At 36.1% G+C, this 71,795-nt stretch overlaps 3 protein-coding genes across 8 annotated transcripts in view; 1 reads left to right on the top strand and 2 right to left on the bottom strand.

Annotated features, from left to right (window-relative positions):
- The window catches only part of YIPF7 (Yip1 domain family member 7), a 13,871-nt gene extending 8,523 nt beyond the window's left edge, over positions 1–5,348 (bottom strand). Inside the window, exons 1-5 of one of the 2 annotated variants that reach the window (XM_042871563.1) lie at positions 5,260–5,348; positions 4,166–4,260; positions 3,677–3,790; positions 2,689–2,861; positions 916–992 (exon numbers count right to left, since the gene is read on the bottom strand). In XM_042871563.1, coding sequence (XP_042727497.1) covers positions 916–992; positions 2,689–2,861; positions 3,677–3,789 — 363 coding nt within the window. In that variant the 5' untranslated portion in view covers position 3,790; positions 4,166–4,260; positions 5,260–5,348. Of the gene's footprint in view, positions 1–915; positions 1,062–2,688; positions 2,862–3,676; positions 3,791–4,165; positions 4,261–5,259 lie in introns of both variants that reach the window. The other variant, XM_042871562.1, reaches the window with a different exon arrangement.
- Positions 5,349–24,655: 19,307 nt separating this feature from the next.
- On the top strand, positions 24,656–46,730 carry GUF1 (GTP binding elongation factor GUF1). 3 transcript variants are annotated; one of them, XM_042870568.1, is made up of 18 exons: positions 24,656–24,964; positions 25,948–26,059; positions 27,495–27,643; positions 27,911–27,991; positions 28,812–28,889; positions 29,835–29,918; positions 30,371–30,435; positions 30,867–31,070; positions 32,576–32,715; positions 33,800–33,923; positions 34,189–34,321; positions 35,680–35,823; positions 36,212–36,345; positions 36,834–36,935; positions 38,485–38,604; positions 39,586–39,622; positions 40,528–40,706; positions 43,975–46,730. In XM_042870568.1, the coding sequence occupies exons 1-17, from the start codon at positions 24,827–24,829 to the stop codon at positions 40,663–40,665; spliced, it is 1,983 nt and encodes a 660-aa protein (XP_042726502.1). In that variant the 5' UTR covers positions 24,656–24,826; the 3' UTR covers positions 40,666–40,706; positions 43,975–46,730. The 3 variants fall into 3 exon arrangements, with proteins under 3 accessions (XP_042726502.1, XP_042726503.1, XP_042726504.1); XM_042870569.1 differs by having other exon boundaries at positions 24,872–25,589; XM_042870570.1 differs by lacking the exons at positions 24,656–24,964; positions 25,948–26,059; positions 27,495–27,643 and adding an exon at positions 28,192–28,244.
- GNPDA2 (glucosamine-6-phosphate deaminase 2) lies at positions 40,943–50,301 on the bottom strand. Of its 3 annotated transcripts, none has more exons than XM_042870572.1 (7): positions 50,242–50,301; positions 48,037–48,194; positions 47,625–47,726; positions 46,992–47,174; positions 46,450–46,634; positions 46,180–46,354; positions 40,943–42,945 (listed from the first exon to the last, which is right to left on the bottom strand). In XM_042870572.1, the coding sequence occupies exons 2-7, from the start codon at positions 48,158–48,160 to the stop codon at positions 42,887–42,889; spliced, it is 828 nt and encodes a 275-aa protein (XP_042726506.1). In that variant the 5' UTR covers positions 48,161–48,194; positions 50,242–50,301; the 3' UTR covers positions 40,943–42,886. The 3 variants fall into 3 exon arrangements, with proteins under 3 accessions (XP_042726506.1, XP_042726505.1, XP_042726507.1); XM_042870571.1 differs by lacking the exon at positions 50,242–50,301 and adding an exon at positions 49,246–49,327; XM_042870573.1 differs by lacking the exons at positions 40,943–42,945; positions 50,242–50,301 and adding an exon at positions 49,246–49,327 and having other exon boundaries at positions 46,169–46,354.
- Between the last annotated feature and the right edge of the window lie 21,494 nt (positions 50,302–71,795).

The following is a 71,795-nucleotide window of genomic DNA, read 5'->3' as shown; positions in this document are numbered from 1 at the left end:
TCAAGTCTTCTGATTCAGCACTATTTATCACAGAGGAAAAGGAGAATTAGAGCCCCTTTTCTCTTCCCTCAGGTGTCAGTGCAGCAAACCCTCCCCAGAACAGTCCCACTTTGTCCCTGTCTGATAAATGGTTGCTGACAATCAGAGCCGTCCTTCAGCAGCACCAGAGAGCCTCTGTTGTCAGTGACAAATAGATGAATTTTGGACTATTGTACAATCTTTCTTTCAGCTTTCCTTCTGTAGGAAAATCTATTCATGAAGAGGAAAAAATTTAAGCAAAGGCTTAAATATTTTGTTTAGCAGATGATATAGAAAGAGAGTGTAGATTAAGAAGATGCTAGCAAAATTTATAGAAAGGTATTGTAAATTTTGACAGGGAGGTAGAAGTTGAAATTCTTGTTGAAATGTTTTTAGTTGCATAAAGATAGATATATTTTTCTTTTATATCTCTGCACTCCCCAGAATAACAAATGAGAGAGGATAATTAAAAAAAAAAAGCAGCAAGAGTGCTTTAAAAACTGGGCTGGTCTGCTATGCCTTCTTTTTCCCTCCTTTGGAAATTCCCTTTTATGTCCTTATCTACTTCATGTTGTACCTCAAGTGTTAAGAGCCTCCTCAGCCTATGTACTGTGCAGATCTTTGTTCATATTAATCCCTATCTCCAATAACGGTGAGATCTTTTATTTCCACTGGAAGTAACACACTACTTTACTTGTATTACATCTACATTACAATTAAACATTATGTGCTTTCAAGCAAGAAGTCTTTTTTACATGTAATATTGGGAAAATAGCAGAGAATGACTCATTTTATATATACATATATTTGTCAGATCTACATCTGCTACTTCATGTACATTAATCACAGAGGCATTAACTTGTCAGAAAATTGATCACTTAAATTAGCACAACCTACCAGCAGCAACGTTGCTCCAAGGGCCAAACAGAAAACCACAGGTCCAGTGAGGTCCGTCTCGATCATAATGCTGCCATCTGCAGGTTTCATTGGATTTAGAACTGTTAAAGTTTTTTGCCATATGTGCTCAAAATTTATCCCAAGTTCTGCAATGAGAAATTCCAGAACTGCTTACAAGAGAACAACACTTTTACAGTAACCCAGTAGATATCACAGATCCCTAAACAAATTAATCACTTGAATGAAGATAATGTTGTAGGATGATATATTCTGTAGTAGATCATGCTGTACATTTTCATCCAGTATAGCTGAGAGTCAGCTCTGATTCTAAACTGGAAATATTTTTTTATTAAATCTAATGAGTCAAGAAATGCCTTCAGCATTTTCAAGTTAATATTTGTTTTTCCTATATTAATATATATATATATATATATATATAAACTGCACTAACTTAGATGCTGAAAAATATGCTAATTAACATTAACTGCAGAATTCAAGATATTCTGGAAAACTGAAGACACAGATATATGATTTAATTCTGGTAAGTCTGACAAGAGATGTGTCTTAAGCCTTAGCAGCCAGAGGCACTTAAAAATGACATTCTTTCCTTCAAGGCAAGTTAATAATACTTTGTAGAGTGCTTTATAAGCTTTTTGCATTTAAAACGTAATTACAGGAAACCCTGGAAACAGAACAAATTTCTTTCCCATTAAAGTCAATAGGAATTCTGATACTGCAAAGATTTCTTTTCTGACTTCTTCAGAAACACTTCATCTTGAAAGATCAATCATTTTTCCTGAGATGCTCCAGCAAGGAAAAGCTAGATTCAGAACTGGTTGCCAAAATGACTGAGACTGACAATATGTTAGAGCTGTTTGAAAAGCTAGCTCTTCACCAATCCATCATCTCGAACTAAGACAAAACGTTACATAAATAAGGTTGTTCAGTATTAAAAGGTTTGACCTTGGTCAATTTATTTGACACAGTCATGAATGTCTCTGCAGCTCTGCAGATCACAAGTAGTTGTATTTCAACATCCTTTTCACGGGGTGAGCTGCCCGTGTGATTACATGCCTGAAGGACTGAGAGTTGGAGGTCTAGAAGTTATCCATGTCATTCAGAATGATCTTGCTGGTTTAAAGTAGTGCAAAAAAGAGCTGCATACTTTCCTTTTATATAACTGTGGAGTAGTCACAATTTTTTTATTATTATTTTATTTTTTAATGTAGGTAGTACTGGTGTTTTGCTAACTGAATGTTCATCTACAGGTCAGTCACTAGCATTAAGATAATTCAATCATCATGAAGAATGATGTTGTCCATGCAGTTAAATGATCAACAAATTGAAGCTGAATGCAGCTTTAAACATTTCCTTTACACTGAAACAATCTAGTTAGCATCTTCAAACTGTAAAATTTATTACTAGATAAGCAAATAAGATTATTATCAATATTTATTAATTAAAGATATTCCAGTATGCATGCAGTATAAACATGGAGCAGAAAAATATTTGGAAATATGAATGTAAAACTTATTGTTATGCTGTCATCTAGTGGTAGTAAAGCATATGCCATATAAATGACATAATGAATTAACCCTTACGGACCTCGGATAAGAAAATTCAGGCTTAAGGACAGAAGCAGTTGGACAAAGTTGAATTCACAAGGGCAAGTTCAACAGCCAGGCTGAGCACCTGTTGTAGATACTCTGGTGGCTGACACTAGTTAGGAAACAGAAGCATACAAACATGCATTGTCCTTGGTTTTATTTTTACCTTCTAGCAAAGGAGGTTCCTCATCAAAACCATCAGTGTAGCTAAGGTGAGAGAGAGTGTTGGAACTGTATAGAACTGTTGGCTGTAAAATCTGACCTGTGTAACTCTGAGATGGCAACAGCATTTCTGAAGGGACAAAAGCACCAGCCAGAGGTCTGTGTCCTGTCTGGCTCCTGGGACAAGAAGCAAATTGCAGTGAAACAAATGATGGCAGTGAGCAACTCAATGGTTCCCTAGAACTGTTTCTTTCACCCATGTGCCATGGCTTACATTTTCAACTATTTTCAACATTAGTGCAGATCCCAATCCTTTATAATAGGCTATGATAGGCTTAATTATAAGTAAAGCAGCCTTGGGGGAGGTATAGATCTCAAAGCTCTTTGCTGCTCTATTTTCCATGATTTCCCGATTATTGTTATATATAATTTTATTTCTGTATGACCAGAAGGCATAGAGAGAGCTGGGCCTAATCTCTCATCCTTTGACACCCATCTTTCTGTTTCAATCAAAATTATTTTTTATTCCCTGATATTTTCCAGAAGGGAGGTGCAGACTCTGTGGAGCACTGCCATTGTGGGTAGGGCTAAATGAACATCTTTGTAGGGCAGAGAGTTTTATGGCAGGTCAGGCCTTTTCATCTCCCTGTGCAAGTCCTAGGACCAGCCAAATTCATCAGCTGCTGAACAGGGAGGCTGCAACAACATCCAGCCTCTTGCAACATGGTTGCTTAGAAATCTCCTTAACTTAGAACTTCTTTTCCTCAGTGTCTTTCTTCCAGGGGCACAAGTCACCATTTGATTTCAAAAAAATGCATTAGAAAAGGATACATGTATTTTCTTCATCTTTCTACTGCTACAACTTCTACTTCACCCTTAAACTCCAGCTGCATTGTTCACAGAATCCTTTTGTTTCAACTGAATGCTTTTCTTTGTCATTAATTTCACCTGAGTTTTGAAACGTCTTCTTTTTGTTTTGGTAGCATACTTACTTTCTATTTCCACTCAAGTTTTCACTAGAGTCACAAGTGCTGTAATCTTCCTGGTCATCTATGTTGTAATTGGACTGGTAAAAGTCACAGTGAAACTGTTCAAAATGTGCCATTCTGATGAGAAAAAATATATATATATAAATTAATAGTGTATATTGATAAAATCATCTTCTGTACAAGCAAATATCTAACCTGCCCTAAGCCACGCATTCAAAAGAATGTTTGGAACTGAAACAAAGAAGGAACTGACAAAAAAAAATATCTTCAGTTTCCATATTACTGTATATTAATTTATACACAGCATTAGAATGGAGGAAGAAACTTTCTCCAATTACTAATAAGTAACTTCCTGTCAGAACAAGGGGCAGAAGACACAAACTGAAACACAGAAAGTTCCATCTGCACATGAGAAAGAATTTCTTTACTGTGAGGGCGCACTCAAACAGGCTGCCCTGAGAGTCTCCTCCTGTGGACATATATATAACTTACCTGGACGCTTTTCTGTGCAACCTGCCGTAGGAATCTTGCCTTAGCACTAAGTTGGACTGGATGATCTCCAGAGGCCCCTTCCAATCCCTTCGATTCTGTGAGAAAGAAGATAAATAAACTATTATTCTCAGGAGTTCATTTCCTTATTTTAAAAGAAATATAAAAATAAAAGTGCATACAGAAGGTTAAGAATGGACTCATTCACATCAGCATTAGAATTCTGGTGATCTTTACTTTTATTTTACGTTTTACTTTTAGATTTTTAACTTAATGTTCATCTTTAGTCCCTCTCATTGGACATTTATATTCACAATTAGGATTCCCCTGAGCTCTCCTCCAGCCTGAAGCTCTGGGCGGGACCTTTGCCTGGATGTAAACACCAGACCAAATGTAAAACACGCAGACGTACGTAAATGTTTTACCAATTGATTAGCATTCCCGTGGTTAAACTCTGCTCAACAACCTGACTTTTAACTATAACAATTTCTGATTTACTTACATTTTCATATAAGACACTAGACTAACCTAACATTTTCCCTTTTCTTTACTTTTGCCCTTTTTTCCAACATCTCAAATATCATTGGCCAAACACTCTTCACTTTTACTACATCTCTTTTTTTATCAGACACATGCTGCTTACAGTAAAGATCTTTGCAGCAATTTTTATAAGGTAAAAGTTACAAAGATTAGTATTTCAACAGGGACCTTGAATGCATATTAAAATTTCTAAATTGCATTGCAATTACGCTGAATCTGTGAGGACGAAATTTCTTCATTTATCCAATATATTCAATTATTAATGTTGTTTTCTTTACTGCTGAAAAAGTCATGCAGGATTTCCAGATTTAGGAAATAAAATAACATGTTGTAAATATGTTTAATACAGATTTTACATGGATTATATTTTAAAAGACTACAGAATCCAACCGAATAGTTCAATTCCTGTGAGTCTTTAATAGAACATTAAAGACTATTACTACAAGGAAATAAATAATTAATTAAACAGGTGCATACTTTGTCTGTGTAGTAGAATTCAGAAAAGATAAGCTTTTTTTTTTATTATTAAAGAAAAATTAGGAGCTAAGGTTACTTACTTTTTAATATATTCGATGAAAACACCAGTCTGTTGAATTTACATGTTGGAAAACACCTAAAATATCCCCTTGCGTTAACAGGGATGAGCTTAGTGCTATTTATAAGATTCTAAATTTGATCATTGAACAGATGCATGCGAAGGAAAAAAGCCACACAGCATGTCAATAGCATGGGCATATGCAAAAGAACTAACAACAATAAGCACAGAATATAAAAATCTTCAAGGAAAGCAGAAAAAAATAAGCAGAATTTTATAAATTTCAGTCAACATTGTAGACTGTATCTGACACCTTCTTTCTTATGTAGGTATAGGAAAAGATCCTTGTGAAGCCCTCAAGAGCTGAGCTTTCATATATTAAACATTTATAACAATATGTAATATTGTTATGAATAATGAATATAAAACATAAACGGGGGTATGCTCCTAGCAGACATTCCTAGGGTGTACTATGGATCATGTACAGCCTTAAAGGTGCTCCTTGTGGCTGACAGGGGAACCTTTTTGTTGCAACCAATTTGGAGAGAATATGGTGCTTCCTAGGACCACAGCAACAGGCGGGAAGAATGAAAGCATTTAAGATACAGCTCCATTACATGGCCAAAGGCACATCCAGGCTCATATGCTGCCCCACTGCTACTCTAGGTGCTCCTATCCATCTTCAAGGCTGCCAGAAGCTCTCTCTAGGTGCAGCATCCACCACATCAAGGTCACAGCAAGCAATGAAAATAAAAGGCAATGAACCTTTAATTGTCACCCTTTGAGAACCTTCACTGCTTTTGTAGACATCAGATTCTGGTTAACTTTTTTCTATTCATCACTCAGCATAATATCCATTTCAGTGCCTGACCCACTATGGAACTTTAGGAGCTCTTCTTTTACAGTCCTAACTGTTAGAAAACTTGCAGCACAGATTGAATTTTGAAATAGTACATAAACCTCAAAGAATACTTTCTATTTACCCAAATTTTAGTAACACGCACTCAGTAAGTCATAACAGGTACTGCTTTTTTTCATTTATTTATTGGATAGTTTCCCAAAGATCACTTGGTTTATTTAAGAAATGAGACATTAAATGAGATATATTAGCAGGTCATTAATCTGTGCCTCAGGTGCATATTAAATTCTGTGTAGTTGAAGGCCAAATGACTTCCATTTCATTAGAATAATCACGCCCTGTTGGTGTATGACCTATAGATCTCTTAAACAATTATAATATTGATACACTTTCAATTAAGAAAACATTACACCAAATATATTATCTTAAAAATATGTATGTCCCCAGAAGAGCCCAGAAGTGAAGAATGATGAGAAGTAGAAAATACAGCATGTATTTCTACTATGTGGGGGTACAGTACTTGTTAAAGCCATTGTAAAGACTCTCTCACGCTGTTTTGTTGTTGTTTTTTTGTTTTATTTTTGCCTCCAATTTCCATACTGCTACACCCAACAAGGTGAATTCTCAGTTTCATTTCTTAGCAAACTGCTAATCTCTGTATTGTTTAATCATCTCTGTTTAGAGATAAGTACTTAATCTTGTTCATACCAACTCAGGGTGGGGATTGAAATGGGATTAACACCTATCCTTGAGGAAGGTAATTAAAATCAATATATTTATTTTAAATAGGAGGATTCTAGTTTGCTAGATAAAGCCTGATTATTTTAATTACAAAAAATGATATGGCTATTTTGCTACTTTCAATGAGAAAAAATTATACAAATAAAAATATGCATACACACATATGTGCATAATGGTTGTCAGATAATGACTTGGAATAATTATGAAACAAGGCAATTTAAGGAAGAATTGAAATGGAAAAAACTGCAATGATTGATAGAGGGAAATGGTTAAAGAATATTTTATAGTTTCTTAACATATCCCAGTCAGAAAAAAAAAAGGCACATGATTATTTTTTTTTTAAATCTATACTTTGCGAAATTAAAATAAACTTGAAATGTGTATATTTTCTATCCATATATAAAATAAAAATATAATGTGCCTTAAATATATTTCAACTATGCATTTATTCTTCATGAATGTCCCTGTGTATATAAACACAAAAGTGCATCTAAAATACAAATATGGAAACTGATATTAGAAATGATGATGTAGACTAAAAAAAAAAATAAGAAGGCTAAGTATTTGAAGGACAAGTGATCACTAGAAACAAAGACTATCCAAGTTTATTATAAATGGACAGAATCATACTTCTACATTCTCCTATCAAGAAGAAATAAAATTTAAAAAAAGACATGATAAATTTGAAATGCCAAACGATGATTAAATATACTCCATGTAAAAAGTATGTAAAACGTATGTTTTGAGATACATATCTTACAATTCTGTACTTAACTACAGTACCTGAGTTTCATAGAATCATAGAATGGCTTGGGTTGGAAGGGACCTCAAGTATCATGAGGCTCCAATTCCACTGCTGCAGGCAGGGCCACCACCCATATCTAATACTAGACCAGGCTGCCCAGGGCCCCATCCAACCTGGCCTTGAACACCTTCAGGGATGGGGCATCCACAACCTCTCTGAGCAGCCTCTTCCAGCACCTCACCACTCTCTCCCTGATATCCAATCTTCCCTCCTTCAACTTAAAACTCTTTCCCCTTGTCCTGCTATTATATTCCCTTTCGAAGAGTTGACTCCCCTCCTGATTATAGGTTCCCTTTAGGTTCTGGAAGGCTGCAATGAGGTCACTCTGCAGTCTTCTGCAGGTTGAACAAACCCAGCTCCCTCAGCCTGCCCTCATGGGAGAGGTGCTCCAGCCCTCCAATCATCCTTGTGGCCCTCCTCTGGATCCTCTCCAACAGCTTCCTGTCTTCCTTGTACTGGGGGCCCCAGACCTGGACACAATACTCCAGATGGGGCCTTACCAGGGCAGACCTGAGAGGGAGAGGGAAATTCAAATTTCAAAACTGGTCAAGAATTTTCAATTCTGCAAAGTTACAAAATAATGGGAAAGTTGAAAAGATCAGAAGTACATATACCATTTTGTAAAAGGCTAATGAGACACCCCGAGTAATTATTTGCCCATCAACATAAGATTAATCCCAACAAATTATGGGCTCAGATAATAAATAACTGAATCGATGTATCCAATCAACATGGGGTTTGGAAACTCGCAATTTCAAACTAATTTATGTTTTAACAAGATTAGTATTTGGGAAAGGTAACCACTGATGACCTGTATTTATACAAGGCATTTTATTTGATTTTGCTTCAATAAATATAGAACCATCGCTGCTTAATGGGACAGCCATTATACTGATTAAATAATTGCAATCTGTTGCATTTCAAACGTAATTGAGAGAAGGATGTCTTTCTAATGGAGTCTTACAGGACATAAGCTTTGTTAACCTAATGTAGCAGACACCTTGAAGCAAAATATACAAACCAGAGATGGTTATAAGGTGATTTGATCATAATCTGTTAGGATATAACAGAAAGTAAATAATTAAGAGACAGTTGAAGCTATTAGTTAAAAGTAAAATGAAACTCAAAGTAAAAGAGCTATAAAACTTTCACAGTGACACTAGCAGTTAACCACAGGAGCAGTTTACCAGTATTGCATGTGTTCAGGTTCGTAACGGGTAGCTAAAGCAAATACTAAATATTGAAATTTGGTATGAAATGAATTCACAGTCAATATTTATTGGTACAATAAATAAGTAGACAAAGCTAAGGAATTCTTGAGCTGAACACTCCTTTAGGTATTAGATACCACTGACCTGCTAAAATGGGGAAAGGTTGACACAGTCAAGATGAAAGCTGCTCTGCCTCAAAGCTTTATAACAGAATGTGAATGTAAGCACACTTGCTTTGATTGATGTTAATAATTTAGTGAAAAAAATTTGTTTGCATGAGGTCTAACCATAAAAAAATAAAAAAAGAGAACAGAAGCTGACAAGTATTAAAAAGTTGAATATGGCACATGAAAAATCTGAAAATTTCTACAAGAAACTCATTGTTTTTTTCTACACTGCTGGGGTTTCTTTTACCTAAAAAAAAAAAAAAAAAGCAGGAAACAGTGGAATGTTCCCGTTTTCAAAGATGGCATTTTTGTTTTCAGTCTTTATGACACAATGTTGCAATTTAAATATTTTTAAAATCTGAAAAAAAATGTTTCTAAATATATGTATATAGCACAGGATTAAATGGCATAGAATAGAAAAGGCTTCAGCATTCTGGCTGTAGAATCACATACATAACCCCATATTTATTACTTACACTTAACTAATGAGTATGGCAAATCAATTATAATAATTACTCATTTATTCTATAGTTTTTTCAAATGTAAAAATTAATCACATTAAGGCATAATTCAGTAATTCTTAAGCTTAATTACTTACGTTTATGGGCCCTATTAACAATTATATAAGTGGGACGTTATTAAAATATGTTACTAAAGAAGAGAGGAAAAATAATCTCAAAGAAACATACCATTTAATAATTCTACAAAGTAATTTTTAACCAAATTAATTATTTAAAGTATCTATTAAATGAATTTTATACAAACAGGGCTCACACACCTCCATTTTAATACCCTAATAGGTCTTCAGAGGGAGCATAAATGGCAAAAAATGCCGAATTAAAATCTAAAGTATTTGCCTTTTCTATTCGGAATGTTTCGTTACATTTGAATAAACAAGTGAGAAGTTACGTGTTCCTGCATGATTGGTTTTATGCTTCAGTACTCACAACAGTCAAAACCACAGTTCCAGTGTTAGAAATTATTAGAAAAGGAGAAGACAATAAAACAGAGAGCATCATTACACCACCATATAAATCTGTGATTCACTGACAACTCGTATGGAGTTCAGGTCTCATCCTCCTTTCTTTCTCACTCTGAGAGAAAGATACGAACGGTGTAATTGGAATGATGTACACATGAAGTACAGCCAGCTCAGAAAGAAATCCTTGGTGTGGAAAAAGCAACATTTGGTAGAGGGGATATGGCACAATGGTAAACAAAATTACGCATTGCATGGACTGATGGGTAGGGATGGTCTGTTAACTGTGATAGAATCTGTTCTGCCTTAGCCTCTTTCAACTTCTGACTCATAACGTTTATTATCCCTTCTGAGTTTCCACCACAAGTCAATGTACTAGAAGCAGCAACAAGAATATTAAATCTAGTTAAATGTTCTGCTCAGATTAATGTCTCCCAAAAACTGAAAGGGACTGTTCTTGATATTTCCAGAGCATCCCAATTTGAAAAATTTGTTTCCTGTATAACATTTCTGTTCTAGGACTGCTTGCTCCATCCAAAACAGCTAAAGTCTCCTTGTTTCTTCACTTTTCATACAAAATACCTTGAAGAGGTCAGTTTCTGTTCCTTGGAGAAACTGTCTGGCCAAGGATATGCCAAAACGCATTACAAACCTGCTGATATCAATGGTGCTTCTTAGAAAATGTTTTTTGAGGGAAAAATTATTTTCATGGTATGGGAGCTAGAAGAGCCAGATTGGCAATAGATTTATATCTTGTGGCTGAACACTTTTAATATCTAATATCCACCTGCAGAAATCCTCAGCTGAGGATTTTTCTGTGGTTGGAACACACTTAACAGCTTGTTCTCAAGTTGATTCTTGGGTGTCTAAAAAGCTTGAGATTTATTTTATTGTTTTGCGAACAAGATTTTTTACGTCCTAATTAATAGTCTACCTCATGAAATTTGTACAAACTTGATTTGCATTAAGGGCCACGTCTCTCTTTTAAGCATATTGAAACCTAGCCAACAGTTATGAAAGTTATTGTGGAGAATGCCAGAACAGGTAGATAAGCAGTACTGTACAGTAGTCAAGACTTCTATGTTATAGAAATGCCAATAATATTGTAATTGTTTTTATGCAAATTTTGTGTTTTTTTCCCCACATACTCTTTATTGTGTCACAGTCAAGTGCACTTTCTTTTAAATATTCTCATGGAAAGACCAAAACAAAGAGGTATGCTAAGTACAATATATACTTACACTCCAGGAGAGTATAATTTGAAATAAAAATAAATTACTATTAGAGAGGAGGCAGAAAAAGCTTATTTCTGAAGATATATATGAAATGCAGGTATCTAATGTATGAAATGCAGGTATCTAATCTAATGACTTGCCCTTGCATTAAATGAATAGAGCACATATTTTCAGGTATACTAAAGCAGTAGCTAACACATAAAAAAAAATTCATTGTGTTTCTGTTTTTGTTTTTGTTTTATTTTATTTTAATTTTTTTAGGGCCTCTGCTCAATAGATCGTGAAGTGTTTTATGCGTGATGTCAGTGTTGTTGCTATATTATTATTTAAAAGGGAGTTTAGCTGATCTTTTAATACTTACTCAGCTAACAGTATCGTTGGGAACTGAATTTGAAGCTTCTGATATCAAAGACAGCATTTTTCTACTGTTCACAGATAGGTTGGTTTTGTGGCAGTTTTTCTTTGAGACCATGGACAAGTATAAAAACAAAATATGATATTATTTAATGAACACCAGATACCTTCCACAGAGCTCTTAGTGTGGCAGCAAAACTGTAACATTGCATAATCATAATGATTCTTCCAAAAGTGTACAGTGAACAAGAGAAGTGGTAACATTTCAGCAGAAAGTTTCTTCTGTGTGGAGGTTACAAAGCATTAAATGAATAGATCTATATAGATCTATATGCATCACAAGTTGCCTAAAGGGAATATTAACTTCAGAAAGTGAGCTTTGTTTTTTTGGAAAACATGCAGATATGTTAAAGGACTTCTCCAACAAAATTTCAGTTTCCTTTCTGTACTTAAGTAATCAAATACAGAGGCGTGTGGCCAGGCTCAGTCATACTATAAGCAGGAAAAAAAATGGTATTGGTGATTTGTAAAACAGGCAATGGACCTCTGGAGATGTATGCTGCTTTGTTCATGTTGTTGTATGTGTATAGGCATTGCAAAAGATGGAAATATCAAGCAAAGAGAAAAGAATATGCGTCTGTTAATTGTCATTATTTTGCTCCACAGGAGGGAAGAAAATGGAAGAGGAAATCAATCCAAATCTTTGAAATAAACCTAAGTCACCAGAGAAGGCCTTTACTAATGATTAATCTGGTCCTCCTAATGAATTTCTCTTTAGTTGAGTATGTTTTGACCTTGCCAAAGATCTGAGAGAGAGAACATACTATCTGCAGTGTCTAATGGAGAGCGACACAAAGCACATACCTGTGTGCGGAAAAATCTGTCATCACTCATGAGGCTTTCCTGGACCTTGCACAATTTGGAAAGATATATACAAGATGTATTTCTTCAGAAGCAAATTCTATACACTGACACAATGCTGGATGCCAAATTGTAGCAAAAGAGATCTGTGAGCATTCATTCAGGCTAAGGTCATCCAGGGTACATGCTTGTCGTGACATAGTGTGCACTCAGTCGTAATCCAAGCAGCAGATTAGTGCTGTAGCCTGTGTTGTAATTAAAGATCTTATATAAAGACCTCATTGCTTATAAAATTGTAAAATCTTAAGTGTTTGAGCTTGCATGCGCTATTACTTATATTTTCAAGGCAAAGAAAATTGAGTGCAAAAATTCTCACTATTTTCTGAGAATTACTTTAAGAAAAATAAAATATGGATTATGAAAAAAAAATTCTTTTATTTGATCATTTGATATTTGATGAAATAAGTATGAAAATATATTAGAAAAAAAAAATTTAAATCATATTTCTACAGAGAAACTTACTCCCAACACTTCCAGATTTTTCAGTACCTGAACTTATAGCCAGCATTTGTTCAGCACAGCTTTCTTGTGTTGTTACTCTTTACATCACTGTAACCACCATAAGAGATGGATAAAGAAAGAAGATAAATTTAATGGTGTAGACCTGAAAGCAAAAGTTCAAGGAACATGACAGCAAGGAATTTTTTCTTATTAACATAGAAAAGATACATAGCGAAATAGAAATACAGCTACAGATATACAAATACCAAATACCAGGGCCAATATTCTAATGTAAGGAAGTACATTTGGAAGTGATTATTAAAATGATCACAGTTCATCATTAGCTGTGTTCTAGCATTAAACAAAACAGAGAGGAAAAAAAAAATACTTTCTCTAGTATAACTAGGACAGAAAAAAATGTAGAAGTTTCATGGCAAGGTTTACAAGAATGCTTGCTGTGTATTCGTTTATTCCTTCTAAATCTCCTTTCTGAAAAGTAAAAAAGAAAAGTCTGTAATGAATGACATTATTAACTAGCTCTTATTTATTGTAACAGACTGAAGAAATACCCAGAAATATATCATGTCCATTTCAAACAGGGACATTCGTTTGTCTGGTTGGATAAATCATACGATGTAGATATTGCTAGCTTATGGGAAACACAGTCTAAAACATATAAGCATAATGGTACAGAAAACATGCATCCTTCTATTGTTAAAAATGTTAGATACAAAACTCTCATTCACTAGATATCAAGTTTTAAAAATCAAAAACTGAAAGCTGTTCTTTTGGAATACTCTTAACATTAATGTCTAATGTGACCAATCCTTCCTCTTCTGCTCAAAAACTTTTTTTTACTTGTGATTGGATTTTAGGCAATAACCATCAAAAAGATTTTAATTGTCCCTTCTCTGCAGCTGGATGAATCAAGCTTTCTAACATAGACGAGTTAATGAGAAAGAAAAGCAATTAAAATAGAGATTAATGACCTTGGCCTGATCTATGTCTGGAGGAAATTGAATAGAATTACCAAGGGACATGGATTTTGTTCCTCCAGATATGGCTCATATGCCCTGCTGAATTACTGCTGTCATCCTCATGACTGTTCCGTATAAAGGGACTTCATGTTTAAACAGTGAACTGCTAAATTGTATTTTCTGCCTCAGGAAAATAGGACCTTAAGCAGAGGTGGTGATGCACTAGAGTTAGAAAGGAATGGCAACAAAAATGATTAAAGGCATGGAGCCTAAAAAGGATAGGAATCTTCATGCTGGAGAGAAGGAAGAGAGGGACAAGGTACAGGTCAAACAGAAAGTAATGGCCAAGCTTGATGCTCCCAGTACAAGGGTACTGCTGCTGAAGAAAACATATTGGACTGGGCAAACCATTCATCTCAACCAATGAGGTTTATCTCACTCTGTTCAACCACTGTGGTGAATTACCTTAAATAATGGAAAGATAGGCATGAATTAAGCCTATCAAGTTATTTAAGGTCTTGCTCTATCAGACATATGTAGAAATTAAAGTGAGACTATATTTTTGTGGATAATTAAGTAAGCTATATTAACCCATATGTATCCTTTTTAATTTTCTTGACATTAAGTAATGCTAATGTGTCTATCAGTCTCAAACTCCCTGCTGTATCTACAGAATATGCTTTAGGCTTAAGATTTGACCAATGCTTTTTTGAGAGAAAAATCTAGGAGCTGCTGCTTCACTACAGCACTGAAATGCCCAACAGTTGTGAGGATGGCTGAGGTAACAAGAAGGAACTACATGAACTCCTATGTTCAAGTTATCATAGCTAACCAGCTGTTACTTTTCTAGAAGAATCTAAACTCATTCTTGTAACAGTTTAGCAAAGTAAATTTCTTTTGTTCCTACCTTTTTGAAACTGAGCACCCAAACTGAACATCGCCTTTGAGAAAGCACTACTTCGTTTCTAGGCCCGTCATGGGGAGGTAGTGAGTCTTTAAGAGATCCATACTGAAGGAAGAAAATTGACTGCGCTATCACATTCCTACAGTATTTGCAGCTAATACAAATGTGACTCCAGCTCTTTTTATAACAAGTCAGTGCTAAGGAAGAGTTAACTTCAGGTTGCAGTTGGGCAGCAGGTAGAATGTATCCAACTAGAAGATGGAAGTCCTCGGGATGGGGAGAAATGGGGATATGACAACATCATACTACAAGCCACACTCTAAGTGGCATGCATAGCATTTATTCCCAAACTGCAGCTGAGCAATCTGTGAAATGAGGACAGAGAGCAGACGTGTGCCTTTGAAAGAAGACTAATGAACTAGCTGCTGCAGCAGACAGCGACTGACTTATTTACAGCAATGCCAAAAGAAATACCAATTGCCCTGGGGAGCTTAGCAACAGAGGAGACGCAAAGACTTCAACTGCAAATTGGGCTGAAAGGCCAATGCCTCAGAGAAATTGAAAAGACACCAAAAGCTCAATAGGCTGTAGTAGCTCAGAAATTGCGTTTTGAAAGTGAAGATGGACCAGCAGTCCTTGACAGGATGGCCGTTGATATTAGCTCCCCATCTGTCTTCAGGTGTAAGTTTGGGAATTTTTGTTGGTTTTGATAATGTAGCTGCAACTTCCTTTAAGGATCTGGGATTGTGAACAACCCTGCTAAAGTTGAATCTTTTGATTTTCTTTTTTCCTGCATTCTTCAGGCTAAACTTCCTCTATGGTTTGACATAATTTTCACAATTAATCTATCCCATATGTTTTGTTTTGTTTTGTTTTTTAACTTATTAAGTTAAATAATTAAAATTAATGTAAATCTGATTATCATAGTAAGTGGTTGTCAAATCTTCCCCTTCTCCCTCTAAGGCCTGTCCTTACCCAAAAAGACCTAATCATCTTCCGTGAGTACTCAAATACATACATTATTGCAAATAAACTATCTCCTCTGCTGACTCTCGTATTTCACCATTTTATTCCTTCAGAAACATGGAAGAGATATTTTAGGAATATGTGAAGTGGATTGATCAGTGCGTTGCTGAGCAGACCTCTGGCATTCTGAAAACACTTTTCCAGGCCTCACATATTACAGACATGGCCTACAGCATAATACAGGTTAGCAGTGATGTTTGTTCTCACTAAAGCAGAGATAATTAAAAGCACAGTGTGCACAGAGACACATTTTTGTAACAAAGGTAATCTTGAGGAAAAAAACCATTTTAATATAAAATGTAGAATTTATTATCACTTTGATGTTGCAGGTTTTGTACTGGAGAAAATATCAGTAGCTAGTATGTACTCATTCACATGGACATCTGGAGCTAAAAGATGTCACTGCTTCAGTGATTTATTCATTTATTCCTTCTTTGTCTGATGGAGGTAATATTTTTAAATAAATTTAGTTGTTCATTATTTTTTGACATACAGAATTGATTGAAAAAGAAAGTCGTTTTTTTTTTTTTTTTTTTTTTTTTTTTTTTCTGCTGCTGCTTTCTTCTAACCATTGAATCACCTGTTTTCCAGGCAACCATTGGGATGATAAAAATGTAACATTGTAGTTGCTTGTTTCATATAAAGAACAAAGAACTGATTTTTTTTTTCCTGAAAGTCAGCTAAAACTGACTTACATCATTGAAAATCTCCATGAAAACGTGGCATCAGGGCTGCTACTTTGAATACATATATATAAAACAGGTCAAACTGAAAGCGGTATCAAACAGCCTAAAAAAGTTGTATAAAAGATGAAGCTATCCTGGTGGAAGATAAGGAAAACACATAGTATGAGAAAGAGAATGTTTTTTTATGTTTATGACATCTCAAAACATTTAAAGACTTTGTTGTTAATTTTTAAACTGTTTAAGTGACATATTTAATAAATGTTGAGAAAAAGAAAATAAAAATGTTTGCTATAGACAAGGACTCATTTTGTCTTCTAGCAAGCTAGGAATCCAAGCATAGAAAATCAGTCTTCTATACTAACAAGTGTATCTGTTCCCTCTCATAGCTTAGTTTGTGCTCATACCTAATTATGGAATATGTCTTTCAGTATTGATAATTGTGTTAACTCAGAATGGATACTCAATAAATTATAGCAAGACCACACATCATCTGAAAAAGAACAGTTTTAACAAAGTGAAAGAAGAGAAAGGGTTTCTGAACAAAATAAGCTGCGACATTTTGCTCTACAGCATATGAATGGGGGAAAAAAAAAAGATGAAAAATATTCAATTTCTTGAATAATTTTTTACCTGCATGGTGAATCTAGCCTCTTGAATTCTGTCACTGCAACTTACTTTTCTCTGTAAATGGATAATGAAGGAAATGGCTTTTTGAACAGTCTTTATAAATGAACACTTTATAAATCTTTATAAATGTTTACGGAGTGGATGGGTAAGTGAACAAATGCTGCACATTATCCTGAAACTGGATTTCATTGGAGCATTGCTAAAGCTGGGCAGCTTTGACATCTCAATTTCATAAATTTGATTTATTTGTGAGAAGACTGTTCTAAATATTTTAAAATACGAAGTAACCTTGCAGGAAACTATGCCTCAAATACCCATTAAAAATAATAGAATGTGAATATGGGCCTAGAGTACAAAGCTCTTTTTGAAATCCGGAACAAATAAGCACTGTGTTAGCTGCTCAGAGCCTCAATGCCATCATCAAAGACAGATGGTTAAGAATTAGTCTTAGAAGGGAATAGAAGGTAAAAGAAAACAGTCATCCAGGAATAAAAGAAAGTGTAACTTGATAAAATTTGTTTTAAAAGAAAAGTAAATAAGGAGGTAGCAACTATAGGCACTTGATAAGAGAGTTATTTAGCAGAGTTAAAGTGTTAAGTGCTGACTTTAAATCCATTCCTTGGGACAAAAAATACTGAATCATATTGACTCACTAGGTTATTCACTTATTAGATGAAACATTATATGTATTATAAAGAACAACTCATTTCTGTCCAAATCAAACCAAGAAGATATGTATATGTATGTATGTTGCATTATTCTTTCCATCCTAGTAGCAGTATCAGAAAATGTTGCAACATTATACTTCAAAAATCATTGTATCCAGGTAATTTGCATGCAAAACACCCAAAAGTGCTGCTCAGAGCTTTCTGTACACTGTTAACATTACTTAACTCTTGAAATACTGTCAGTTCCTGGTGGACAGCAAATGTGTTTCAGCTTTTAAAGAAAGCAATTATAGATCTGTCAGTTTAATGTCAATCATATTAAAAATAATGGAATAGATGCTACAGGATTATAATTAAGAACTAAAGCAGGATAACATAATGCCAATCAAGTTGGATTTGTGAAAAATGTATCCCATCAAAGTCACTAGATTTTTTTTTAAAATGGGTTACAAGTTGGGTTGAAGGATAACAATCTCAATTTAAAAAAATGTAGATTGTACATGGTATGTGATTTTGATAACACACAATTTTTGATTAAGAAACTGCAACAAATCAGCTTTTGCAGTGCACATTAAATTGATTAGTCTGCTTGTAAGGTCTTGGTGTATGGAGAGAGGAAATGAGCACCAAGCACTTTTGCTTCCAGTAGAAATCCAGAAGTTTTCACTTTGTTGTGCAGACTTGAACAATTATGTCTATTAGCTCTAGGAAACAAGGTCGTTTCTACTGGTCTTAAAAATAACACAAAGATTAAGCATGATCTTAATAATCAGAAAGGCGAGTCACGGATGCAAAGCAGTCTGAACTGTACCATTAGGCAGTTACAATTAGCACAGGTATTTAGATGATGTCAAAAGAAAAGTTACACAGGCTTTGCTTTCTGATGGTAGCTTTATCTTCAGAAACTTTGCGGCAAAAAAATTACTCTTGAACATATAAATAGATGAAGAATAAAGGGGATGGTATGCTACCAGCCTTTTCTCATTAAAAAAATAATTAGTGGAGATCCAAACATGATAGGAAAATTAATTAATTAGAAATGAAAGAAAAACACTAGGAGAAATGTAACTTGGAAATGTAGCTTGGTTCAAAAACTCAAGGAACTCAGCTTGGGTATTCTCTAAGACACAGGACATTCTTGTAAAATCAAATGTATGACAGAAGAGTGAAAATCCACTTTAAAATTCCACATCACTACATAAAAGATGTTTCATTAGAAATAGAATTTCTTGTATAAGTAATCCTTATCATTCACATATTTTTTCTCAATATGCAGTTTGTTAAAATGATGCAACTTATTAAGCATTTGAATTACTTTGTAAACACAAATCAAGCGAATAGAAACCCATCTAACACTCATTAGCTCTCCTCAAGAAAATCTTAATATCAGCAGTCTTCTATTAGACTAGTAGGCTGATGCAAAGCTGCAATTCACAGCCTGTATTTTAATAACTTAGTATATGGAGTGTAAGCAGAAGAAACATTCATCACCATTGCTCAGTAAAATGCACTGGAATTACAAACTCAGGGAAGTATGTAGAATACAATTCCAAAGTCATTTCTTCCTAGCAAGTAGAGTGTAGAAGATGAATGTCTTAAATGACAAACCTTTCCAATAGAAAGAAAAACAGTTATTCCATTAGATTACAAATTTCCCTATAGTCTTTTTTCTTTGTAGGCTATGGACCAAAAAATGAAATTCAATATGACTTATAGAAAAAAAAAAAAAGCATTCTGTTTTTTTTTTTCATTTTGTTAGACAGATTACAATAATCTGAAGTGTTTACTTTCGTATACTTAATCACCATTATTTCACTTGCTGTCTGCTACGTCCTTTTAAGTCTAGATGGTAAGATTTCAACAGCCTTTGCTATTCTATTTTTAAGGCAAGAAACACCTTTACGTTTTCTACTTCTGTCAGCTTGACTAGAACAGAACCGTTTGTCTGTTCTACCGCAAAGTGCTGAGAGATTGAAGTTACAGCCGCATTTTCAAGTGCAAATTGAGACCAACTTGACGTGGTAACGTGACAAGTTAATGTCAACGAATTCTCCAAAACAGAAATTCACTGTCAGTCTGAAGAAATAAAATTCTTACTCCAGCCACTGCCAACAATTTGTGCCATTCTCCCTGCATCATAACTTCTGCTGAGAAAGGCATACTGTAGATATAACGGCATGTACAATGTGGACATTGCACTTGATATTTTTTTTCCTGCAAGAGAAAAAAGGAGGAAAAAAAGAGGATTTTCTAGTTTTTACCCAGTCATATATAGTCTTTCATAGAATCATGGAATGTTTGGGGTTGGAAGGGACCTTTAAGGTCATCTATTTCAACCCCTTTGCTATAGGCAGGGACACCTCCATCTAGACCAGGTTGCTCAAAGCCTCATCCAGACTGACCTTGAATGCTTCCAGGGAGGAGGCATCCACAACTTCTCTGGGTACCATTTTCCAGTATCTCATCATCAGTAAAGAATTCCTTCCTGATATCTAAATTCACCCTTTTCCAGTTTAAAACCTTGTCCTGTTACTACCTGCCCTTATAAAAAGTCCCTCTCCAGATTTCCTGTAGGCACCCTTCTGGTACTGGAAGGCAGCTCTAAGGTCTCCTCAGAGCCTTCTCTTCTCCAGTTTAATTTTTAAAGTTCCAAGTTTCAATACTGTGCAGTTGAAAGCCTGAATTTGGCATAGAGGAATACATCTACAAAAAGAGTACATTTCTACAGATGTTATCAGTAAGGAAGTCACTCCATTTTATTGACTGCTCATAGTGACAGAAAATGTATTTGGTAGAACCACAAATGGACAATAGAAATATTTCATTTGTATTAGTGATGCTTTTTTACATAAATCCTTACAAATGGCATGCAGAAATCCTTATCCCCTCCCCTTTTTTTCTTTTTAACTAACATGATGTGATCTGTTTTCATTTCCACACTTCCACAGTTCCCCAATGCTACCAAAGATTGCTTCCAAATGAGGCATGTTCTCAGTTGAATAGAAAAGGGTGTGCTTTCCATAGACACCATTTATGCCAAGAAATCTAGGCTACATTTTCTCAGCTCATGGTAAATTATTCACTGCATTGTAGAACTCTATGTCATTCTGTGTACCCACCACATTTAAGAAAGTTTAGCAGATGATAAGATCATTGAATGTGTAAATGCAATTTTGTCACCTTTCAGGAAAACATACAAACCCTATCAAAACTAAGACTATGACACCATGCCATTTGGGGAACACATTTGCTTCTAGAGAATGTGCTTGCCAATAAATAACACATAACACTTACAGATCTGAAATTATAACAGAACTATCTTTTGCAGTTCAACTGAAATAATTACTTAGAAGACATTCAATGCTGCATCCATTTACAACTACAGACAAATACATTCCTTGAGAAGTAGGCAAAAAAATTATGTTTATTTCTCTCTCTCTTTTTTTTTTTTTTTCCCTTCCACATTTTCCATCATAAGTCTGTAAATATTGGAATTCATCATTCTGTGTGGTTGGCTTCAAAGTTAGTCAATACAGCTAATGATATGTACATTCCATTTATTTTCATTGCAACTAATGGCTTTCGGAGTACAGGAAATGTTAATTGTGTATGTCCATTCATCACATTTTGACACATAAATGGATCACTTGAAAGTTCATGCTTATGCTACTAATTTGCTGTCCTGTAAACACTTTAACATTTATTTTTCTGCTGAACTGTACAGTTTTCCATAAGTGTTCTAGTAAATATGCTCTGTTGCATATGGAGTTCAATGCACACTGATGAAAAATCTTATTTTTTTCTGAGTATATCTATACATGCTGAAAAGTGAAGGTAAATACAAATGACTTTCTCTGTGTTTTTCACTGTGCTCTATCCTAATGAAAGACCACCAATTTAAACTTGCTTAATATACTATGTAGACATGACTAGAAGTCATATGTGAAAAGTAGGTCTATTCCTGATTGTCTTCATTTATTTAAAAAATACATGTGCCAATGGCTCAGCATAAAGGACCGATCTCACTCTGCGTGGACTGGCATTCACTCCATAACTGTTCAAACCACATGAACAAGACAAGAGTGAGTGCCAGAACAAAGGCACGGTGCATCAGCTCATTTGGCAACTTCTCCAGCATTCTTCCTTGGATCACTGCTAGTTCAGTCAGCCAGGTGTGCAGGTGGAAGAGTTTTGGTTCTCTAAGCAGCAGATGTGAAGTGCAAGTGAGATCTTTAGTCATTCCATTTGGTTTGTAATAACTTCTGCCTCAGCAGATATTTTTGTGACTACACTACTTTGTGCAGGTCATTACACAGAATAAAAAATGTGTGTTGCTACTCTGAACAGATAGTACAGCCACTTCTGAAGATGTCTTGTTTGTTTGTTATTAATTCCTTTTATCTTTGTATCTGTCTATATTGCTCTACAGTGGTGATATTTGAAGACAGTCTGTAAAGTGCAGTTTAATTTCCACTAACAAAGAGCCTTCTTAGATTTGCTAGTATCCTTGTCAATGTTGAAGACAGCATCCATTTAGCAATTATGGGATTGCTATGCATTTTATTTAGGTTCTCTGTTACTACACGAGTAAGCCAATGTCTACGGTGCATCTACAAAGACAAACAATCTACAGACAGTCTACAGACAATCTACAAGAACTATGTTTTCCTCCAAAAATGATTGCTATATTCATTTGTATGCTATGGATTACAGCTTTGGATTCATGGCTCTTGTTACACTCATTTTCCATTCAAGAACATGCTTCTCTTTCTCCATACATTTTCATGAATCTGCTGAAGGTCTCTCTTTATCTTGTTACTATCCAAGTTCAATGCGATCAGAACAGCATAACGAACTATGCTTGCAAATTTACTACTGCATGCTCCCAAGCTGGTATATGTAGAACTTTCGTACCGTCTGCACTCACAGATAATTTTATGCAGCCATTTTAGGCCAAATAATTGTAAGTTAGAATCAATTAGGAATTTTTTATTTACATCCTCCTATTATTCAACCATCTTTAAATTGTTTTAACGTCAAAATATACTGCATCTTGCTTTATTTGGCATATCTCTAGATTATGAATCTGACAAACATATTTGCAGTTTTCTTAGCTGAGTGACCTATTGGCAGTTTTGAAATACTGTATATAGCTACATCTCAAATCTTGATTAGATTGTGTAGATGCGAAAGATAAAGCCAGTCACCATAGGTCTGAGCATTTCTTCCCAAACTTTACGCAAAATTTTCAAGTATGAAAACAACAGAACATGTAGGTAATAATAGAAGCTAAGCTCAGAAAAAAATAGACCATAAAGATGTCTGGAATAGACCACATTAGCTGAAGAAGAATGTATTAAAGTCCAATGCGTGGAAAGCAACTCTGAGTATATTCCTAGAATTTTATGAAGAACAGCTGAGAAGACCAGAAAGTTGTAGGCTGGCAAAGCAGAAACTACACAAAGCAACAGATTCCTCTGTATACCTGTAAATAAGTATTCTAGAAAAACACTGTTCTGTGCCTTGCAGCAGTACTAAGATGTTGCAACTGGAAACCAAACAGCTCTGGCAAGTAATCCCCTGGTACCAAGGGAAAGGAAAACAAAATTCCCAAACTCATAAGATGAAATAACAAACAAAAACCCAACTACAAACATAAAAACAAACAAAATTCCAAGAAAAGAGACTGGATGAATCAGGTGTGTGGAACAGACAGAAAAAAGAAGGAAAAAAATACATGCAGTGGTTGTAATGCCACTGATACAAAAAGAATTCTAGATAGCAATCAGAATAAGACTTTCAATCAGTGGGTCTCTCTTGGTGATGGGCTATCAGATAATTATACTGTGTATTATAGATGTGATGAATGAGTGATAAAATCACAAGTCCTCTTGGAAACTGCCCCCAAACTCTGAAGAACACTGTAGTAAAGCAGAATGGTCAGCACAAATTTAGCACCAGTGAATCTTATTTGTCTAATCTGTTTGTTTTCCATAATGAAATGACTGGCTATGTGGATGAGGCTGTGAGCTGAGCGAGTAATACACCTTGTCTTTATCAAGGCTGTTGACACCATCCTCCAGAGCAATCTCATTTGAAAACTGAAGAAGTATAAACTACAAAGACTGACTGTTAGTTTGAAATTTAGCTGTGCTGACACATGCAGCTGGTGGGCAACAGGAAGTGGAGAAAACCACTAGTCCACATTCAAGAGAAACAGAGTGCTCTCAGCAAATTTGTGAACGGTATTAAATTCAGGGGAATAGCTGAAACAGTCAGTGATAAAATCTCAAATCTAGAAGGACTGAAGATTCACTGAATAAAGACAGGTTGGGTATCAGGAAATGTTTCTCCTCCAGAGGGTATTCTGGCATGGAACAGTCTCCGCAGGGCAGTCTCACAGCCCTGAGCTGTTGGAGTTCAAGAAGTGTTTGGACAGTGGGTTTGCATTCTGGGTGGGTGGGAGCTGGTTTCGGTGATCCTTGTGATCCCTTCTAACTGGGGATGTTCTGTGAATCTATACGGAGCTGCAGATTGAACAAACTACTGCGCTATTTTTTTCTGTTTTGTTTTTAACAGCCAAGGGAAAAACAGCAAAGGGAAAAATACTGCGGAGATTTCAGCGGGCATTCAAATCTCCCTGCAGCTGGACCGCGGCGAGCACCCAAGGCACTGCCGCAGAGGTACGAGGCAGCCCGCCAGCCACCTCCCGGCCGAACGTTGCACTGCACCCGCGAGTGTGATGCGGGCAGAAGGGAGGAGCAGCAGGGGGCGCTGTTGGGGAGCTGTTCTGACCGCTTCCGGCGCCGCTTGGAGGCGCTTCCGGCGCGTGGAATGAGCGGAGCGACGTCCCGGGGCACCGCGGGAGTTCGGTGCCTGCGGGCGGGCAGCGTGAAATAGAACGCGGAGAGAACGGTGAGGGGAGCGGCAGCGGGCTGCGATGGGACTGAGGCTCGCGCTGTGAGGGGGTGAATCCAGCCCCGGCGCTATGGCTCTCACCGGCAGGACGGTCTCGTGGTGGGTCCGGCTGCTCTGGCCCTGCCCTGTGGCCGCCCCTCGGGGCCCTCCGGTCTGGCTGCCCACGGGGCTTGAGGCCTGCCAGCGGTTCTACAGCTCCCGCGACAAGGTGACTCCGCTTCGCGTGTCCCTAATTCTGAATCATGCAGTCCGCAGAGGCGCTTAGCCATCTCGGGGAGTGCTTGCTGCTGCGGCCCTCAACTTCGGTGGCCATGTGTATAGGAGGAAGGCCTTGCAGACAGATGTTCACGAGCAGTGCTTTTTCCCATAGGAGCATTTGCGTTCCTCTGGTAGTGGGAGAACTTGCTCTTCCAAGCCGAGGCATTGTCGGGGATTAATCAGTCGGTTTAATCAGTGCTTTGATGCTTGCAAAGATTTTGGGGCTTTCTCTTTTCTCTACCAGGCCCAAAGTTGCAAGCATAATATGATGGGAGAGAGGAGCTGTGTGTCTCTAAAATTAGGAGTCAGAGTTTTTCAGCAGGGTGGTATTGTTACTGGGAGTCTTGTGGTTCCTGGCAAAGCCACCTTTCTTCAAAATTTTTTGAGTGAATAACACAAGGAGAAGTTAGTGATGGACCTTTCTGCACGTGATCTTAGGAAGTCAGGTGTTTTCTGCGTGTTCTTTTGTTCTTTTGGTTTTTTTTTGTTTTAATTTAGCCAAAACAGACTGCTTCCTTTTCTGTGAAGTCTGAGTGCTCCTTATTATGTAATTGGCACTGCTGCCTGAAAGCCAGGTAATGCCACAGAGTTCTTGCTTGGGAGGAATGATGTCTTTAGCTTTACAGTCCCCCAGATCAAGTTGTCTTAAGTAGTTTAACAGACTTAAACTGTTTTATGTTTTCCAAGTCCCTGTGTTCATAAGAACGTAGTAACTTTCACAATGCTTTGCTTCATACTGATTTTGGGTCATAACAAGTATGTATGTATCCGTGGCTAAAAGAAAATACTAGCATTTTGAACACTGGCAACCATTTAGGGTCTTCTAACTATGCCTCTTCTAGAGAAAAGAATAATTTCTCTTTAAAAGGCTTAGTCAGACTGTACACAGAGATTGTATCTGTGGTTTGTGAAAAGAAACTTTCTGTTTTTCAGGAGAAAATAGATATGTCAGCATATCCTGCTGAAAGCATAAGAAACTTCAGTATTATAGCTCATGTAGATCATGGCAAAAGCACACTAGCAGACAGATTGCTGGAAATTACAGGTAAGTGTTCTCTTTTCATCTTTACTACCTTCTATTGATGTGTAGATTTCAGTAGCTTTATTACTAAACTTTCTAATCTCTTTGCTCTCTTGCTGTCAGGTTGCTTCTAGGCTTCCAGTTGTGCAGTGCTACAGATGTTAATATGTTTTCTTATTCATGTTGAAATCTGTCAGTAAGTAGAGTTAAGAAACTGTGTAATTCCCTCAATAAAGGAATGTATTTTGGAAATAAACCAAAGAGAACATGTTTTTGAGGCTTACTGCCAGTTTCTGGTATGGACAGAAGGACTGTCATGACCTAGAAATTCTGGACAGAATACTTTCCAGAAGTGTGATAGAAATGAAAGAACTTCAACTATTTTTACTTATAAGGAGGTAACAGTTTATCCTTCTCTTCTGAGCAAGCTATATAGAACTGCCTTTCTTGGTGGTGAAGCTTGCTATTACTGAAGCTGATATAGTGCTGCATAGTAAATTTTAGAAATCTTCAGCTCTATTTTGATTTAGTAGGTAAAATAACTGCTAGTATGAGTTTTATGGATTCTCAGTTGCTCTGTGGATTTACTCTTTCTTTTATCCTAAAATGTTAGCAAAGTTGTGTTATTTTCTACTTCAGAAGTATTTGTCATCCTCTAGATCTTTGTCTTCAGTATTTTAATTTTTGTGTTGCTGAGAATAAGGAAAACTCTCCTTTTAAGTAAAAGTGATGCAGAAATGCTGGAGAGTCTTCAAAACTACAGCTGACTGGGAAAATTAGGCTTCAATTTCAAATTGGAAGAGGGAGACATAGATTACCTTAGTGGGCTCTCTGTGGTAAGTTGTAAAGCAACTTCTGCGTCTTCCAAGCGGAGGCCAATTTCAGAGCAGAGCTTAACTACTCAGAAATACCCTTTGGAAGAGTTTTGTTTTTCTCTTTACAGGAGTTAGCAAAACAAAACCTGGTGAGAAGCTTTTGATCAAAGTTATTCTTTGTTATTGCCTTCTGTGTTTCACTGTGGGCAGTTTTACCTGATGCCTGTGATAGAATGGAATTTTGAATTCAGGTCTGTCAAACTCCATGATAATACTCCTTTTGCCCTTGAGATTGATGTTGGTTGGAACCATGGAGCTGTTCTCCCATGATAAGGGTTGAATTTTCCTTAAATGTCAGAATTATTTAGGAACTTCTGGACCATTAATTTAGACTTGCGTAGTGTTTTGTATTATACTTATTCAGGAAAGTGTTTTCTGTAACTTCGTAGATAAAAGCCCATTTAACAAATGTTAAAGAGTTGAAGCATAAATTTATTTTCAAATGAAAATTTACCTTAATCAAGTGGAAGAAGTAGATTTCCTGCTGCAAGTCGCATTTTCTGCCTGTTAGTACTATTTTCAGCAATTGCTGGCTCGGAGAGCTAATATTCTAAATGGGATAATAAAACTTTTTTTGATCTTAGGAACAATTGCTAAAACTGACCGTAACAAACAAGTACTGGATAAACTGCAAGTGGAACGTGAAAGGGGAATTACAGTTAAAGCACAGTCTGCATCGCTCTTTTACAATTACAAAGGAGTAAACTACCTCTTAAATCTTATTGACACACCAGTAAGTTAATTAAAAAAATAATAACCAATAAGTGCAAAGGGGGTGTTTCATTCGCACAGAGCTGCATGTCTTTATATTTATAAATTGGACTTAGCAGATTTCTGACTTCTTGTGTTTATTCAATGTGTTCTTTCCTTTTATTTTATTTATTTTGGTAAGAATTATGTTTTGGATGAACAGATACACAAACAAAACCATCATAATGTAGATATCTTTGCAAAGGACTCCAGAAATATATGAAATTATGAATATTAATTTTCTCCACAGGGCCACGTAGATTTCAGCTATGAAGTTTCACGGTCACTATCTGCCTGCCAAGGTGTCCTACTTGTAGTAGATGCCAATGAGGTGCAGTTCTTAATTTTTGTTTTCTCCTTGGAATTTCAGCAATTTCTTTAAATAAGCTAGAGAGGAGTTCAGTATGTTTTAACCTTTCCATTAGTATTTTTGCAGTAGTCTAGCTCCATAAAAGTATTAGTGTTCCAGAAGACTAATGGGAGTTTAAAAAAAAAAAAAAAAGCCACAGACAAATACTTGCCTTTTAATAGGTGCTGTGGTGCCATGCCATAGAAACAGAAGCACTGAAGTAATGGAGAATCAGGTGATGCTTTCTACGTTGCATGAACTTTACAAGTGGTGATCTGGAGAGCTTACAGCTGTTTCACTGTATGCTTTTGATTACCTTCATTTTCTTGTTGGAGTGTGATGATTCATTCAGGCACACTTGGTTTAGCTAGTTGACTGTAATATGTATATGGCAACATTAAAGCATTGGCCAAATTAAAAATTAGTAAAACTCTAAGCCAAATGTGAATAAATTCAAAAAGTTCAGAAAACACCACAAGTTTTAAAATCAATAGATCAATAATTTCTTGACTGATATTTCAGGAGTAAAATGTTCATAAAATGATATCCATGCAAATTTCATAAACTTATTGTGTACTAAGAGGGTTTTGAAATCAAAGATCTGTTGTACTTTTATTTTTATGCTGCTAAAACATTTTGACGAGTCAGTTACTGCAGTGTAATATGAGGATTATAGAATCAGGATTTTAAATAAGGATACATTCTTGCAGAGTACTTAGATAGTAACTTTCTCTATGGCGTGTAATATGCCTAAAAAGAAACAAGAGATTCCATGTTGATTTCTTTGATGTGTGTTTTCTAGGGTATTCAGGCTCAGACAGTGGCAAACTTCTATCTTGCTTTTGAAGCGCAACTTGCAATAATTCCTGTCGTAAACAAGGTAATGAAATTGTAGTGTTTCAAATTAAACAGTTGAGTTGTATAAATATATAGAAGATAACTTCCTTAGTAATCTTCAAATAGGAGCATAAAATGAAAAATTAATAAGAATGTAGCAACAACATGTTGTCTCTTAATATTTTAATGATTGCTGGGAATTCCTACTTTTCATAAAATACATGTACTAGCATTTTTGTAAGTAACAATGAAAAATTATTTATGGAATCTGTTTGGTGAATCGAGTTAAGAAGCATTGTGTAAAATGTCTTGATATCTGAGCCATTTGTCTTCTTCCTTTTTAGTTTTTATTCTGGGGAATATTCAAGTGGGTTTTTACAAAAGTAACTTTACAGAAGTTCTTGCAAGGATGATTGTTGTATTATTCCATGTGTTAATGATAACACACAGGAGTAGCAGCTCAATATAAACAGTGTAAACTTAATTACAAAAAAAAAACCCAAATACATTGTTTTTTACAGTTTTTGTAATCTGTGTGGACTTGGTTTTCTTCCATAAACAGCATAAGTAGCATTTGTGCTTTGAAAATACTTTGTAAAATAAAGATTTTACCAGCTCTTGGATAAAAGTTCTTAACAAAAAATAATTACAGCAGGGATCCTTCCTGTAATCAAGCAAGGAAGACTTTTTCTAAAATGATTGATTGGAACTTTATAGTAATGGCCTGTAATTTAATTTATCAATTTGTTTCCACTTAGTAGCTGAACTTACTTTAGACTTGCAAAGTAGCCTTTCATGTCCAATTTTCTATAAATTATTTGCACCAAGACACAGTACTGAAAAATTCTTGATACATATCTTTTCTTGAAAATCTTAAGTATTTTAGTAAAGACGTAAGGAATCCTTCACTTGGACATTGGAGAGCTACACTTCTTGATCGTATGTAAGATGTCATGGCCTGTACATTTAGTTGTTTGTTGCTTTTCAGATTGACTTAAAGAATGCAGACCCTGAAAGAGTTGAAAAACAAATTGAGAAGCTGTTTGATATCCCTGTTAATGAATGTATAAGGGTAAGATCTCTTCAAGATTTATAGTGTCCGATTGTATACCTGTATCTACTTCGTATGCTAATCTTTCATTAGCTACATAATAATTCAGCAGGGTGTTGTCTGTCTGTTTTCATATGATGTGCTGTATGAATTTCTTTAGATCTTGTCTCCTGAAAAATAATTCTCAGTTAAAAATTGTAATGTGTGATGATGAATGGCATCATATAAAATTTTTTTTGCTTGTGGATCCTCTAAATTATTTTCATTTTTACCGTAACAATAATTCCCATTCAGGTGGAGAAATCATGTAACCGGTATTTATAATCAAATGTGTATTTCACAGTAGTGAGTATTTATATGAATAATGTTCTCTCCTGCCACCAAAATTACTTACAAGAGAAGGTGACACTTTAATAGATACTGAATGAGTCTAAGACACATGTCTTATAAAATTGTTGTTGGGCTTGTTTTAGATTTCTGCTAAACAAGGGACAAATATTGAAAAAGTTCTTGAGAAGGTCATTGAAAAGATTCCACCGTAAGTTATTTATTTTACTTATGATGTCTTGTAAGGATGTCTAGGAGACCATAAGTTGCATTTATACAGTATCTCGGTAGTAGATGTGGGGTAAATCTAGTTTCTGAGCTGAAAAAGTTAGCTTTGAATTGCAAATCAGAGAAAATGACCCTTCAGGTTTGAGATCTTTAAAATAAATCAATGTATATCTGCTGAAATTCTTAAAACAGTAATGAGTATCAGTAGGGAAGAATTGTTTGTTCTTAAGAAACAGGGAAGGAAAATGAATTCAGTCTGAAATGGAAAAAGAGAGGTGAGCTACTGGAGTGATATTTTTGTAAGCATATAGCTTCTACTTAGACACAAAGGGTGGGGGGTGCTCATTCATTTGATATTGAATGGAAAACGGTCTTCTTATTGTTTTAATAATTGTTTTAAATTTTTTGTGATAGACCTCAATTTAATACTACTGATCCCTTGAAAGCCTTAGTGTTCGACTCCACCTTTGACCACTACCGAGGTGTCATAGCTAACATTGCAATTTTTGGTGGGGAGATTCAGAAAGGGCATAAAATTGTGTCTGCGCATACAAATAAAAGATATGAAGTTAATGAAGTAGGAATTCTGACGCCAAACGAACAGCCAACACACAAACTGTAAGTAAAATGTTTCTTTCAATTGAACAAATCATAAGTTGATGTAAGATATCAAGTCTGTTTCTGTTCATTTACTTATTTACTTTTTTGATTGAGTGGTAGAGGCTGTTTTATTTTTTTGGATTGTAATGATTATTTGTAATTAAGTGCTCAATGTCATCCTGAGACAGAAACTTTAGGGGACTGCTTTTTGGGCACAGCTGGTGGGAGGGAGTCATTTTTATTGATGTATACTTAGCATATGAAACATCTGGACAGCTAGTTCTTAAGACTAGCTTTTGATATTCAGCTGTCCAATTTATTTCTAGGAACTACCTTGTTTCAGAGTGGAAGGGAATGGGGCTTCATCTTAGTTATTGCTGCAGCATATTTTGAGGGTGGAAAACTTTTAAGTCCATGAATGCAACAGCTTCCATAAACTATCTCATCATGGCAGCAGTGGGAAGAAAATCAGGTATGCCAGAATTAGTGAAGAGGCATTATCAGTTAGCATCCAAGTACTTTTTAATTACATTTTTGGGAAGCTCTTCAATGAAGGACTACATTATTGTGTGTGTGGTGGATTGAATCCAGCTGGAAACTAAATACTTAGACAGCCACTAGCTTACTCCTCTAGCATCAGTAGAGTGTGAGAGAACTGGAAAAACAAAAGTAAGGAAAAACTCGTGGGTCAAGATCAAGACTGTTTAACAAGTGAAGAAAAAAAGAAAAAAAGGGGGAAAAAATTTGATGCAAAGCCATTCATCCACCAACATGCGCTAGCAGCTTGGTATCCAGGCAGTCTATGAACAGCAGCTACCTTGAAGAGATGACATGCTTCTTATTGCTGAGAGTGATATTATATGGTATGAAATATGCCTTTGGGTCTGCTGACATGACTGTGATAGCTGCCAGCCTGTAGCTTCTTTGCTGGGAGGGGTAGAGTGAGAAATGGAAAAAGCCTTCACACTGTGCAAGCACTATTCAGCTTAGAAACTGGTGTGGTATTAACACCATTTTTGTTATGAATCCAAAACATGGCTTTTATATGAGGCTGCTGTTAAGCACATTAACTCCATCCCAGCCAAAACTAGTACGCTCTTTCCATCTACCACGGGTTCCTCTCCTAACAGCATAATATACTGGTAGAGGTTATTTGTCTTTGTTGTTTCTCCCATTTAACATGTGAAAGTTGCTGTGGTGGTAGCTGAGAATTGTTCTATCTTCTGTCGTAGATCCTCAAGTTCTTTCTTCTACTCTCAAACTGAGAGTAGCACAGTATTAAAAATCCAGAGCTGACTGTGTCTGTGTAACAAAACTACAGTTATGTGAGTCAACAGATGGTTCATCCCTTGGGACAAAATTTGCAACTCAGTGAAGAAACAATTTAAATGTGGCTTTTTGGACTGTTTATGGGCTCATGGGGGTAATTTATTGAATTTCCAACTGGGCTGAGTGAAATGGGGAAAAACAGTGGAAATATTCATAATGCCAAGAAGTGTCTGTATAATACCAATTCTATTCAGATATGCTGGACAGGTGGGCTACCTGATTGCTGGAATGAAAGAAGTAACAGAAGCCCAAATAGGAGACACGCTGTTTATGTATAAACAGCCAGTGGAGCCTTTGCCTGGCTTTAAGTCAGCGAAGCCAATGGTTTTTGCAGGTGAGGAGAAAACTAACTAAAAAGGAATTATTTTTTTTCAGTAGCAAGAGCAGGAGAACTATTAGAGCTTCTAAGATGTATTTAAGAGTTCTGAGGATTAGAATTTCACTGAAATTAAGCTAGAGAGACACGTGCTGTTTATATAGCTCTTTACGACTTAGCAGGCAAGATTCTTGCAGACTGGCTTTAGATGGCTGCAATACTAAGGTATGTTTCTAGCTTCTAATATTCTTCCAGTGCTTTTCCTTCTTTGTATTTGGAAAAGAAGGATTAATATTTTCAAAAATGAAGTCCTTATTAATGATTAGTTCTGTTAGACTGTTGCTGCCACCTTTAGTGAACTACTACACATGCTATGGAAGATGGCTTTGGAAAGAAATTCTGTTATTCAGTTTCCTGATCAGTTTTGAGAGAACTTTCTTAATTTTTGTCATGGATATTATGCTGCCAGTGAACGTAGGAGGGGTAAGTGTAATCCTGTAAACAATGTGGATTTTTTTGTGTGTGTGTGCATGTGTGCTGCTTCCTGTGCATTATCGGAGCACAGTGATGTGAAAAGTGGAACCTATTTCAAGTAGTAATTACACTGACAACTGTTTTTATTTGTTTTAATATTCATAAAAAAAAAAAAAAAAAGGAAATATTAGCAATGTTGATATGGCACTTTTTTTTTCTTCTTCCTGTGTACTCTTACCTGCTGAAGGAGCGTCTCAGTGACGTTTGCTTATTTATTAATTCTTAAGTTATATGGCTACACTGTACACCTACAAGAAAATGGTTATACTTACTAGTATACTCATCTTTCACAGCTGTGAAGAAGTAGATGAGTACAGTATGCCTACAGTTATGGTTTGAATGTTAATTTCTGTTTTTTCTGTTTGTTTGTTTTTTTAATTGAATGTTACCTTAATAAGGTTTTAGGGAAAAAAAAAAAGAAAAAACAGATTGAAAGAGTCAAATTAACAGAAAGCAAGCTATTTCTGGTTTTTATTATTGTTACTGTTTATTACTGCTCCTACTATAAAGATAAGTATGTAGTAGATCAAGCTCTATCACAGAATCTCTCTGTCATATGTTTTGACAGGAATGTATCCTGTAGATCAAACAGAATATAATAATCTTAAAAGTGCTTTGGAAAGGCTGACATTGAATGATTCCAGTGTCACTATTCATCGTGACAGTAGCCTTGCTTTAGGAGCTGGATGGAGGTGAGGCTTTTATGTTATTTTCATATGTCAATCGAAAATTGTAGTTATTTCAAGATTAGGAGCTGTAATTCAACTTAATGATAGGTAAAGATGAAAAGCAGTTTATTTTCTTTTGTTCTACATTCACATATATTCTGCGATTTGTTGTGATTGATATTTTTTGGCTTTTAGAGGTTCTTTGCTGTGTCTGATAATGCCAGACTAGCAGTATAAACATACTGGAGTGACCAACAAATATTTGACCAATATGATTCTTTTTTCCCAGGTTGGGTTTTCTTGGTCTTTTGCATATGGAAGTTTTTAATCAACGTTTGGAGCAAGAATATAACACATCTGTTATTTTGACTGCACCTACTGTTCCATATAAAGCTGTTCTTTCCTCAGCAAAATTGATAAAGGTATGTAAACAGCAACTTAAAAGCCTCCTTTAAAAACATCTACAGTTCAGAAATGTAGAATGGTACAGTATTTTATGATAAACATTAGAATTACTGATATGCAACTTGAAACTTATTTCATTTGTGGATTTTTTTTTTTCTTTTTCAAAGAATACTGACTTTCTTTCTGCTTTCCACTTTAAGCACTCGCTTTTGTTTTGGATTTTTTTTTTTAATATCTTGCCCTTGTCCTTGATAATGGGAATAAAGGACACTATGTAAAATACCTCTTCCTTTTCTGTCTTAGTAAATAGCTTTTATCTCAACCCATGAGTCCTGATTTGTGTTTTTTTTGCTGATTCTCTCCCCCATTCCTCAGCAAAGAGCTATGTAGTACTTAACTGCCTGCTGGATTTAAACCATGGCATCTTCCAAACTTTATCTGTCAGAAAATATGTGCTTTTAGGAATAGAATGTAATGCTACTGTAGACTGATGGGGATTAGTGAAGATTTGACACTTTTTGATAAAAATGAACTGGTTTTGAACAAAACTGTTGGTGAAACAGCCATTTGTAAAGCTTATTGAACTGACTGCAGTTAAAATTCCTGTGTTTTGAGTTTGAGAGAAAGCTGGACAAAGGAGGCTGCAAATAGACAGATTCATTACTTAACATGTTCTTCTAAACACTGTAGAAAGCTTGGACATTCCAAATTTGTGCAAGAGAAGTTGCATTACCTGCAAGATATGAGATGCAGACCATTTTTTCCTTTACAGTTATTGTGGTTTCTTCCCTAGGCAGCATGCCTGCTATGAAATAAGGCACCTTTGTGGCATAAATGATTCTAGATTGCTGATCTGAGACACCAGAACCAAGTTTTCAGGTTTTCGAACAGTGCACGATGTTGGGTCCTTGTTCAGAAACACTGCCTTGCTAGTGGAAGTAAAATAATCACTTGCTTTGATGTGCAGAGATATTGTATGCATACAGTAAGAAACATGACTTTCCTTGCATCTTTACTCCAGAATGGTAGCTCCTGCCCCTGAAGGAATGTTAGACTGGAAAAGGTAGGTGATGGGAACACTTGCAAAGGAATCAAAAACTTCAGAATCCATTTTGACTTGTAAAGGAGATTGAACCTGAAGTGCTGCTTACAGAAAAATACCCTCGACATCATCAAGCTACAGAATAATTGGAACAGGTTTTGTGTTGAAGCTGTGCCTTATATAAGGGTAAGGAGATGGAGAAGCCTTATCAGGATAAAGTAATAGGGAATATCCTTGCCCAACAGACAAGAGACAGATGGAAATTCATTGGATAAAATGCTTACAAAGCGACTAGAGGAAAAATGTTGGATTTTTTTTTTTTTTTTTTTTCAGGAGTATGGTAATTCAGAGATTACTATTATCAACCCTGCTCAATTTCCTGATAAACATTCAGTGTCTGAATATCTGGAGCCAACTGTTCTTGGCACTATTGTAACACCTCAGGAATATATTAGGAAAATAATTGTTCTGTGTCAGGTTAGTATACTGTGGTATGCTGTTCTAGTTTTTGTCACTTGCATTTTTAAACTCTACTTATCATACCTCAGAAGATACTAGATAATAGTATAATAGATGATGGTTGACAATAATTCTTAATATTTTTAAAAGAAAGTAAATATTTCAAATTGTGTGTTTAAAATAAATGCAAAATTACTCCTGAGCTACACAGTCCTTACACTGAAAGTTAGTGTTCTGGCTCAGTGACAGTAAAGTACCTGCTTTAGCACTGTGTACTAGTAGAGTTCATAACTAGATTTCTTTTCTCGAAGGAAAGGAATCTGCAGCAAGACTGTAAGATCTGCTTTGTGTGTTATTTATAGAAAATATTTTTCAAGGGGAACTGAAACAATTTTTATTTGTCTAGGATCGTAGGGCAGTCCAGAAAGAAATGTTGTATATTGATGAACATAGGGTTATGCTAAAATACCTTTTTCCATTGAATGAAATTGTGGTGGATTTTTATGATGCCCTTAAGTCTCTGTCTTCTGGCTATGCAAGGTAAATACATTCTCTTTCTTTCTTCTTATTCCCCCTTCCCATGAGGGGAAGAAATGAAAAAATATCTGAGAAGAAAGTATGGAAGGGCACAAAAAAAGGGTATTCCTTTATGATAGTGCTGCAGTATTAGTGTTGCATTCCTTTGACATTTTTGACAGGATGCTCATCCCTTTGTTAAAGGGAACTTTGAGGAACTTCCAAGTGGCATTTACAAGTATTTGAATAAACTTCTTAAGAGAGTACAGTAAATATGTGGATATCTGATTTTCCTTGCAGCAGATGATGTGTCCTGCTTACTTGGAGACAAAATTTACAGAAATGTTGAGCCCACTTTTGAATAATGGTGTCATACTGAGAGATTTTACAAAACTGTGCTCCTATTTTAACATGAAGTTCAAGTGTTCTGTTAATTGTTTACAAAGCTTAAGATTTATGGAACAATGAATGCAGAATACCATAGTCACTGACTTCTAAATTGCTTTGTTTAGTTTTGATTATGAAGATGCAGGTTACCAGCCAGCAGATCTTATCAAAATGGATATTCTTATAAATGGAAATCCAATTGAAGAACTGGCAACTATCATACACAAGTAGGTTGACTGGATTCTCTATTCCAAAGGACTAAAACTTAAGCATGTTTTCATTGTGAATAAATATGAATGATGAATGCATGTGGAAATTAGCATTGAGATTTCACCAAATGACCGACTTCCAGAGAAGATCTGAAATAGAAAGGCATTTTATAGTAGGAAAGCTGTGCTAAATATAATGTTCCCGTGTTAATGTGGAAGGAGGAGGTGCACATATAAATGTGAACTGACAGCCTTTTAAGGTGTTGGAAAAAAATTAAGGGCTAACCAGTCCAGGAGATGTGCTATGAATTGTTTATGGTGTATACTACTAAAAAACTGGATAAGTTTTATTTTTATGCCTCCAATAATCCCTATTCTGTACAAGCTTTCTGTTATCTTGTCTTTAGCTAGAGTACCAGGAAAATGTAAATATTTATTGACTGTAATAGTCTCAGAAACTGTTTGCTAAAATGATTCAGTTTCCATGAGTTTCTCAGGAACTACTCATTTGCTGGTGAAAATAATGCCTTTCTATCTTCCAGTCTCTCCCCTTGGTTTTTTCTTATGAAGTCTGTGTTAGTCTCCATTAAATAACTTCACAATCCCTTTAGTAATCATGATATTAATTTTTTGGTTTTTTTTTTTTTTTTTTTTTTTTTTTTTGTCCTTATTCAAACACTATCTTGTAATCGTAAAAATAAATAAATTAGTATATTATCTAATGTATTCATGTATACTTTAACTAAATTGCAGAATTTCAGAATTAAAGGTTGGAGTAGGAAAATGAAACTCTTACCTTCTTGAGAAAAATAACTGTGCAAGAGGAGAAGAATAAATCTCTACTGTATATTTGATTTATGTGTTTTTAATAAGTATGCAGTTTAGCAATGTAATAAATATACATTCAGCAAATTGGAAAGATGCAAAATGGAGTGGCCAACCTTGTAGAATGATTGCTTTAACATTAAGTGAGAACATTTTAGAGAAAAGAGTCACTTGTTCTCAGTGGTTTATGAAAGTATCAATTTTATAGCTTCTTTTGACCTTTTGTCACTTTTTTCTCCAAAATCTGCAGTATATGCAGATGCTGAATGTAATTGGATAACTTTTTTTATTACAGACTGCTAGAGTAGATTAAAAAAGAATTTCATTGTTGTATAAAAAGATATTTTGAGAATGCTTCAGTGATATGTAGATCTTTGACCTTTCATGTCTGAAATCAATAAAATGCCCCCTTGAGCTTCTAGTTTAAAAAAAAAATAACATTTCAAGCTGTGAAATTCTTCAATAAAGCTTCAGTGTGATAGATTATCAGAATATTTATTATAAACATTATTTAACATTTTTATGAAAACCTCCTGTTAGTGTAGTCTTATCACTTGTTTGTGTGAAATGAGTAATATACAGAGACTGGTCATTAAAGTCCGCATTGTAAAGTTATCATCTGGTAAGTTTAAGAATATAAAAAGATAAATACTTTTAATATTTTTCCTCTGACATTTGGATATATTTTGGGATTGCATGACTGTTTCTGAAAGAATTAACTTCTCAAAACTTTCTTTTCCAGTGATAAAGCCTATGCTACTGGTAAATTCCTGTGTGAGCGTTTAAAAGATACCATACCAAGACAGTTATTTGAAATAGCCATCCAGGCTGCTATTGGCAAGAAAATAATTGCAAGGGAAACGTAAGTGAAACTGTTCTTTTCCTCTTCTTTATTTAAGCTATTTTAAATATGAACTTTAATGTCATCCCTGGTTCTACATGTTACAATACTTCAAATCTACCGTAAAATACTATTTTTCTGTATGTACTCCCAGGTGTCTACAAAAAAACCCAAACACTATGCTTTCAAGCTGTGACCATGAATAAGGACTTAATTATTAAAAATTAATTGAAAATAATCCTTTTATTTTAAATTGCCTGTGGTCAGCATTACACTTATTGGGCAGTGTATAACTTGTCACACTAATACGTACTTGCTTGGTACTGAAAAAGGTGTTTTTTATTGTTGAATATGATTTCCTGGATGTGAAGTAGCTTTCCTTGGCAGTCGTAAAAAAAAAAAACAACCAAAAAAAAAAAAAAAAAAAAAAAACCAAAAATTCATCACAGCCACAAAAACAAACAAACAAACCAAAAAAAAAAAAAAAGAAACTATTTGAACTGTGCTACTGCAAAGGAAATGTGCAAGCTCAGCAAGTACAACTATTTCTTAGCAGCACACACTTCTTTTAAAGCAAACTTTTTCCTTGGTTGTTGTATTTCATGTCATGTTTTGGCTGTTGTTGTTTTAAATTACATTTAAATTGTGGTAATCAGAAGTGGCTATCCAAGCAAAAATTGGATAGGAATTTGTTTGCATGTGGGTTGTAAAAGCATGTATGAAGCGTAGAGCGTTACAGGCAGGTAAAACATAAAAGCTACAGTACTGTCTATTACTTGCCTTAAGACATATTTCTCAAATTAAGAACAGTAAATCAACATCTTTAAAATGTTTTTGACATGTTTAAAGCATTATCTTCTGTTTACATATGAAAATGGCATAATTCTGTTGCTTTTTAAAAATGTAGCATAAAAATGATGCTCAGCATTTTGACAACTTGCTGTTTAGTTTCACTACTGGAGTTGCTTGCTGTGTTAATATTTATGGTATTCTTTTTTACAGATTGAAAGCTTACAGGAAAAATGTTGTGGCAAAATGTGTAAGTATTTTTTTTTTATTCCAATGCATGTAAACCTAAGAGTCTTATAACTGTGATGTACCTATCTTTCCTTAGAAACCCCATGAAGACATATTTTGCTTGTGCTTCAAAACGTCAGTGGAATGTTAACAGACACTCTTAAACTTTTTCTTTTAAATTCAGCTTGCGTAACCTTCACTTGGTGCTTGCAGTAGATCAGAAACAGTAATGACTTCTTCCATGTGTCTACTCAGTATCTCATAATACTTGAAGAATATGCATGCACTTATGTAACTTCATAATTTCCTAGTTTTTTTCTTAGATTATTTAAGTATAGTAAAGCACTTTATATACTGATTGCAATTAGATTTTCACTTCAGTTTTCAGTAAGAAAGTAAGAGGAGGCCTTAAATATCAATAGTTGATGATAAACAAGGCTGAATAATGCTATAGGAAAATTATGCCATAGCTGAACTTAACAAGTTGAAGAGATTAAACAAGTATCCTTTTCTCACAGCTATTAAGAATTCTTCCAATTGGAACCTAGGTTGGATGACATCCCATCAATGTAAGGGTTGATGAATTTGGATGTAATCACCTTGTGGTAGCCAAGATGCTACAGTGTATCAAAGCTGACACTGTTGCTGTTCCACAAGGATTTGAATAGCCCATAGTATGCTACAGTTCTATCCTGCTATCCTAATGTCATCCAGGCTTATTTAAGAATATTTAGTATATAAAATATGTGAATTAATCTACCTTTAGTTGTCTAAATGAAAGTGCTCATTTGCTCCCGTTCTTTTCAACTACTGCTCTCTTGGGATAATGGTAGAGAGTATAGAGTGATATTTTCTAATATAACCAGCCTCATTTAAGCCTGTTTATTAAGTACTGTAGGCTTAATAAAATATTTTTCCTTTTCATAGTACGGTGGAGACATTACAAGAAGAATGAAGCTTTTAAAAAGGCAGGCAGAAGGGAAGAGACTGATGAGAAAAATTGGCAATGTGGAAGTACCAAGAGATGCCTTCATACGTGTTTTAAAGAGACAGCCTGAGAAATAAATTAGTATTATGCAGCAGATTGTCTTAACTTCTTAGAGACAGTAAGCATACTTGTGTTAATGTATAATTTATCACTGTGAAAGGGAACATCTGATTTAGTTTATATCATTTTAAATGGGAATATAAATTGAAAAGATTTTGTATTTAAATTATAACGTACAAATGTATAATCAAATAAAGTAGCTTTATTTTCAATTTTCTGCATCTAAAAGCTTTCATTGTAACTTCACATGAGCTAGATAGAAAAGTTTGAATGTGTTAAGAGCGGGAGAACAGCAACTGTGTCAAAAAGTTTATTAAAACAGTTTGTCTATCCATACCTTAAACTAATATAATTTTAAGTCACAAAAATTTCAAGCTACACTGTTTTACTTGCTAAAGGTTCTCATCAGGAAATAATGACTTTGAGGGGAATCACAACAGGAAAAAACAAACTACACATTTCTCAGCAAGTAATATTGATTCAAGTCTTCCATACTGGTCTACCTAAGTTCAGTGTGTAGTGACATGCTAAAAGCTGTTGGTGAGTTCTTTGAAACTAGAAAAAACTAGAAAATCTATGCATAAAACTTTACGAAAAGTTTATGATCCTATTATAGTAATAGTGACACAAAAGGATACTCTTATCTTTAAGATGTAAGTACCAAAACTTGACTTAAGTGACCTAGTATATGAATCTTACCCAGATTTCACATGCCAAGACTTAGGCTAGAATAGTTATGTAGTACCTGGCTGCTCATGTTTATTTGAAAAGATAAGAGCATAGGCTACTCAGAGCAAACTACCTTTGGGTTTTGCATGTCTACAAACAAGTTATCATACCAAAATCAGAAATTCAACTAGCAGTATGGTCCAACAGAATTTTGTACTTTGTGTTAAGTCTATACCTACTTTAAACAAATATTTCAGTTTATGATAGTGGCAAAATTTGTTTTTTATCATTTAAGGCAGCAAATACATACCATAGTTTAAGGTCTGTTCTAAACTAACAAGAATTCTTCTCTTCCATAAACATGTTGTAGACAACCACTTTTTTTTTTTTTAAAAGCACAAGACTATGCAACAAAACAAATTATTAATGTTTAAGTGAAAAACTAAATTCTTCAAATTAGGCTCTGTCAGTGGATCACAAAAATTATAAAAAGCACAGTTGGTTCTTAGTCGCTTCCTTACACGAAGATGACAAAATACTTGATCTCTCCGCTTTACATCAGAAACAAAACAATTTGGAAAAAGATAGATTTAGATTTAAGTTTTACTTATTCAAAGTGGGAAATAACATTCCTTGTGACAGTTCAGTATTTATAGCGATACAGTAAGAGGTAATTATTACAGAGTGGGTAACAGCAGACTTTAATACACTATCATTTGAATTTGTAGACTCCATGTTCCTGTAAGTTAACCTCATTCTAGGCATTTAATGATACCATCCAATACAATTAAACAGGTATATACAGAAAGGAACATTTAGATCTTTCCTTCTATATAAAGCACAATTACTAAAAATATAAAAACCCTAAAGTAATTTGAAACACATGAGAAGAAAAAGTGCTATGGCAAACATTTAATGTAAGTAACCAGAATAAGTTATAACACTTTAAGAATTGGGTGCAGTTTTAGGCACTGTTTTTCATATTTTTATTTGCCTGAATTGTACAGCAGGACTCAAGATGCCCAAAAACTGTTTGTATAAGATTAAATTTAAGGCAATCAAGTGCAAAAGCTTAGTGTGCATTATGTAAACAGAACATTTCATAGTAAAAATTGCACAGCTATTACAAGTCCATAGTATTTAACAAAGGCCAAAACCATTCTGCCTAGGAATACAAATGCAAAGTGTAGTTGCACTAATGGAGGCCACAATTACAGATTATTGGAAATAAACTATCACTTCCTCTAACAGGCAGATGCAATGCATTGCTGTGCTAAAATAAGTGCTCTGTCCCACCCCCCTCCACCCCTACATAACATGCAGCCTTCCACAGATTTGTTCTGTTCCATTTAGTTACTGTAACAGCCAGAGTTATAAATATCAAGGCAAAATGCACAACACCAAATAGAGATGGAATGTGAATGTACACATATTGGACCTTTTAAAAAAAAAAAATACAGTACCTAGGATTCCCATTTTAAACAGTTTTCAGTATATTGCATAGCAGTGAACTCATCTGCTACCTAAAACTGTTGCTGTTGACCCACATGCAGTTCTTCAATTCTTCTTTCAGTTTTCTTTCATACTGTACAGAGGGTCCACGAGTTTATTGTGCACATGCATTAAACCTTGAGGGGAAAGCAACAATGCCAGCTTTACATCATTTTTAATATACTTTTTCCAACATGTCCTTCTATCCACACATTTGGAGCTAACTTCAAAGTACACATTTTATACAGTTCACTGAAAAGATAGATTATGGCTATTTAAAGTAGTTTAAAAAAATCAAAAGTAATTAAAACTATATATACGCTAGTTATGTATTTTTCCCTGTATCACTTAAATATTATTGCCATCTTCATATAAACTAAACAGAAATGAGACAGCAATGACAACAGACCAGTTAAAAAGATATGAAAATATTCCACATCAATTAAACACCTCATGAGAGATACACATCTCTCTTTTTTAATAAATGCTTAACAGCAACACATACAAGAATTTGTTGTAACAATCAGATTTACACATACTAATAATTTTACAGCTTGAGTTATAATGTTCTAGCACAGTGGTATCTTTGTAACTAAGTGTCCTTCAGGTCCTAGACAAGCAAAACCAAGCAGCACAGAGACTGTTAATGACTATATAGAACCTCCCCTCCCATTCTCCTGTGGAAAACTTTGGAAAGTGCTGGGAAGATCAATCAAAAAAAAAAAAAAAAAAAAAAAAAAGTCATGTTGTTTACTTTGTTACAACTTAGTAAAAGTGTTACCTACAAAGTGTTACCAAGGTATGGTATCCAGTCACTGGTACATTTTTTAACCTTACAAACTGGTAACAGTATCTGGTCAACGTTCTCAATCTGTAAAGAGCCTAGTTTAGAACCCTACAGAAGATTTGCTTCAACTACTACAAATTTCAGAAATAGGCAACGTTAAAAGCCGATATTCTCAAAAGCCATAAAAGATATCTGACAGTAAGTGCACATTTCAATAGTATTCTGCAGCAAAGAATATAAATACCCCTGCTGCATTATGTATCTGGCACCAAACATTGCATCCCTGCAGGCAAACTAACCTCAAAGTCTGAATCATTAAGTCTATTTTTATTTTCATTTCTGATGTATTTTACAAGTTTGCTATTCTTTTCTCCACTAGGCGGACCTTACAGCCATACCAGAAAGCCAAAGCATCAAGAACAGACTGAAGAACCCAGCTTGTTTTTGTTTCTGGAGGTAATGACTGAACTGCAGACCTTTGTAAATAAATAATTTTAAAAAAATCCAACCACAAGAAGAAAAACTTATTAAATCAACATGACTAAAGCACAAAAGTTTCTTAGATCTTAAAGGATAACTATTGATCATGTATATTGGAAAGATCGAGTCAGTAATGTTTCTCATGAGTTTGGCAGTAAGCAGGAAAACACCAAATGTGGATTTGATACAAAAGGCATTTTTATTCAAAGAAAAACAGCTATGCCATGTACTGAAGTTTAAGCATTCCATTTCCTGTTTTTCTGTTCTGTTTTAGAAAAACAGGAAATGAAAAGGAGAATTACCCACTTACTTCCTGGAGGCGTGAAAATGCTTACAGAGTATTCTCACTGCCATATGGAAAAAGTTATATTTAAATCCTTTTAGTGGTTTTGGAAGTACAGTTAGAAACAAAGTTTATTTAAATGATGATATGCAAAGTCTCTTACTAGATAGAAATAACTGCAAAAGCAATTATTTCACATAAAAATCTTCCAGCCTATTCAACTCAAATCAGGTTAAATAAATGTTTTAAACAAGAGCATGCAGAAGTAAAAAAGAACTCCCAGATCAACTTTCCTGGAGACAAGTAAATTCGAAGATATTTTTCTGCCTTCTTCTGCGATAAAGGAATGAAAGGAAAAGGTGACCTTCCTCCCATTTTGCAAAAAGAACACTTAGAGGATCATTTCTCTTATTTGTTTCAGAAAGTTAGAAAAAAAAAAAAAAAAGGGGGGGGGGGGGGGTAAAAGTTATTCTAACTTTCTGATAGAGTGGCAATTTGTTATCAAACACTGCTTGAAGTTTCATGTGATACCTTGAGATTTTCCTTAAATGGTAAAAAGCTGTAGTAACTAGCTACCAGAATTAGCAGTCATCAAGAACCACCCAGCTTCCTAAGAACTAAGTCATCCAACCTGGAGATCAAGATTCAGAAATAATCCCAGGTTTTACTAATACTGATTTCTCCATCTAAAAAAAAGAAAAACCACCAAGTAAACTTCACTAACACATGAATAGGGAAAATTACGCCAGGCAAAACAATCTGAGAATTCTATTGCTTTGTATGCATTATAGGGTAATTAAATAGGTGAAATAGTACGTATTCATACACTGTAGCCCTTAGTTTTCTGTGGAGATATGTTCACTATCAGTGTCATTCATACCTAATATTTTTATTAGAGTAGTTTGTATACTCCCTAAGCAGAGCTTTTGTTTATTTGGATACAGGATAGTGTTTAGCACCCATCCATGCAGTTTAAGAGGTTTATCTTTGACAATGCTAAGTACTATCTAGCAGTGTGATATGTGTGAAGAGTGCCCCCTCTCCCTGATATGTACCAAAGAACATACTGAAAAAATCTAAAGTGAGAATTATAAATGAAATCAGTATAAAGTCACATTAACACCAGACTTTACTATTATCTACAGACTATTTTTAGAGCATTATATCATTAATGCCAGCCTTGCTGCTACATGCCTCAACTACTACAAAAATTCACACAGTAAGAAAGGTGGCTAATAAATACAACCACATGTTCTGTACTAATACAGCTGGGAGAAAACTATTTTGCTGAGCTTCTACAGTCTTAGTTAAATATAATTAACATCCAGAAACACTAAGTTACTATAAGAAATCCAAACTCAAAGCTTGCCTCAATATACCTACTACAAATCTGAAAAGCATAGTTTGTGCAATGCATTAAAGTCTAAACAGATTGCCATTGCACTTTATGAAGAGTGTCCTCCGTTCACATCCAAGTCTGCCTCACATAGTTGAAGCTTACTGACAGTATATAATAAGATAAAATCAGCATGAAATATACCAGGATTGAAATAAAATTTGTTATAATTGCAAGTTTATATATTATCATTTCAAATGGGAAGTAAATACTTGAAAAAAAAGATCTCTTTTGAATAAAGTATTTATCAAATGACACTGTATTTTTGTATGCAAGGAACACAAGTTACATCTTCCAGCACTTTCCCACTCACAATGTAGAAGTTAACATTTAGTATCCTGAATATATGTTAGCTATATGATGTGCCAGGAGACTTCATATAGTTGTTATTTTTAAATAGAGGTAACTTCTGATTCAGTGCTCACCTTTGAAGTACTTCACAGTTTTAACTCTTAGTTCTAAAGTAGCATCTTCATCGCACACAAAGATAGTACGAGGGTGCTGCTGGAAAGCAGAAACTGTCCACATATGATTGACACCTTCTTCAATAGCTTTGTATAATGCAAAAGCTTTATGTGCACCTGTTATAAGAATCATCACCTGCAAAACAGAAGCCTTTTTACTTTCAGTCCCCATAACACCACAAACTAGTCTTGAAAACAGATACATGCAACTAGAACTGAATAAGTTCTTACTTCTCTAGCATCCATCACTGTACCCACACCAACCGTTAGCGCCATAGTTGGTACTTTAGATAAGTCTCCATCAAAGTATTTAGCATTTGCCAAAATGGTGTCCATTGCTAAAGTCTTTAATCTTGTTCTTGAAGACAAACTCGATCCGGGTTCATTGAATGCAATGTGGCCATCTGGACCAATGCCTTTTCAAAGTTAAAGAAAGCAAATCATTCCAGACCTGCGAGTCAACAAATATCCTCAAACATTGCAAAAGAATAAAAAGAAAAATTTATGATTCATTCTTTTGTCTTGGTTCCCCATTTCAACACGCAAACAAAAAAAAAAAAAAAAAAAAAAGCATTCAAAACTTAAACTACATTATCATTAGAAATTTGGACACCAAGCATTCTGTTCTGGTATTTGTACCAATTCTTTGTTAGCCACAGAACTTTCTTAGACTATAACAGAAAAAAGTGATTTTAACTATGTTCTGAAAATCACAACTGAAGAGTCATTATATTTATTTCAATCATAACTAACCATAAAGCATTTTCTCATACCTCCAACAAACAGATCAATCCCTCCTGCTTCTTCAATTTTCTTTTCAAATGCATCACATTCCACCTGTAAGTCTGGAGCGTTCCCATCAAGAATATGAGCATTATTTGGATCTATGTCAATATGTTTAAAGAAGTTATTCCACATATATGAATGATAACTCTCTGGATGATTTCTGGGAAGTCCTGAAATCATTTAAGATGCAAATTCACATATTAAAAGACTTACTCAGCTTTAAATCTAATACAAATCTTTCTTGAGTAGTATGAAGTCAGACAAAGCAGTACTCATACTGAGAAGACTTCTGTTGCCATACATGTTTACATTCTCTATATACTCTTAGTGATACAAAATATCACTACAAATATATGAAAAGTCTTCAACAAATGTAGTCAAAATGCTACATAACAGTTTTCAAGCACTTAATTTAGCCAAGGATTCACTCTAATTAATTACTCGCATTCTAATGGCTAGAAAGAAACATATGCTTAAGACACTTCCAGGTACATTAGTCTAACAGAATCTCAAGAATTTCTAGTAATCTTGTGCTTTGTTAAAACACTTTAACAGTTAATAAGGGAAAAAAAAAAAAATAAGTATACGCTGCATTTTCAAAAATAAGCACTAAAGCTTACCTACGTATTCATCCATGTTGAAAGTCTTCACATATTTGAAAGAGAGATCTCCATTCTTGTGATATTCTATCAGCTTTTTGTAGCATCCCAAAGGTGTACTTCCTGTTAAACAAAGTTTTTCTACTATACTATATATCCACACACATTTTCAGTATATTTAAATCTCTTTATAAGCAGATGTTACTAAAATGCTTTTCAATATAATTAAAAGAAATTTGTTATTTCCCCATCTACTTTCCAGTTTCTCAAATCTTTTCAAAGCAGATTAACATCTTCACGCTACAAGAGAAATACATTCAAGCATTACCAGAAGTATATTCAGCAAATGCAGTATTTTAAATACGGCATTTGTTAGCAATGATGTAAACACAGTTTAGGTTTAGTCACTTATTAGGCTTTGAATAAAACTTGCCTGTCGGTAGGCCGAGTGTGAAGTACCTCCCTTGAGTGGGCTTGAACTGGATAATACGATTGCAGATGTATTTGGCTGCCCATTCACTTGCCTGATCATAGTCTTCAAGAATGACAAGCCTCATTATGGCAGCAAAGAGCTTGTACAATAAAATAAACCTGGAGAAAACAATTATTTTTTTTAATGTAAGTATCACATCAATAGCTGTAAAACTCAAAGCAGTAAGGTTCACCTTTTATTATTTAGTAATATACTTAATCAGTATAGGAGTTATTTTCATTGCATAAACATGCTGCAATTTTGCGGTTCTATTTCAAACTGGACTGTCAGACAATCAAGAAACAAGTCACAGAATCCACATGATACATTCCTGTTAAATTAATAATTAAAATGAGAGTTTTAGTAAGTATCTTAATATGAAACCCATAAAGCTCAGACAAAATGGAAGTGAGCTATCTTGAACATCAGTCTTCCCAATTAGTAATTGTTAGAAATGAGAAGTATGTTTGCTTTGTCCTTCAAGCAGAATAAACACTAAGATTAGATCTTGTTTTCTGCAGCCAGCTGAGTGTCAAAGATTTCGAAACTAAGACCCAGAATAACCCCACGCTCCCCTATTCAGAGAGAAAACTGGAAATAAAGTTCCTTTTGCTTCTATTCTAAGAATACTTCAGGAAGGCTATTAACTTCAGAAACAAAAAATACACGTGTTGCAGACTTAAAATCTCAACATGTCATGGAAATACATAAGTGAGGTAAGATTTTTCTTTACAACCCAACATGAAACAAACTGGAGTAATTAATTCTTTAGAGTCTTTAAGTACAGCCATACTAACAGAATACCTAAAGCTACATGCTTGGCGGATACAGCACGTGGCAGCCGCCCGCATTCAAACAAAACAGTTCGCCACGGCTGTTTGGCAGAGAAAGATAACGAGCTGCCGGCGAGGCGGAGGCACTTGAGCCAGACCGCGCTACATCCCCGTGCGTACCCAGAAGGCACCGCAATGCTAAGGGACTGACGAGCGACCCGCGGACGGGCGACGGTGCTTTCTCCAGGCTGCGGTGGCCGCACTTGGAGACAGGAAGAAGCCAAAGGCGAACCGCCCCACTCCGCAGACCCGGCGCGGCCCCCGCGGCCTCCCCCTCCCCGTGGGGCCTGCGGGTACCGCCACGCCCCGGGACCCACCCTACCGCCGAACCGCTCACCCCCGGCAGACCCCTCAGCACCGCCGAGCGCCCGCAGCAGCCGCCGAGCCGCCGCCCCGCACGGACGCGATCCGGAAGCACCTGGCGAGGAGCGGACGTCGCCGTGCTGCGGGCGGCTCCGCGCATGCGCGGGGGCAGCGGCCTCTGGAGGGCGCAGTAGGGGAACGTGGAGGGGCTTCCCGTAGGTGCGGGGCTCTGCTCGGCGCTTGGAGGCTCAGCGTTTCCTCCTAGGTTGCGGTGGGGCCTTGGGGAGAGGCGTTTCCTTAGAGCTCCCATAAACCCCCGTGATTAAACTGAGGGGAGTTGATGGAAGCCGGGAGAAACTTGAAATCACAACCCACGTGTATGAGAGCAGCATGTCTGCTGGTCATTTACTTGCATGAAAGTACATAGAAAGAATGAGTAACAATTTGCTCAAAGCTTAGAAGATGTATTTGCCACCTTACAACAGAAATAAGCGTTAGTGTAGTCTTTGGATCTTGCAGATACACATAGAGACAAAAGGATAGATGAAATCTGTAATTTAAAATAAAATACAGATTTTTGAAGTTTAACTTTAAAATATCATTACTTGTTACTGACCTGATTTCTTTCACGCCTTTTCTTCCTATAACACTTTTCTCAAAAGTTCACTAGATTATGAAGAGTGGCACTTGCTCTTAACCATTTAGAATCATAGAACCCCTACAGCTAGAAGGGACCTCTGATGGCCATCTAGCCCAACTCCCCTGCAATGAATAGGGACACCACAACTAGATCAGGTTGCCCAGAGCCTCATCCAGCCTCACCTTGAAAGTCATCAGGTCTAACTTATTGTTAGAAGTATCAGCTGCCACATAGGCATAAGTGCATGATTCTATAGCTGACTGTGACACTATACCACAGGCATTCTACTTGCAAGGAAGCAGAATTACTTCTGACAGATCTTTAGTAATGCCAGATAAAGTATTTGCAGACAGGCCCACAGTCACATACAGAAAGAAGAGCTGAACTCACCCAGCTGATGGAGGACATCACCTAGCTACAGACAGCACTCCTTTACAGAAAGGAGCCCAGATCCAGGAGATGCTGTGCTGGTTGTAGCTGGCTCTTATATGAGCCCAGGGTGGCTCCACCCTGAGTCCACCCCTTCTAGTCATGTGAGGAGCACAGGCATATAATAGAAGAAAGCTAGAAAATCATGTTTCAGTGTCTTTGATCAATGCTTGTAGAGACAAGAATGTTATGCTCCACTTTTTTCCTTATGTGTATTTATATTTGTCTTTCTTTTTTGTTAACTTTCTTTAACTAAAATTTTAGAACAGCTTAAAGAAATGTAGTTCAGGTTTATTACAGTTTGTCCTCATTAATAATCCTTTCTAATGTTATCCTTGGATTTCTTTTTTTTTTTTTTTTTTTGTTCTAGTTTTTTTGGTAGTTCGGTGTGGTTTTTAATATTTTTTTCTGAAGATGCTGTAATCGTCAGAAGGCTGCTGCTGTGCGGGAGGTGCTGTGCTTCTCACTTCCGGCAGGGGGCGCCATGGTCACACGGAGCAGCCGAGGCTGCTCCACTCTCTCCAAACCGCTGGGACCTTCCCAGTTTTTTTTTTTATGGCCTTTTTAACTCTGCATTCAGAGCCATAGATAATTAGTTCCTGAAATACTCAATGTTAAGCATCCGCTGTTCTTAAAAGTTTTTATGTGCTACTTGTTTCTTTCCTTAAGCAGTTGGTACAGAGTAGTAATCACCAGACGTCTACTCCACTCAAAAACAAATAACAGAAAAACTCAATGGTATTTATAAAACGCTATATAATAAAACCTAAATAGTTATAAAGCAAGATATTATCGAGTGGAAGAATGAAATCCATATATGACATATGTAGCTAATTTCTTCTAATGTGTAGTATTTTATTTTTTTTTTTTAATTCTAACGGTATCCTTTGTGGTATTGATCATTCAGTCAGGCCAGACTGAAGCAGTAGCATGGACGTATGTTTGCACCTAGTTTGCAGCAAACTACTGGTGGGCATTTATCTGAATTAACTTGGTATTTACTGCAACATAATCCTAACCAGAAGCTTTCTGAATCCACTCAGCACCTAGATTTACAACCCATTGTCAAGTGTACCTTAGAAAAAGATTTTCCTGCAGTTTCTGAACTACCTAGGTCAATATTTTCCTGAAAGAGAAGATAAGGGCTTTTGTTCCACCTGGGGATGTTAAAGATAAACTGTGAAAACAGAGGAAACTGAAGCAAATTCTTCTCCCAGGAGAATTCTTTTTTAATTTCTCCAGACACTGGGGACTGTTTGTCCCCTGAGGCTGAGCTGTTCTCTGCTGACTGTATGTTTACATACATCTGTGGTTGTGTACATGCCTACTTCTTCAATTCTAGAGACAAAACAGCAGTCTATAGCTGAGCCCTGACTGTGAACTTTTCTCTTTAAATGCATAATCTTCCCTCCCCTCCGGGCTACTTATTCTGGTATGAGGATCAGGATGTCTCCTTTGGAAATTCAGCCATGTGCCTGGGGTAGATTCTATTCTTCTTATTCCCAAACTGAAGCCAGTCAAAACATCCATCAGATTGTAATGTCTAAAAGGTACGATTGCTCTCATGAGTTGGTTTGCATTATTTGGAATTTTGAGAGGTATGAATTGTTATGTATGCAATGTTAGGAAAGTGCTGAAGAAATTTATTTGTATGTCATAAACATACTGTAGCCTGTCTGTTTTTTACTGATCATGTGATGAAACATCATAGAATGACTTGGGTAGGAAAGGACCTCAAGGATCACCAAGTTCTAAGCCCCTGCCACAGGTAGGATTGCCAACTGCTAGATTGAGTGCTAGATCAGATTGCCCGGGCCCCATCCAACCTGGCCTTAAACACCTCTAGAGACAGGGCATCCTCTGTGGGCAACCTGTTTCACCACCTCATCACTCAGTAAGAAAATTCCTCTGACATCTAATCTATATATTTCCCTTCATTTAGTTTAATAATATTCACCCTTGTCATACCAATATCTACCCATGTAAAAAGTTTATTTCCCTCATGGAAACAATCAAGCAACATTTAAATATTAGGAGGCTGTGGTGATTTCTTCCTGCAGCCTTCTTTTCCAAGCTGAAGAAGCCCATGGGGTAAGAGAGGATATTTGGGTGACAAACCCTCCAGAAGGTATTTTATTATAATGAACAGTTTTAGCATATTTGATTGACTTATCTGATTTCTGTTGCTACCTCTCAAGCTGAAGGGATGCTGATCTGCAAGCAGATAAGTGGAAATACCTGAGGCCAGAATTGACCCTGACTCTTTGGTACTGCATCCTTTATTTCTTTAACAAAGTCCTTGTAAAGCCAGGCTTTCCAAATATGTATTATTTTTTGAAGATCTAAAAATACATAGAATGTAACCAATTTATATCAAAGCCCATAGCATGTATTCATATTAACAGCTCAGATAGCATTGTCCCAGAAGACAGAAGATGAAAAAGTGCAAATTTTAATTCACCTTAAGGATAGTGCAGTTTTGGGAAGGATAATAAATGTATGGTTTACACGATCTTTTTACTTTAAATATTATTTTTAGTGGGCAATCAGAGAGGCTTGAAGCTATGTCAGGAGCGACTACAGTAGGCATAGCATGTGGAAATAATCCATCACTCCAACATCTGTATCTTCTAGCAGTGTAGGCAGTCAAATCACAGTCGCTAGCTAGGAGAAGCAGGTGATGCAGGCAAATGCTACTGTTTGCTGAGCACTCAGTCCCTGGAGAAAAGATCTATCTGTCTGTGGATGTGAGAAGAAAGTGATTTGGTCACATCCAAACAACTCTCACAAACAGGGAGTTATGGTATGTCACAAATCTTTGGTTAAGGCTGTATGGAATATATGTGTATATCTCTCCGTTATCATTGTGTCATGCTTGAAGAGCATACTCATCTTCATTTCACATTCCTTTCATTCTTTTGCTCTTATGTGGCTTTACCATGCTTGAGGTCCTCTGTTAGGAAGGATAGAACCTTTCCTGATGTCAGTTTGAACTGCTTAGGCAACTGCTGAAGGTAGTTTTCAGCAATTAATTTCTCAAACTCCACATAAAACAGCTCCCAGTTTTTTTGGAGCTGCCATACTGATGCTGATTGTCATTTCAGCCTCCTTAAAATCAGGTTATTTTCATCATGTTAGGCAATGTGTATGACTGTGGCCCACTTTGTTTATGCCATATTTCGTCAGTGATTTTCTTGTTAGTGGAGAACTTATGCTTTGTGCTGAACTCTTCAGAAGTTTCAGGTTTGCCTATGCTTGGCAGTTTGTCTGATAATACCCAGAGTAGTATCTTCAGGTTGCTCTAGCACTCTTTCGGGATGTTTTGATAATACAGAAAGCAGGCTGCGTGTTACCTCCCACAGCTTTCTCTGAGGGGCACATCGGGATCAGAGGACATACTCAGAGGGTTTGGATGACCTGCAGACTTGTAAAGTATCTGAAGAGTTTTAGGTACAAAGTTTGACTTCTACTGCATACAAAACAGTGTTAAAATACTTTATGTTGATCCTGTTCTCACGTCAGCGCTTTTACCTTACAAGGCCTGAAGACTGGGCTTGTGGCAGTAGAACTGTGAATAGAAGCAAAATGGGGTACATTCCTATCAGATCTTAAAATAAGATAGTCTTGTCTTTGTGGATTAATGTATTCAGCAGTTTTCAAAATGTTTTCCTATTTTCCAATATTTGAATTTCAAAGGGTGCATATTTGTGAGTGATGAAAACACAAAACTTGTAGAAATGTTTCTTGCTGTGTGCTTTAAAATAATAGATCCAAAAAGTGAAAAACTGCTTTTATGACTGATGTCAACATTTTATTAGCTTTGTTGCTAAAATGACTGCCCTCCTGTGGCAGGAGTGAGCCTGTATGTCTAATTGCTTATTGTCACATCTACCTCTCTGTTTTACCTACCTCTGGTAGGGTTTCCAGCAGAGGAAATAAAAACTCATTTTCGTACTGAAACATACGATTCCACAAGGTAAATAAATGTAGGGAGTGTTCTGAATATGAATGATGGTTACAAAGTGTGATTTTTAGCTGTTGGTCTAGTTTGTGGCTTCAGCTGTTGTAACTTACGTATGGCGCGTAGGGCTCCTTGTGTTCAGATATTCAGTCTCATGCCTGTGTTGCTACAACTGACATCTGTTTCAGTAACTTGCAGCCAATGTTCCCCATGAGTTTTTGTAATTGCTGTTGGCAACTAACACAGCCAGAATATGTCTAGGAGTAGATGTTCCTGCTGATTTCAATTTAGGCAAGGCATGAATCCATAAACAAGTGACTTTAGAAGATAGAAATGGATGGAAAGAGTCATCTCTTAACTGATTCACTGACCTATGGTAAGAGAATACTAAGAATCATATAACTTCTTACATACAGAAAACCTCTTATGCTAAATGAAGGCCTTTTCTGGTAGTTTTGAAGATGCATCAACTGTTCTAATGAAGAATAAGGGACAGTTATTTTCATCTTTTCAGCTGTTTCCAATTCCAAAACAGATGGCACACAATGCTAAATTCCTTTTCCATCCGAAAGCTTCCTTCCCAGTAGCTCAAGTTAAGATGTCTCTCATGGGCTGCTGAGGTAGTCAAATCCCCCTGTTCTATTTCTGTACGTAGGAATTAGTCCTTTCACAAAGGATTTTGTTCTCCAGTCCAACTTTTTTCTTCATAAACTGCTTTTTGGAAATTCTGGCTGTTCATACTCTATAGCCTTTGTCCTCTTCAGCCATCCTGTAGCCAAGCAATGCTTTTTAGTGGATTTATATATGCTCAAAAACTGTATGAAACTTGTTATGCATACGGGTATAGAGGGAACAGGGAAAGTCTGGAAAACTTCAAGACCTAGCACAGAGAATCTCAGGAAAGGGGAGATGGAGTTAAATGAGGGATATTCTCCATAAGGGACCTATTCAGTGAGATGACAAGGGCTTAAGAGCTGTGCTTTGTCTTATAGTCTATGTATAGGTTTCCAAAAGCAACTGAACCATGTGATGGAGGAAGTATCCAAATGAATCTCTTTAATGCAAGTACAAAGTACTGTTTTTTCTGTTGTGGAAATAGTAAAAAATTATCCTGCTGTTCTTCCGCTTTCTCATATGCAGTACCTGCCCTACTGGGTTCTCTTCAGCATGCTTATCAGTGACAGATGATGGAATTGGGTGTCCCCTCAGAAAGTTGGCAGGTGGCACTAAGCTGAGCAGTGCAGCTGATACAATGGGGAGAAGGGAAGCCATCCAAAGGGACCTGGACAGGCTGGAGAGGTGGACCCATGTGAACCTAATGAGGTTCAGCAGGGCCAAGTGAAAGACTTGAGGCAATCCCAGGTATTTACACAGACTGGGGAAAGATTTCCTTGAGAGTAGCCCTATGGAAAAGGATTTCAGGAGACCTCATTATGGCCTTCCAGTACTTTAAGGGAGAATATAAATCAGAGGGGGAACAACTGCTTATGTGAGTTGATAGCAATAGGGTAAGGAGGGGAGGTTTTAAACTAAGGTTGGAGATTTGGTTAGATAAAAAGAGGAAGATTTTCACTCAGGGCGGTGATGTGCTGGAACAGTTTGCTCAGAGAGGTTGTGGATACCCCGACCCTGGAGGCATTCAAGGCCAGGCTGGATGTGGCTCTGGGGCAGTCTGATCTAGTGGTTGGTGACTGCACATAGCAGGGGGATTGAAACTAGACGATCCTTTTGAACCCAGGCCATTCTATGACTGTGAAGACAACATGCTGGGCTAGATAGATCTTTGGTTTGTTGCAGGAAAGTTGTTCTTTGCTCTAATGAAAAATGGAATTTGCTGGCTTGCAAACTTATCTACAGATGGGAAGCATTCCTGACAAAGTGTCAGACAGTTGAGAAGATGATGCTAGTCAATTCTGCAGGAAAGTAGTGTGGACTGAAAATAAAAAAGAAAATATGAAAAAAGAAAGTAAAGGTGGCCTTTCAGTGAGAAACCTTCTTCTCTCTTGTAGTCTTACGTACTAAGAAGCTGCTGTTTCCAGGCAGTTGTACAGAAAGAATTTTTTTGATAATTTCTCCTTGAAATATGTTTTCTTTCTTAACATCCTTTGACTTTGTTTCTGTCTAGTTCTTAAGATAGAAATATGCCATGTAAAGTATATCATATTGGAGAAGTTTTGTTAAATCCTTGAAGGGTGCATCATTTTTTTTCAAATAGCTGAGACCTTTGTCATATCTTTTGGAGACTGAAAGCTTCATAGAGCATGTGGGTTTTTTTGTACATGAGTTGAACATTTTCTGGTGTCAGATGTGGAACTTGTGATTATGTAAAGAACTACAGTGGAAGGGTTTGTCCTGCCATCTGTCAGGTTGTCATTTTCAACAGGTTGCCAGTCACCAAGATATTACTATGGCACACATGTTGGCTGAAATAGTGGTGCTCATACTGTTCTAAGAGTGTTTCTGAAGTTTAAAAGAAAAGTAGTATTTAAAAAAAACAAACCAACTTTGTTTTCACAGACCTGAGAACCTCTGTGAAACTACATACAGGTTTCCTCATGGCAAGTTCATGCAGACATAAATGGTCTGCACAAAGCAACTTAAGATGTTAACCAGAACTTGAGCAACTGTGCCTAAATACATCTGCCTCTCAGTAACACGTGTTCTGAGACTGTCTCTCAGTGATATCCAGCTTTCTACAGTTGGGTAAAACAATACCACCTTTATCAGAAATAATCTCCTTTGTGCCAAATCTGAAGTGGCCATTTGTGCTTTTCCTGTCTATGTGAATGCCAGTCAAGTGTCCATCAGTGATGCAAGAGTACACAAACAGATGTGTGTTCAGCAAAAAGAACATGTAGGAGACTTAGCTTCTGAATGCCAACTTTTTGGTTTGCAAGCAACTCTGGCCAAGGAGGAAAAAAATAAGATATTAGAGCTGTGCTCTGCGGTTCTCAAGAGCTGTGACTATAATAACAGAGGTTGTTCTTGTTAACCTACTAGTTTGTGTTCTCTCTAAATATTTTTCTGCCTATTTATTTATTTCTCTCTGAACTCTTTCTGCAAATTCAATGTACAGAAGCTATAGAGCTCTCTTTGAGAGTGCTTTTTTAGCCCACTGTTTTTTGCTGCTAGTGCTAATTACGTAACTTGTAATATGACAAGGATTCCTTTAGAAAGCAGCAACCCAACATGAAATCATATCAACCCAACATGAAATCCTTTTCTGTTTCAAGGAAATTCTTTTCTTATTTTGTCATAGAAAAGTGCTGTCCTTTATCTTCTGATGTCACTGAAACTATGCAGTAATAAGAGCAGATGCATAATGAGAATGTAAATCATTCACATACTCATTAATTAAGCAGCTACGTTGTTGATCACTCTGTTGCCATTGCTTACCTTGTGTTCCATACCAAGGACAGAACTGGACCATGTGCAGATAAAAGATATTCTGGAGAACATAGAGATAAGTTTTCACATCAAAAAAAATGCAGATGAGTGACAGAAGGAAAGGTACTTGTAATTCTACAATATTTACCTCCAGGTACAAAACACATATTGGGGTTTCCCACTTGTGCCATTGATCAGGAGTAAAAAAAAAAAAAAAAAAAAAAAAAAAAAAGCAGTGTATTTTTTTTTTAATAAGTTATAGATTACATTATTTGGGTTTTTTGTTTCCCTTTTTCCCTTCCAGGAAATAATCCGGGGCGTGTAGAATCACAAAGTCATTAAAAAGTGGAAGAGACTCTAAGAGACCATTTAGTCTATCACTGTGCATCATATGTAGCCCTACCACTCCAGGCTGATTATTATCTAGTCCATTGTTTAAAACCTTCTCTGATGAATATTTCATAGTCTCCTTCAGTGCTCATTTATCCTTGCTATTGAAAAGTCTGGTCTGGTGTCTAACCCAAATTTTCACTTTGTGTAATTTAATATATTTTCTTTTGCTCATTACACAGAGGTCATGGTATCAAGGATTCCTTTTGTCTTGGCAGAATCCTTTATTGTTTTTGAAGACCACTGTGATGTTTCCTCTCTGTTCTCCCTTCTCTAGACAAAACAGATTTCAGTCTTTCAGTCTCAGTGATAAAAGTTTTTTTCTTCCTTCTGCATAAGAGGAAAAAAAAAAAAAACAGCTTTCTTTTCTTATTTCTCTGCTAGCTGCATGTTGAGAATATTAAATACATGCTATACCTCCAGTGTTCATTAACCATTTGGGGTAATTTTCTGACCAGGCCCATTACCCAACTAGGAAAAACTGTATAGGATAGAGACAGAAACTGCTCCAAAACTATGGGAAAAAAAAAGTAGGACATACAGGATTTCAACCTAGAGTTTCGTGTTTAAAAAGTTCTATATGAAGTGGAAAAAATAGGTGAAAGGATGTCCCACAGGGAGGTAACTTTTGCCTCGGGAATGAAGTGATTAAATGATTCTCTTCTGACTATACCCATTCATTTCTTTTCTTTTTTGGAGAACTTCTCTTGATTGTTGCAACATTTCTTTTAGAGAGGTATGGTTAAAGAACAAAGTTGAAGATCTGTTATAAAGGATAAGAGAAAAATACTGCTCCTGACCTTTTGGTGAAGAGGCCTGATGTTTTTTTCTTCCTTTCAAATTGGTGAAGTTAATAAAGGTAAGTCAAAGCCAAAAAAAAAAAAAAAAAAAAGTATCCTTAGCATCCCTCCCTGCCATAATTTTTTTTTTTTAGGAGTACCAAATAGATGGCACAGTTGTCTTTGTAACCTTTGCAAATCCAAGCATTGGTACAAGTAAGTTTGATCCCCCAAAGTATTTCAATTTCTTTAATGTTGATGAAAGCATGGTATAGGAGATGATTCAATATAGCTGTAAAGCTAGGGAAAGCAATGGGTGATGTTTAGATAAGAACAAATAACTCATCTGCACAGTCAAGGAGAAGTAGAACCAATTTCAAGGCCTTTTCAGTTCACTAGCAGTGAATATGAAGATGGCCATGGTAGAGTACTGGAAAAGTGGGACAACTATTTTATTTTTACAACAATGTATGAAAGAGTGCCTCTTCATCGCGTCCTGATCTGAAGCTTAGACAATTGTGATTCCTAGTGGAAGACTTTGCCTTTTTTTTTTTTTTTTTTTTTTAAATTCGTTACTAACAGAAAATGCACTGAAATGTTTGATGTTTAGAAATAAACAAATTATGTCTGGTGTATCAGTAGAAATAAAACAATCATCATCAAAATCTGAAAACTTAAAGTATCCATAGATACTGGAGAATCAGAGGATTGGACAAAAAATGTGAAACGTTCAGACCACTGACATTTACCAAAAAGAATATGTACTACATCCTCTAAGAAGTCTTCCTTTCCACTTGTCTTGCTTAACTTCTACATTAAGGAGTTAAGAATACATTTTTCTAGAAGTGATTAATGCATGCAGAATGCATTGTATAAAACTTGTCTTCCTTCTGCTGCATGCACTTCAGTTACATATAATATTTCTGTTAAAAAGTTATTTTAAAAATCCAACATTAAGACTAAGAATATTATACTGACTGAAGAGCAGACAGGAAATCACAGTTACATTTCACTAAGTGAAATGATCAATGTTAAACTTCCTAGGAGGATAACTGTTTCCATGACTTTACATCCAGCAGTGCAATACATGTCAGTAGCTAGATGCACACTGTGCACACTTCTACCTAAGAGACTAACAGTTATTTTTGTGCTGAGAGTCACCCAATTACTGACTCGCATTTCTCTAGCAAAAGCTCTCTTTTTATTTGTTCATTCTCTTGAGAATTAGGAAAAGTCAGCTTTGTTGTCTTCTCTTCTTTTGTCTACTTTGTAGACCTTTGTAGACCTGTAGAACAGCTCGGGGTGGTGCTGTTACTGAGACCAATGGTCTGATTGATCTTAATCCTCCAGACTCCTGCTTTGGGAAGACTGGTAAGAGGTTTTTATTTACTGCTACAAATAGCTATAAACTATGGCTTCACCTTTCTATTATAGAGGAAAAGACTTCTAGTATAGAAAATAAGAGAATGCTATTTAGTGTTATTCCTGTATTTTAAATCAGTGGAATAGCATAAGGATGCAGTAGAAACTTCAAGCCTGACTTAAATCAGCACATTCTTAAAAGAAAAAGCAAATTCAAAGCTCCTTAAGTCAGGGGAAGATTCAGCAATGGTGTGTAATCATCTCTTTCTATGGGGTTGTACTGATGTGTTGCACAGAGATTTCTTCTGGAATGATTTTAGGATTGATCCAATATTCTGCTGCTAATGATTCAGTGCTCCATCCTTAGAATCCAATTTTACTGCACACCAGTCAGCTGCTGACATCAATAAACTTGTCTGAAAAAATCCCCACTGCATGATACATCAGTAATGCACTTACCAGTGTAATCTAGAGTAAACTAGTACAGCTGAAGGGCTTGACCTGTCTGGAGTCCTAATAGGTGAATATCTCTAGTGCCTACTAATTTACTCTTCTCAGCATTTTAAATGCTAATTTTTATTTTTTCTTGGAAAGTTTAAATAGGAACAGAACAATGACAGTATGCCAGTAGCTTTATTCTTAGTATCTAATAAAATCCAATTGTGACCTTACAATAGGAACAGAAAGCACTGCACTAAATCAACTTCTAGTTCAATGTGCATTTATCCTACCATTTTATTAGTGAAGTTCTTGGAATGGTTCAAGAATGGAAAAAGTTACAAAGTTCTGTGTGTACCAAAGCATTAATGATTTTTTTTTTTTAAACTAATGAATACTGATTACAAGTGAGATGCTTAAAAAAAAGGTCTTATAGCTGCTGTTTGGCCTTCTTTTCTTGCTTGACAAGTGTTCTCATTGCTGAGTTCAGGTAGCATTTAGAAACACTGTACATGGTCATTCAGTATAATCTTTCCTTTAGGCATTGCTAACTAACACTAATCTGCTGAAGAGACCATATTGTAGATCCAATTGCATATTATTTAGTTGGAAGCTTCAGTACAATTATTGAACCTTTATTGTGGTTCTCTTCTTCATATTTCATTCTTTCTATTTTTTTATGAGACAGACACAAGGCACCAGAGTACAACACATCTCATTCTACATTTCTACACTGTTCCTTCACATTCTGATCAAGAGTGCTGCATACAAATATTCTGCATTATGAAGGACCCTTAGAGAGCAACTTGCTGTGTAATGAGGTCTGTTAGAGTAATTGCTGTGTGAAGCTCTTGCTTTTACAATGCATGCTGGGTGTTGCTGTGCCTCATCCAGAAGTTTGTGAGTTCTTTTGTTAACCTCGTGGTAGTCTGGGCCTACCTAGAAATAATAGCCTGAAAACAGCAAAGTCAGAGTGAGGGTGGCAGGGAATTGTTCATCACAGATTAGACATAACACTTTCTCTTTCCCATCATCACTTCTGAATATTACCAGTCTCCTTGACCAGGGTTATTTAACAAAACATTGTTATATACAGTCTGGATGAATCAGAGCTTCTTAGTGCATACAGGTGCTAACAGTAGCAGTAATGTTCAAACCAGCTCCAGTTGCCTAATTTAAGGTAGCTATATTTTGTGATATGCAGAAGAGCAATTCTGCTTCAGTATATTTGTAATGCTTACCTTTAGAAAGCAATAAATGCATTTTAGTTTGTTCTTTTAATATGATCATTCAGATTAATTTTGTAGTACACACAGTGCAACTTGAATACGTTCCCAAAAAAAGCAAGAAAACATCATCCAGCTGCATGGAAACCTCAAAATGACAACTATTCAGAGTATTATTCCTTTCATGGTTTTAGTTGTTGCTTATTGAGTTTTTTCTCCATTTTATGCTGCTCTCAGTCACAACAATCTACATTATCTTCATATGTAGAGATGGAAAATACTGCAGTTGAAAAGTGACTTTTTTCTTTTTTCTTGCTTCACCTAGTGCCATCTGTAAGCTGTGCTACTAACTCCCCTTAGAGATCTTATTTGCATGCCCAACTGCTCTTTGAAACTTAATTTACAGGGATCAGTGAGTGACTGACACATCTACAGGGACACAATAAAAACCTATGAATATAAATCACGTTCAGTTCTATCCATGTCTTTTGTCTGAGGTGCAATCTCTATTTATTTTTACAGAGATAAAAGAAACTGCGGTTTCATATTCCTACTCTTTCAGTGGCCCATCAAGTTGAAGAAACTTCAAAATCTTCCCTATCATCACTTCTGAGATATGACCCTTGATTTACCTTGTTCAACAGTTTGTGTCTACCCAAATTGTCAGTCGATTTTAATGTAAAACAAACAAGCAAAGAGAATAAGAACTCTTACATGGCTCTCCCAACTTTTTCTATTTATTATTGGTTCACTGCCTTCTCCCCAGAATCATTCTCACAGACATGGTAAATCTGCTACTGGTATTAGGAAGGTGTGGGAAAGGGTAAGAAAACTTACTCTGCTTACTATTAAGAAAGATCAACTGAATGTCATTAAACTGACTGAAATGATATTTATAGAAATATCTTCGGATAACAGCAGGGAAGGACTTCTGCATGTAAGGAGGGAAAGTCTGTTCTTTATAGTGTGTATAAAATGAAGGTGTTAGAGGAACTGTTACACTCTAGAGATATTTGTGGTCAGCCTTATCTGCTCTTTTTTTCAAGGATCCTAAATTACTACTCTCTGGCCTGAACAGTTTTCAAGTTAAAGAGTCATCCAGAATCTCAACATATGTGGTTTGAAGAAAAGCATGTATTTCACATCTCAAAGCACAAAAGTAAATACTTAAGAGCAGTCAATTTCATTGCTCTTACTCTTTAGAGAATGTAAGGTGGTTTGAGTTGGTGCTGCTATCTTTCATTGCAAGCCAAAGTAAGAAATTTGTGTGTGACAGTCCCTGCATATAGACATTGTTCCTCATATAACTGAGAAGCAAACTACAGGAGGAAGGTACACAACATATGATGGAAATAGGAAAAACAGCACTGTTTTAAATGTTTTGAAGTAATAATGTTCCTGTGGCTGGTTGTTTGAGTGCAGTCATGTTCTCTGAAATAAATATGGTCATTTTGTATTCATTTTGAGTATTGAATGTTGAATTTTCGTTTTCTCTGCCTAGATTAGATTTTTAAGTAATTATGAAAGTTATTAATATTGAAGTTACAAAGCTGCAATTGTAAAAGTGCAGTAGCTGAACAGCTGAACATACATACTTTAGCAGATTACCAAAATCTATACCACTAAAAAGTAATCTCTTTACATCTGTAGCAAAAGCGATACAAAAGAATTCCTTACTTACCATAGTTAAAAATGTATCTAAATAGGTTTTTTTTTTTTTTTTTTTTTTAAGCAGTTGCTTGGTTGTTGTTGTGTTTTTTTGGTTTTTAGAAGAGGAAGAAAAGAGGTTAAAGGCAGTATAAAAATGCTACCTCCGCAGATACCTTCCAGCAGAAGGGATGTAAAGAAAAACTGTCTCGTGGAAATGTTAATGGCAAGATTAAATTAGGTTGATGGGAACAACCCCTCAAGGAAACATACGCTTGAACTAGACTGATTTTTCATGTAGTATTTTTTTGTTGCTTTGGCTTTCGAACTCTATGTAACATTGTTACATTGTAGGTTAAAATAAGACGGGTTTGAGATGAGGCAGGACCAGAAATGTATCCCAGCAAGTGTGTCAAAGAGATTCACAGACACCTAAGGCCAGGGACTTCTTTTTCAACTGCCAAATGCAATGCAGCTTTCAGAATGCCTCGCAAGAGGCAGAAATGTCTTCCCATGCTTGCTTAAGGCCACTAAAGGTAGATGTGTTGTTTGCTGAAAATGGGCAGGAGGACATCCTGATATGTCTTAATTTATTAAGACCTGGGGTTTGCCACACTTCTGGACCTCAAAAGCATGCAAGTGTTGCTCTTTGTATGTCAGCACTTCATAGCAGAGCAATACACTGAAGTAATATACCCACACTTATAGATAAAGCTGAAGGAAAATCTCAATATTATGACTGCACTGAGAACAAGGTGAGAACCCTGAGACAAATAATGTGTGTTCCAGAGTACCTTGGACACTCTAGCTGCTCTGTACCTACTTAAGATGAGAATGGAAACAAAGTTCAGGTTCTTGGTTAGACATAGACAATCGTGTGTGTTTGTTGATTTGGGGATATTTGCTTTTTTTCCTCGGGCAAATGGAATTTCAATATATCTTTTCCTCTAGAGGTATCTATGCATATACTCCTAAGGGTTTCTTCTTACTGTGGCTAAACTTTCTAGTAACTTTCTAGAAAAGTTATGCTTTTCACTTATTGGGCCTTTCCTTCCAAGTAGTATTAGCAACTACTTCACTTAATTCTTTGCATTGATCTGATTTGCCTCTCACTTCCCTCATTAGAATAACCCTCATGTAAAGGAGCGCAAAAGCAGAGAAGAGAAGTTGCTGAAAATCCCAGCTAGGTGGCAGATCCAGACAACAATATTCCCTACTGGTATGAGCCCACAACAGGAGAAATAGCTTTCTAGTATTTGTTTACCTGGTAGATCGTTCAAAAGAACCATGCCAACCTTTTCTCGTTCTGTGTTCTGAAAGTTGACACAGGTAGAAGCTTTGATTATCTATTCAAGGCTGGTGAAATGAAAATTAAATTCTTTGGTTTTCTGAGTCTGTTACTGGTGAAAATAGGACTATAAATTGGTGTCACTGATAATACTACAGTAACAAGCAGGAACATTAAGAGAAATTGGAAGTATTTTTGGCATGCTTTTGATTTTAATTTAACATTTAGGAAAAAAAAAAAAAAACAAACAGATTTTTAATTTAAATGAGTGTTCTGTATTAAAAACAAGAAAAATCACCGTTGTGTGCAAGTGAGCTACTGATTTGCCATTCACCAGTATGTGATCCGCAGCAGCAATCAAACACTTCAGGATAACTTTCATTGTGCAATAACTGCATCACCAGTAAAAGCACAGAGAGGAATATGCAGAAAACAATCCCTCTGTAAATTTGTGGAACAAAGAAGTGTTCCACACTTTCCACTTCCACTGTTCAAAAATGACATTTCTATTTGTGTGTGATTTTTAAATCTGAATAAAGTAGATATTAGGATGGATAGTATGGATAGATATTTGGAAATTTTAACTCTATTTTTTGAATCAGAATTTGATTTGGAAGTGCTCAAGGGTGATCTGATTTGGAGCTTAGTGGGGACAATTTCTTAATTTTTTTTATGTCAACCAAGAATATTCTAGAAAGTTTAGTTGTGTCTATTTCAAGTGAAGGCTGCTGAAATATAGAACTTCAGTTCGAATTCTGTATCTACTACTGTCACTGGCTGAAGTTAATAACTGTGAAGAAAATATAATAGGCAATGTAGCCTCACAAATGTGAATGTTAGAGTGAAATAAACATGTCTTCCCAAAACACTATTCTGAGACAGTCTGATGTATATGTATGGATTCAATGAACTTCATGCAGCATACAAACACAAACCATGCCACATTAGAAATAACCATATTGCTAATGGTTCTGATAATAGCACATTAGCACCTGGAGACAGAACTTCAGTTTTCCCCTTTTGTCCTAACATAGGAACTACTTCTGCAGGGCAAGCCAAACAGTGTAGCTGCAATCTAACAGTGAGAGTTACATAAAATTCTACAGAATCCCCATCTGCATTCCTCATTTTGGCCAAGGCTGAGATTGATGTGGATACAGGGGTGCGAAATGAATGCAAAAGACTTCTGGTATTTCTTCTGTGTTGTAACATGCCAGCATCAGGACATGACATGTGGATGCAGATGAGACCAGGCCTGATGTGGACCTAGAGGCAGGTACAGCAGCTCTGTGTTACAGTCAGAAAGATTAACATGGTGAAAGGACAATACAAGTGTGCAGTAACAAAGAGACTAGCATAAATGGAATGGTGCTATAAAGAAAAAGTATTCAGCTACCTCCAAGGATCTAGTCTTATAGGAAAGACTCCACAAAAAAGGGATCTCCAACCAGAGATCCTTCCCCACTGGCAGTCAGCCTTAAATGAGGTCTAAGAGAGGTGCAGCCAAATTCCACCCCTTCTGGTCACACAATTGAATTACCTTCACCTGTGCTCCCAGGGCTGACTGGGTCCTTTGCCCAAGTGTTCAATCAGTGGTTCAGGCTGTGACTCAACAGTTGCCATACACACAGTTAGCAGTTCTTTCTGTCATGTCTTCAAGATTTTCATCTGGTTTCCTGTTCTGTGCCGTAACATTGTTTACCTATAGAGGACCGCATATCAAACTCACCCATTTAGTTTTAATGTCTCTTAAAGGAAATACCAGGTGAACATAAAGACAATTAAAAGAGATGTATGTGCTTATGCATACCTAAGACATGATGTGATCTAGTGACTTTAATTAAAGGAAGAGATAGAAGTATTGATAAGCCTTGCATTTTTTGTAAGGTCAAAATACTGTTGTTCATTGTTTCCTTTACCTTTTTGTTTTTTTTCCATGGCTAACATCAACTTCTTGAAGCACTCCCAGACTGCTGCTTTAAGCAGTTAAATCTCTCATTCTTCCCCCTCAGACACTTTTTCAAACACAAACTAGCACTGTTATAAACAGGTTATTTGTTTATAGTTGTATGGGAACTGTTGAGTCATGGCCTGAACCACTGATTGATCACCTGGGAAAAAGATCCAGTCAGCCCTCGGAGCACAGGTGAAGGCAATTCACATGTGTGACCAGAAGGGGTGGAGCTTAGCTGCACCTCTCTTAGACCCCATTAAAGGACTGACCCTCACTAGGGAAGGATCTCTGATTAGAGGTCCCTCCCTTGTGGGGTTTTTCCTTGTGAGCCTGGATCCTTGGAGACAGGTGAGCATTTCTTTTTTGTTTGTTTTTTTGCTATTCCACTTCTGTATTGCCTTTCCACTGTGCTAATCTTTCTGACTATAACAATAATCTGCTTGTATATTTTGTTGTGTTAATTAGCCTTTAGAGCATAATGATGTCTACTGCATGTTTAGTTTACTTCAACTAAGTGTCTCTGTTTCTTTCAAGGAGACTCAAATATTCTTTAAGCTGTTTACCTAAGATTGATGTAATGCATATGTAAACCTGTATGCCTAAGCCTATTCTCAATGTTTTGGTTGTATGTTCCAGTTAACTATCCCAAAATAAATGATAAAAAAAAAAAATTTAAAAGTCCTTAGCGTTTGAGGAAAAAAACATGTTTCCCAAAGGGGATATTGAATTTTTCTTGTCTTATTAAGAACACCTATCCAAACTTCCTAGCACACAAGTGTGCAAAAAACATTTGTCATTAGTCATTCTTTTAAAAATATGTGCCTGTGTAGGCTTCCCTTCCCCCCCCTCATCTCCCACTCAATATCTTTTCTCCCGCTTCCCTTGTAATTTTTGAGATGCTGTGATGATATGTCAAGAACTTGCGTAGAATTTTCACTTCTCTCAAAATATGACCTAGCCTGTTCATCAGGTAATCAGATAAGTCAGATGGTTTTCTTTCCTTCTAGGAGAATGTAAAGGCTGGTGCTGAGTTATTGCTTACCTTCAGAAGAGTCTCACCAGACCAAGGTGAGAACAAATGTTCAGTTATCTTCTGTCTAGTTGATTCAGAATAATCTCTGTACAAGGAAGGCCTTTCGTATCAAATTCCGGATTTCTGGAGAGTCTTGTCATTTTTCATTCCAGTGCTTGTTCTGAAGACTTTATAACTGAGCAGGGTTTTTATTCTCTGTAGGTTCTGGAACAACATGCATTTTGGACACAGAGCTTTTTAGTCTGCAACCATTGCTGCAGATCTGTGTGTTTATAAATAAAGCTGAACAAAGAAGTAATATTACCCTTTTGGAATAGGGCTTATTAGCATTTTGATGGCTTCTTTATCCTGGAAATAGCCTTTTGCTTTTGGCCTCTTCCTTCTGTTCTCCATCCTGAATCTGTCATCTTTCCCTAATAATTAGAATTTATACTGAGTAATCAAGGCTTAGGTTGTCAGGGAAAAAAAAAAAAAAAAAAAAAAGCATAAAAATGAATTACAACACGTTCTCCCTGCAGATAAGAATAGCATATATTTGCTTTATAAATCATGTTTGAAATATGTAGATCACTAGGACATTGGATTGTGAAGGTTGGATTAAAAGCTCTAAAATTTCAAATATTCTAAAGCTGTAAGTAATTTCCTATAGGAATAACAATAATGATAGTTTTGGAGGGAGGAAAAAATCATTTGGCATGTAGAAAAAAAAAAAAAAGGCAATATTTTGTGACAGCTGTTAGGCTACTAAATGAGTAAGAAGCAGCATTCACTGAACTACCACCAGAATAGAAATGTTAATGAATAAATATTCCTGGATTACTGACTCTAAGTATGTGCTATGTGGCTTTCAAAATAGTACTGAATCTATGAAATAAGTAGAATTGATGCAGTAACGTTTTAACAGCATTTCTGTTATTATATACATTCACTAAGATAATGCAAAGTTACTCACTTCATTTAATATCTTCAGAATTGGTGATCAATGCTAAATATGATTGCAGCCCATTCTATTTACTTCAGTGAATGCTGTTATAAGGAATAATTTAAAACCTCCCATGTGTCATCCTTTAACAAAGAAAATGTTCTTAGTGTAATAGCTTAGCAGCTAGTTTAATAGGTTAGCAGCTGTTAAAGACAGAATAAATAGGGCAGAACATAGTGTTTTCAGGCAGATGTTTGGAAGTTCAAATCACTTTACTTTTAGAAAGATCACATACGGAGAAGACTTCTATTTCATTAAAAATCAAACTTTTATTATTCCTGTTCTAAAATTTCTAAAGACATTTACTCTTAGAAACATGATACAAAGACTGAGTTTTTCTTGGTAGTACACTGCATAAGATTTTCAGAATCAGATTTCACTTTGCAGGAAAATTATATATCTAAATCAGTGAAAAACGCTGCTTAATTCACACCACTTTGAACCTTTACTTTGATACCTTTTCTCTGGATTTACTGATTCCTTAGACCTTCAGGTCTTGTGGACAGAGTAAAGCATACTTCCAGAATATATTAAGTAAATATGTTCTAGGAACTGGAAAAACAGGTTTCTAATCTCTGCTCTACTATTTACTTCAGTTCTGACTCTAGGCAACAGACAGAGCTCTGTTGAGTAGGAGAAGCCAAGGGAAATGGTGAAATACTGATCTTTACTACCTTACTTGTCCTTCTTAATGAAGTTACTGACTCATTCAGTGCTTCAAAGATGTGCTGTATCAACTCAGACTGAGGTTTTTCTTAAATCTTATTGTCTGTCTTCTGTTAATTGATGCAGCATTTTTTCTTTTTCACATCCATCTTAGCCAATGTCACGTTACCTCAGCAAATACTTGGGTGAGCAGATTAGTAATTGGGATCCTAAACCATACATAAATCTGTATAAAAAAAAAAAAAAACAACAAAAAACCTCCAGAAATACATAGAATTAGCCATGGACTGTCTTTCCAAAATTCACCATCCTGCTAATGGTTTACATGCATTGGAATGGCCAGAAAACTGAATGGTGAGTAGCAGTGGCCAGCTCTGCCTGGAGGAGCAGGATTTTGGCAGTCAACATACGAGCTCAAAGACAAGGAGCCCTGCTTTGCTGTGTGGGTTTGCATTAATCTGCAGCAGGTCCTCGTCATTAGTCATTACTGAGTAGAGAATGATGATGTATGGCTTTCTATCAGATGAATACTCCTCTGTGATTAGTGTAGTATGTAATGTAGACAAGTGCACAGAGTTCCTCCGTGAATCTTAAAATAAATAAATAAAAATCTTATCTGCCTCATTGGAACCCAGAGAAACAGTATAGCAGAACTTCTAGGTTTACTTCTGGCCACAGTATAAAAATGTTTCCAGGGAAGTGTCATTAGATACTTTGACTGTGGGCCTCTAGACTATCCATGCACTATTGAAGTTATACTTTCTATATTTATCAACTTAATGAATCTTTCAGTTGTGTATGAGCATTCTTGTGAGACATGCATGCAGCTCGATCTTGATTCTTTGTTTTTCTTCCTTTATGCTAAGTAAAATGACATACTTCATTATGCTAAGTAAAATGACATACTTCAGCTATAATTATTTACTCAAATGAGTCCCCAGGATAAAGCTAGAATAGTGTAAGCCTCTAAGGAGTTCTTCAGAGTCCTTCTCTACATGAGAGAAAACTTATCCACAAATGTTAGCTGAACACGTTTTTTTTTTTTTGTTGTTTTTTTTTTTTTTTGTTTTTTTTTTTTTTGTCAGGAGGGAAACTTTCATACATAATGGATTGAAAGAAAGAACAGGTGTATGAGATAGGTAAGTCATAGAAGTCATGGTTTTGGTTGGAAGAGGCCTTTAAGATTATTTAGTTCTTACCTTCCTGCTATAGGCAAGGATACCTCCTCCTAGACCAGGATACTCAAAGCTGCATCCAGCCCAGTCTTAACGTTCAGGGTGGTGGCAACCACAACTCTCTCTGGTCAATGTGCTACAGTGTCTTACTGCCCTCACAGGAGAGGAAAAAAAAAAAAAAAAAAAAAATCACTGTAATCTCTAGTCTAAATCTACCCTCTGCCAGTTTAAAGCCATTTGCCCTCATCCTATTACTACATTTCCTTATGAAAAGTACTTTCCTAGCTTTTCCGTAAGCCCCCTTCAGGTACTGGAAGGCTGCTGTAAGGTCCCCCTGAAGTCTTCTCTGGTCTGAAGACACCCTACTCTCTCAGCCTGCCCACACAGGGAGGTCCTCCAGCCCCCCAGGCATTTACATGACTGTCCTCTGGATCCATTCCAATAGCTCAATATCCTTCTTGTGTTGGGACTCCACAGCTAGATGTGGTATTACAGGTGGGGTCTCATGAGAGCGGAGTAGAGGGGCAGAATCACCTCCCTTGACCTGCTGGTCATGTTTCTCTTGATGCAACCCAGCATTTAGTTGGCCTTCTGGCCTGCAAGCACACTTCACTGGCTCATGTTGACTCTTTCATCAAGTGACATCCACAAATCCTTCTCATCGGGGCTGCTGCTCTCAAGCTATTCTCCACCCATTTGTATTTGTGCTTGGAACTGCCCTGACCCAGGTGAAGTACCTTTTATTTGGCCTTGCTGAACTTCATGAGGTTGGCATGGACCCACCTCTCAAGCCTGTCCAGAACCCTCTGAATGGCATCTCTTCCCTCTAGCAGGTCATAGGGAAGTCCCATTCCTCTTTTGCTCATCTGATTCCATCATCTTAGATGTGGGATAAATACATCCATTTACAAAGCATATTGTTTATTTCCTATTCAGTGAAATATCACTACTGCAAATATCACAGAGAATAGCTGTCACTACAAGTTCTTTAACTTAAAACCCATTTTAGTGACACCCAAATGCCTTCTTGCTGGTCTGCTGGCGACTTAGAAATTGACTCACCAGGCAAGAATGAATGTCTGTAATAAACCCTTCCAACAGTCAATGTTTTCTCATGCATTTGAAAGCAAATGACTCCTATACAGACAGAAAGGCATCACATCTAGACACATAAGTGCACATTCCCCTCACCTCATTGGAGATCAAGGACTGAGGCTTGGGCTTGTG

The sequence above is a fragment of the Lagopus leucura genome, unplaced genomic scaffold (genome assembly GCF_019238085.1).
Source record: "Lagopus leucura isolate 7727_CA_CO unplaced genomic scaffold, USGS_WTPT01 Super-Scaffold_100004, whole genome shotgun sequence".
Lineage (NCBI taxonomy): Eukaryota > Metazoa > Chordata > Aves > Galliformes > Phasianidae > Lagopus > Lagopus leucura.
This window is presented reverse-complemented; position numbering and strand designations above follow the sequence as displayed.

What these genes read in the sequence shown, in the direction of transcription:
- GUF1 (XM_042870568.1), top strand. Translation starts at nt 24,827, where the DNA reads ATGGCTCTCACCGGCAGGACGGTCTCGTGGTGGGTCCGGCTGCTCTGG. An exon ending in AAATAATTGTTCTGTGTCAG is followed by an intron (nt 35,824 to 36,211) that starts GTTAGTATACTG and finishes TTATTTGTCTAG; the next exon opens with GATCGTAGGGCAGTCCAGAA. An exon ending in AAAATGTTGTGGCAAAATGT is followed by an intron (nt 39,623 to 40,527) that starts GTAAGTATTTTT and finishes TCCTTTTCATAG; the next exon opens with TACGGTGGAGACATTACAAG.
- GNPDA2 (XM_042870572.1), bottom strand. Translation starts at nt 48,160, where the DNA reads ATGAGGCTTGTCATTCTTGAAGACTATGATCAGGCAAGTGAATGGGCA. An exon ending in GATTGATCTGTTTGTTGGAG is followed by an intron (nt 46,635 to 46,991) that starts GTATGAGAAAAT and finishes AACTTTGAAAAG; the next exon opens with GCATTGGTCCAGATGGCCAC. An exon ending in AACTGTGAAGTACTTCAAAG is followed by an intron (nt 42,946 to 46,179) that starts GTGAGCACTGAA and finishes TTTCCCCTCAAG; the next exon opens with GTTTAATGCATGTGCACAAT.